The sequence below is a fragment of the Dermacentor andersoni genome, chromosome 10 (genome assembly GCF_023375885.2).
Source record: "Dermacentor andersoni chromosome 10, qqDerAnde1_hic_scaffold, whole genome shotgun sequence".
Taxonomy (NCBI): Eukaryota; Metazoa; Arthropoda; class Arachnida; order Ixodida; family Ixodidae; genus Dermacentor; species Dermacentor andersoni.
Genome location: NC_092823.1, coordinates 97,697,677 through 97,766,667, shown reverse-complemented (window position 1 = coordinate 97,766,667; position 68,991 = coordinate 97,697,677). Strand labels below are relative to the sequence as shown.

The window sequence follows — 68,991 nt, the reverse complement described above, 5'->3', positions numbered from 1 at the left end:
ATTGTAATGATTTCAGTACTTCATGTTGGTTTTTGTTCACAATAAAATGTCACCACTTTGCTACCCTTTGTAGGCAGTTGGAACTGGCCAAGCTGCTTCGCTGCTGCTTTTGCTCTGACCATTTATCGTGTGTAGAGTAAAAATATATATTAAGTTCAACTTGGGAACACTGATGCGATCGTAGAGCAAGCTAGACATGCATGTGCTACTACACTGCACTGGCTATGGTAAACTGCATGCCCATCATCATGTGAGAAGCACCACAGGCTTTCTCTCAATAGATGTTGGGAGACCAATAGCATGAAGTGGCAAACTGGAAAACTGGAAACTGGAAAAATTACAATCATACATGGGGCATATAAAGTGAAAATACAATATTGAAAATGTTTCAAGGGTGATGACACAAAATGCCGACTAAAATTCTGAAATAACCGAAGGAAAATGTTTTTGAGGCAGGCACTATACTAATGCACACTGTTCCAAAATCGTTATGCAGGCTGTAGATGATCAGCAAAAATTGCATAAATTAGGTTTGCAATGCTTTCTTTCAATGTACTGTCTGTGCCAATACATGTCTGTGTAGTTTCAAGATGAGAAATACATCAGACTGGTTTAGCGTATTCCGGTGTTTTTGAGTGTACACCAGCACAGTCTGGTGCTACCTGGCGTGCACATCAGAGTGGTCTGGTGTCATCTGGTGTGCAAACCAGGATGATGTAGTGCTACCTGATACAGTAGTCTGTGGCATGCACATCAAACACCAAACAAAATTATCCACCACAACTGACGACGCAATGAAACGCGCAGACATGCATGACCGTAGGACGCTTCTGTCCACTGCAAAGAAAGCGACTCCCTCACCCCGGACAAAGCTGGTCCTAAACCATTATGTGCCAGTCCCGCGTGTTTCGGATGTACTAAAGACGCCCCAAAATATCCTAATGCAAAGTGAACGCCTGAAAGACATCTTCGCTGAACCGGCTAATTTAGTAAATCGTAGAGCTAGAAATATTCAGCACATACTATCATCATCATCGCTTAAGAAAGACAGCCCTGAAGCCATCGGAAGCCATCCTTGCCAAAAACCGCGATGTAAAGTATGCCCCTACATATGCACCTCAAACCAAGTAACTAGTTTGTCTTCAATATATCATTCAAAAATGAAAGGCGATTTACACTACGATACTGAAAACGTAATATATATGCTTGAATGTACACTGTGCAAGAAACTGTACATTGGACAACCACGAGGGCGTTTTAGATTGCGCTTTAGCAATCACAAATCCCATGCTAACACGTCGCCCAACCTGTCCATCTCAAAACACGTACATCTCCCTTACCACTCATTTGATAAGATGAAAGCCACGTTGCTTGAATCGGGATTTCGTTCAGATTATGATAGAAAAGCCCGTGAATCCTTTCTAATCCATAAGTTTGATACCATGGCGTCTGGTTTGAATGAAAGTGCAGGAAAATTGAGTTGCCGGTTCACATAGCCCGTCACATCTTCCTTCGTTTCCCTTCTCTTTTACCACTACGGCAGTATTTTTCCTTTTTACTAGCACGTCACAATTTTTTGTTTTTGCTTTTATTTTTATTTCTTCATTTGTTCTATATTGGTGACATAGCACCTATTCGGTAATGTTTCTTTGTTGTCACCTGACAATTCTTTCGAATTTCACTTTTAGTGCGCATCTGCAAATCATGTGTTTGCAAACGCCATCTGTTTAGATATTTATCAGCTGTTGTGCAGAACTATTAACACACATGCTGTTCGCACGTTTTCTTCGTTCTTTATGTAAACATAGCTTCATCTGGTCGATATGCACATGTATATAAACTGTACCTATGCCGTACATTGTATTCTGATGAAGGCCGGTCCCGGCCGAAACAGTAATAAATCGCGTCATACGTGCGCCTGCTTCACCGTATATATATATATACATATATACATATTTGCAGAGCATGTGTCAATTTACAATTAAGTTTTTTTGCTTAAAGCCCCTATATTTCAACTTTTATGTCAAGAACAAAAACTTAAGTTACTACTGCATGTTTTCCTTGGCACAAGCAGAAGTCCCATGGGAAATAGTTCAGCAATGGCGGACATACAACTGCGTGGATATTATGATTATCCTAGTGCCCCGCTTCCACAGGCTTTCCTAATATGAAGCATCGGAAAATAGGTACTTTCAAAATGTAATAATTTAATCACTAATTAATGCGTACCAATCCTTCACTTCGTGGAAATGCTTGAAACAAAGCAGTTATGATAATGGAAGTTTCAGCTCTAGCTTTCATAAGATCAATTTTGAGTGATCTGCTGAAAGCCGGTGCTCGTGCCTAATATTTGTGTTTCATAATGCTTTATTTTACTTACGTTAGAATCTACTAAACATTATGTGAGAACCTGGTAAGAATTCCGCAGTGGAGCACAAACACTGTGCTTACACAAACACAAACACAGATACAGATATCTTGGCAATTGGGTAATCCGGAAAACACACACAAGTTCGAGCAGTAAATCTGTCATTTTAGTAGTAGTATGACATAGGAGCTTATCTTTTAGTGAGCAAATTGTTGCTCATGTCATATTCTCTGCCATTATCCAGACAAATACATATGAACATCCCACATGCACAATAATTAGATGGCAAAGGCAAATATCAAACTAAACAGATGGTGTGGAATTGTATTCTGCACCACAAGCTGAGATCACTTTTTTGCTTCATGACATAAAGGCGATACAGGCGATAGAGGAATAAGAGTTTGCGTACTGATATAGTTACTTGAACGGAATAACTATACACGGCAAAACCTATATTACTGCCAAATTCATGTCGAAGCAATAAAACGCGTGCTCTTGAATATTATCTCAAAATATCTTCTTGACTCAAGAAGGCAACAGTGCACAGATGAAGATATTTTACTTGGAACAAATGATATGAAGAAACTATATACACTAGTTGATATAAGTAGACAATTACATTTGCATTTAGCATGGGCCAAGGTCCTGAGCACTGGGGACATGCTGAGATTTTGACACATAATCGTAAGATTCGGGTACTGTTACGTCAGATAATTTTGCGTCATAGTTCAATTTGTATAGTTGCATTTCTATGATCTTGTAAAATTTCTCCTGACGCCACTTTTGGAGGAGTAAAAAACCGGAATATTTAACCACTCTACAGACATTTTATTGTCAAGCAAGTACATCTTTAAAAGGTCACTCATTGCAGAATGCAAACAAGACACAAAATTACACAATTACAATGTAAAGTTATTGAACGCATTGTCATTTATATCGCCGGTGCGGCTAAGTCACAATATTAATGAAGAAACACTACAGAAAAATTCGCGTAAGCGGCCACGCCTATTCGCTGGAATGCACGGTAGCGCTTGGCTGCAAAGATATTGTACACCGCCACACATTTCTAGCACACAGCATATGGGACATATATGACACATTCATGCTGCAGAGACATCTGTTTATTTAGGAATCTTCGCGGGTTGCACAATAAACACAGAAGGCACGGAAGAAAGGTGCGCAACCCGCTCACATTCAACTCACCACACGAAAGCGATGTGGACGACACGGGTGTAATTTGCGCCACGCGAGTGATAAATTCTCGTAGATTTGATGATTTCTGACAAACAGTTACAATGCGCACAGAAACATCACACACTGCACATGTGTACCTTCGGGATGTGTGTCAACAGTTTCTAATGTTACAGGAGTAGTTGGGGACAGCAGCAAGTTATTTCAAAGGAAGTGACGTCGCAGCTAGCAAGTGCACTAGCGCAAGGCGTCGTATGTTGGCTTCAAAACAGCTCAGTCAACTCCAAGTCGTTCAAATTACACCCAGCAATGACCTCCTATGGATAGACTAACCAGCTCTCAAGGGCCATACTCTTGCTGCCTGCATGCGGCGGAAGCTACTGGAAATCGAAAACACGTCATAGAATTTCTTTCTGTGCTAAAGTATAGCGGATAATGTAGAGTGTGATGCTCGTCTTCGTATCGCAACTCCGGCATTGGAGCGAGAAGTCGAAGAAGTGGAGGACACAGTGACTCGTGAGCGCGAGCGGTGGTTCAGGGCTTGGCTGGGCGCTCATGGGCGCGGCCGGCCACGACTAGGGCCTACAGGCGTGGACTGAGGGACCACGCCGTTCCCACATCAGCTCCAGTAACGTGGGGCCCCGGCTGCGTTTCGGCACCGGCCATGATTGTGGGGAACGCGGGCGGCGCCCGTTCCACGGCCAGTAACGACGCCAGCCTGGCCTGGTGCGTGACCATCTCCGCGGTGCAAGCTGCAGCTCTGGTGTCCGCTGATGAGCGTTTCCGATGGCTCCGCCTCTGTCACTGTCATCGGGTTTGGCATGGGACACGGGGGGCGGATTGGTCTGGTACGCGATGCTGAAGCTTCCGGTGCCACCGTTGCAGAAAGTACCTACCAGCACGGTTACTGCATCAACGCGACAAGTTGTCGAAGCACGGAGAGCACGCGTGGCTCCAAACATGGTGGCGCGGCTGCGTCCATCGACTCGTAGACATCATAGAGCAACAATTACCGGACCGTTGACGGCAAGGGAGCCGCCAAGGCACACGAAGGCAAGCTGTTGAAGAAAACGGCCCGGGAGAGCCCCTCGTCGGGTACAGAAGCCGACGAAGGGTCGGCTTTAAAATGAATGAACTTTTCGCTTCGAAATTCGTGAAATGGTTTTTTTTTTCTTTAGACGGAGACGAAAAAATCCCGGGATTCGAGCCATACACAGCTGTGCTATAAAAGAATTTTCGGTGATGCAAGGAATTGCGTTGGCTTTTTCAGGCAGTGCTGTATCACACGGGAAGATCAGAGGGTGCAGCTGGCTATGAACTGGTTGCAGGTCCCACAAGACTTCCAAGTTTCAACACAAGATACTTCTAGGCATCAGACTGAGGTGTCATTAAGTAACACTATAAAGGTAAGCAACTCTGACAGCATTTTCCCTTGACAAATTATATGGTTGCTAGGACAATTGAGCGCGTTCAAAAAAATTTAGTGCACTTAGTTTCCTTATGATCATATTTTGATAGCAAAATCTAAATTTACATTTAATATACTAAATAAACAAATATTTGCACTGCTCTCTTCCCTTCCATATTACCGCAACCTGTTATCGACAGCTAAACGTACATTGGCTACCATAGTAAATGCGCATACTGCAGTATCGAATTGGGGTAATGTGATCCGCGCATTCGTATGTATGGATATATGATGCATGCCAACATTTTGCAAACGCACGTATCTTCTTGGGACCAGGAGGCACCAACATGGTCCCAAGAAGATACCACACCAGGGTAGAGAAAGAATGAGGCGAGCACACCAAACACACTACGTTGAACACACCAGACTGGGCTCACCAGTACTGATATACCAGGCACATCAGACGCGTATCCGAAAACGCACTGTAGTATAAACGATCTGGTCTGTTTTTCGACTTCGTGCAGAGATGCCAAAACAACTAAGTATTAGCAAGGATGTTTATCTTCGGGCATAACGTCGAGTATTGAAGCTCTCATTGCTTACCTTGTTGAATATTTATCAGCAGAATTCAAATATGCAAATTTTTGAATGAATCGTGCTCTATTGGCTGCAATGGAGGATGGCTTAGATATTGCACTAGGTTTCTTGTGTAGTTTGAATGTAACCATCCATCATCAAGTTGCAGTATATACATTATAGAAGACCAAAGCATTAAACTCTAATTCTTTAAAGGCATTGTTCTGAGAGATTAAATGTATACCTATTTCACTAAGCACTTCATTGCAGTGCAGTTGTAGTGAATTCATCTAAGAAAAGCAGAACACACCAAAAGATATATTTATTTTCATGAAGGTACACATTAAAGCAAATCCAGCACGTTGTTTTTTTTGCAGTATGCTAATTATGGAAGCAGACTACAAAAGAACCTGTAATGGTTAATAGGCTTTGTAGAGTGAGCTTAAAAGCACCGATCTTCCGATAATTTTTGAGAAGTATGTCATTTAATTGTAAGTGAAGACGGATAGAGAGATCTTTAAAATACTATGCGTAGTTTTGACAAAGCTTAATTGGCCATAACTAGTCAGTGTATATGCAATACAGATTATGAATTGTTCTCTGAGTGGAATACTTTTAAGCGATATTGAACTAAGTTTAGTAATTTTTTCACAGCATGGTATAGCATAATTCTATTCGTTTTCTTGCTTTCTGTTCTGTCATTAAAAACGCTAGACATTCCGCTATCGCATATAGGCCACTGCTATGGTGTTTTGTGCTGACGAGATGCTATGATTGTACAAGCGCTGCACTGTAGTACAGACAATGACGTAACGCACTTGGTGGAGCATTGCCAATGGTGTTCCGTGTCATATCCAGCATGCATTCCATCACCCAGGATGCCACCCATCACCATAATCTACTATGATGATGGATGATGGATTCCATCATACGTGGGCATCATGGGCAAAATTTCATATCAGCGATAGGGGTCAAGTTGAAATTTGGGGGTGAGACAATTTCAAATTTGGACATGAGCGAACTAAAATTTGGGGGTGGGCCAACTTGAAATTTGGGGATGGGCCAACTCCAGTTTGTAGAGGGCCAACTCCACTTTGTGGTGGGCCAATTTGTAACTTGCAGACAGGCCAATTTCAATTTGGGGTTGGCTAATGTAAATTTGGGTGTAGGCCAACTGAGTTTTGGGTGTGCATCAGCTTGAAATTGGGACATTGGTCAAACTGAATTCCGTGTGGGCAAATGTAAAATTGGGGGCGGCCCAAATTCAATTTGGGGTTTGGCCAACTTGAAATTTGGGGGTGGGGCAACTGAAATTTTGGGGTGGGCCAACTGAAATTTGCTGGTATTCTTATGCATACTCAGACAACTGCAGTGCAGTTGCATACTTTATTATTCTTAAATCAAATGATATTTCCTGTATTATTGTTGATTCGTATGGTTACAATAATTTGTTGTTGAAATAAGTTTCTTTAACGAAATAGGTTTTACATGCACATAACAATTAGATTTCCGTGCTGTCGTATGATTCGCTTTGTCCTGTGTCTTTTTATTATCTACTGTGCGTTTTTGGTCATGCGTTCGTTGGCGTGTTCCTTGGTCTATACGTTGTATCAGGTGTAATTTCACATCATGTTATTTTTCCTTTGACCATGTACAGGTTCATTGCAACGTGAAAGTGAAGTGCTAGAAAAATAAAAGAAAACGTCCCGTACAAGAAAAAATTATTGAGAAGGCATTGAATTATCATTGGTCAATGCTGAGTTTTTCAATGAGGAATAGTGGAAATTTGTTGGAGAATTGTTGGGCTGACTGTTGATCTTAAATATTGGCCACTGAAATTTAATTGAAACACCATTGGGTGTCTCAATGTTGAATAATTGTTACCATTGGAATTCCATTGCGCTTAGAAGGCTTGATGTGTTCATTTTGTTGAATGGTTGTTGGGTTACCATTGATGCTGCATTGAACTGACGTTGTGGTAGTTCTGTTGACCTGTTGTTGAGTTATTGTCACAGCACTGAAAAGTACATTGTGGCCCAGTTAAAATGGCATTGAGATTTCAGAAGTCGCCATTGATATATGATTGACATTTCGTTGGGCTAGTGGATTTTTATTCATATATTGAAATTGCTTTGGAATTGACACTTTCATGCCCCTGTGCCTGCTCATAACTTTCACAAACAGAAACAAAAGCAAAGGAGAGACTGATCAATTTGAAGTACCTTTATTTACACTAAAGATGCGTGCCCATGAAACATTATTACAGTACATAAGGCACCACTACATCGAACCTGGAGACATAGGCTAGTACCTACAGCACTCTTAACAGTGTAAGCACATCTAAAATACCTATACATATGAATTCCATCAAAACGATCATTGTGGTCTTCATTTGCGACTTAAATTTATGACTAGAAGGCACAGCGACTCAAAAGGCAGGGCTTAAGCATACCCTTTTAACAACCAACTTTGAACACATGAACACTTGAAGTTACTTGCGTGTGAATACACACAAGACATCTGAATACGTTACATTAAAATGTTTCGAACACTAAACCATCACAGGAACAGTTACGGCTGACCATTTATGTTAAATTGAGGTACAGAATAGTTTATTGGATGTATTTCTTCAATTTAGTGAGCTCATTTTCAATTAACTTTTCTGGACTTGCATAAAGCTAATTAGAGCACCTTTCGGAGCCTTTTTCACTATACGCAGTGACTAAGTGGTACCTCACTCAATAAGGAGATAAGGCAAGGCTAATACCTTGAACGATACGAGAAAAAATAATTATTTAGCACAGAAAATTGGTAGTAACACACGGCTAACACAATTCGAAAGAGTCAAATAGATGGTCACCTGCACTTGCAGTATCAAGTACCCCAGAAATAGTCATAAAGGATGGGAAAAGGTTTCAATGACTGGACAGCCAGATTGGTGAGACAGTGAAAAACGCAAATAAATGCGTAAACGAAAAACCAATGACCTCACTTGCGCAGGTAAAATGTTATTGAAATGCTACCAGAATTTTATTGCATAAAATACATAAAAGTTGCATAAAAATTGGGACAAAGCAGTAACAAAGACGGAGGGTGATACAGCACCCGTGTTGAAAAAAATTGCAAGTGATATACATGCATGTTTAAGCTCAAGACAATTTTTCTCCAATATATACAAAAAGAAGACATGCACTGACGGCATAAAAGGTTCTTGCACCTGGAGAATGCAGCACAGTACAAAGCAGCGTCATGAGAACCGAAAACTAGAGCTTAGTATGTTTAAAAAGTACGAATATTTGCATACCTACAGTCATGTGGCATGTCATGCCTTGAATGGATGAAATTCACAAATCTTACACAAATGAAGTTACCATCACTCTTATTGGCTTCCTCAGGGCACTCGTTGAAGTTGAACTAAAAAAAATGTACATCAGTGTTAAAAACAGAGAAGATAAGACCCTATAGCGTTCTTCCTGAAATAAACAGCGCAAATATTTCATGTATCAATTCTATGGACATTTCGCCAATTCGGTGTACATCTATATTTGACAACCACCCAAACAGAGACGAGAAGGATGAATTAAGGTAGGAACACACATGAACGCTGACTCAACTAGAAGTTTATTTGTGAAGACAAAGATTGTAAACACATTTCCCAACGTCGCAAAGAAAAACCCATGAATGTGCAGCAGAAACAGCCCGGCACAACAAAAAAGAACCGAAACACATGTCCTGTAGAACAAACATGTGCGTCAAAAACAAAAAAACAAAAAACACATGAAAACTGAAAGGTTTGTCCTGTAAGTGATATTAACGAGAACTACTGCAGCAACCTTTTCCCACTAAGGGTCACAGAAATCTTGCTTATGAATTTTTCTTCGTGATAAATAAATAATTCCTCCATAAGCCCTCTTGTGTTCTGGTCTTGGTGATGAAACAACCGTTCTTTCTGCTCTATACCTCAACACCAGAGGAGTTCCAGAAGCAATATTTATTGATCACAAACGAAACAAATGCATAACCAAGTTATCTGTTGCCCTTAGTGGGAAAGACTTGCAGTTCTCAAGAGTATTTCTCGTTGTGTAGTATCACTCATCGGACAAATATTTCGCTTTTTGGAAAGATTTGTCCGATAGTTCTCGTTTTTCACGCACGTTTATTCTACATGACATGGCTCTTTCATATTTCTTTTTCTTGTCGCTCGTGGCTGTTTCTGCCACGCATGCACGGCTCTTTACCTTTGTCAAGTTGACCAGCGTCTTTAATACCTCTGTCTTCAAAAATAAACTTAGTTGAATTTGCGCTCGTGTGTGCTCCTACCTATTTCGTCATCCGTCGTCCGCCTCTGTTCGCGCTGCTGTTTCCAGTACGCACGTATCACTTGGTTAGGCTGGTAAAATTTTCGCAAGCAAAAGGAAACACCTCCCCTCAAAAGGTAGCCCATCCTTCACTACTAAAAGCCAGAGCAAATCGAAAGTAAGCCTTCACAGCGTCCGTGTGGCAGCTAGTACACCACAGAGCAGCACAAAAAATAGTTAAAAATCCCACTTGATGGAAAGTGGCAACAGAGATGCGAGCTTGCTAGTGAATCAGCCACATTTCAACGGGTGCCTCTTGCCCGACGCCAAGCTGCTCTTGACGTAGAACACTTTAGCATCTGGGCATTTGCTGCATGCGTAACCTGCGAGAAGGGAATGAGGACAGAAAATCAGATTGCGCGGATTCAGAATCTGCCACACACTGCACATAACTACGCACAAAATAGAAGTACATACTATACTGGCAAGTAAAAATTTGCGACTCTTTACGAGTGCTGTCTAGAAAAGGAAGAAATGGGTTGCTACGGTAAATGTTAGCTAAAACACGCACAGCGATGTTTCACAGCGGGGAGAAATGTTCCCGGCTCTGTCGCAGAACCAAAGACCACGCGACAGTGCATAGCCGATACCAAGCAGATATCGAATCTTTGGGTAGAAGTCCAGCAGAAGGAATGACTTAAAGATACGCCGAGAGCGATGCGAGCGTGCCTGTACGAGTGAGAACATGCACCGCTTTTTTGAAGCTAGCCGCTCCGGCGTGTCTCCGATCATCCCACGCGATTTGTGTGCAGAACGTCGCGTACACGGTCTTGCGCGTTTTGCGCGGTAGCGTCTGCGCAGTGAGCTAGCTTCATGCACGCGTCATTCTTCACCGCGCAAACGGTGCTCGAGGCGACAACGCGCCGAGTGGCGCTCCTTTCGCTTCTGCAAGCAACGCACGTTCGGATCGGTCCAGCTCAACGAGGCAGCAGAGAACGGTGGCATGTTTCGTTTATCGCCAATTAAAATTGTACAGTACGCCTTCAACGGAAACGCGCCGCGCTAGATAAAGATGCTTACTGCGGTAGTTTTGGCGGTGATAGGCGATAAGGCGAGCCCGTCGGCGGCTGTGTTCTTTGCCGACGTCGTCACCACACCTCTGTTCATTTGCGCTGTGTATCTGTGTGCGGTCACCACGCGGAAGCTGCGACTTATCGGTTGGCCGTTCTCCGCAAATCCCAAAGAGGCGAAATATATTTTGCGGTGCACCGCATCATTAGGCGCAACCTAAATCGAGGCGCGCTTAACCGCTACGGCACAAAAGGTGATCACACTAACCGTATGGTATACGATGAGCCACTACGGATTAAAAAAAAAATTATGATATCCTACGTGCGAAACCAACGATCTGATTATTAGGCAGGTCGTAGTTGGGGACGCCGTATTACTTTTGACTTCCTGGAAATTTTTACGTGCATACAATGCACAATGCACGAGCGTTTTTGCATTCCGCTCCTTTGGAATGTGGCCGCTGCAGGGATCGTATCCACGACCTCGAGCCCCAAATTGCCACGACGGCCGCCATAGTTACAAAATGCGTAAGCGTGACGTGCAACACTGCCTTCCGGTACGAGTGTGGTACAAAAGTAGCACAGCTGCACACCTGCTGCACAATTATTTGTCGCGGTTCTCCTAAGCTCGTAGTGTCTGCCTAAATACCTTGAAAGGCAGCGCGCCTCTCACGTATCGGAACGCGATAACAAGCGCTTAGACGGCCCATGTGAGCCCCTATGAAAGATGGCATGGCCACTGTACAAAATTATCACTGCTCAGAGAAGCTGATTCTTATGTTCCAATTGTGTTCTCTCATACAAATTAAGGAAACGTCATTAGACAGGGACAAATGACGCAATGCAATTTTACGCACGTGGGCGCCGCTGTTTCAAACGAAGTGACGGCGGCAGCGAGCGTTAGTATCGCCCGCTTTCGCTCCGGGGCATACGGTTTACTTGAAGAAAGTGAACGGTGTGCTTAACATCTCACGCTTGGCAATGTCAAAATAGAAAAAAAGGCTACGTGCCCAAAAAAATGAGATTACTTACCTATCTGCAGAAGTTCAGCTGCGACTGTTTCGGGGTGCCTTCTCTCCCAACAGGCATCATGACCTCTGCCGCGCAACTCATCAAAACAGCCAGGCTCGCACATCAGTCGAAGACTAGTAGTTGGGTCAGCCAACGACTTCAACGGATAAACGTCCCACTTATCGTCGTTAAAGCATTTCACTAAAATGTGCGTCACGATGTCCGAAAAGTAAAAAATACTTTCATCAAAAAGCGCGAGGCGTGAACCACCACATAACGGCAACCAACTAACTGAGTCTGCAAGCCGTTCACAGCTTCACTATCGTATGAAGCTATAAAAACCCTCCAAACACAACATAACCGCACGGAAAAACCACTAATTATTTACTAATAAATTTTCATCCACTAACTTTTATAAAGTCTTAAGAACAACCTAATTTGAAGCGTAAACAATAAATACTACGACCAAAATATGCGACTACGAAACTAGCGGTAACGATGTGTACTGTTGCAAAAGTGTGCTCAGAACGAAGCTACAACGATTGCAACCGCGTGCGCACGCACGCACGCACGCACGCACACGCACACACGCACACACGCACACGCACACATGCACACGCACGCACGCACACACGCACACACACACCCGAACGCTGCCTTGACGTTGGTAGCGCCACCTAGAAATAAAAATTACTACTAATTTTATCACCTTTAAAAAAGTAACGCTACTAGAATAGTTTATAGCACCTTTGCAGATGACGAGGTGACAAGTAAGGTTTGATAAGAGTCTGTTACCTGTATTTCTTTCATTTCCATTTGGTGTTCTTCTATTTAACTGAACATACGGGACCTGTCCTGCAGGCTTGGGAGACGAGAGGACGACAGTTCGGCGAGGCTCAAATAAATAGCATGCTTCTTGCAAGGCGAGAGTCGGGAGCAGCCGCAGATATTGGCGGCGAGGAGTTACGGAGTCGCCATCTATCGGAAGCGCCTCGCTGGCGTAGTATGAGGGATCACGTGGCGCGCTCCTCATAGGTTTTGCTGTCAGCGCTCACTGAAAACACCACGCGCGAGCTCTCCCGGACATTTCTATAAGTACTTTCGAAACGAGATAAGTTTCTTACTGTCTAAATAATAATCTTGGGCAAACTGAAAGCACACAATCGTTTACAGACGCTATCTCTTTTCCGAATACGTACAGTGAACGCCACTGCGCGCGGTCGCCGCGATGGAGTAGCCTATGTAGCCTATGCCAGAAACTGATACATGCATCACAAGAGTCATTCTGTAAATATACATCACGCAGAAATGTCTGTGCATTTAAGCATATAGAAAAAAGTTGCAGTTTAATTGCTCAGCGATGCCATCTATGAAAGTTTTATTCTGGAAATCATGTGAATGGTATAAAAATGAGAAAGGGAGATAGACGATAAAAAGACCGATGAAGTTGTTAAGACATGCTAATTGGTTTTAACAAAATAAGTACACGAGATGAAGAAAACTTTTGATTCACACAATTTTCTTTTTGCTCGAAAACAAGGAAAACATTACGCACTCTTTTCGGTTAGAATTTAATCCCGTTGGCAGGGTGTAACACAACATTTGATGGCGGCCACAACAGCGAAATTTCACGGCGACTTGGCAAGGTAGGACATCACAAAAGAAACTATCTATGGATGATTGCAGTAAACCTGGCGCAGTACATTTAACTAGTAACGTAGAAAGACAGAGTTCCCAAAAACAACATCTGGTCTATTTCGCTGAGTGTAGCAACTACAGATATCTTTGTCGAGTGAGCCGAGTTGTACAGGTTCTGGCAGGGTTAGATACGCGTATTGTCATTGTGGAAAATGTGCTTCCTGTCATTGCATCCTGCTTTTTATGTGTTTGGTGTTGCAGCGACAGACATATCTTTCAGGTGGTCTGTATTGTACGTGTTTTGCTTGCGGTAGGTATGCGACAAAAACAAGTATGGACCTCACAGGAAAGTTACAACCGCGTCAGCGACGAAAGAAAAGCAAGTTTGTAGAAAGCTTGCGTCGCTCTGCGTAGAGCAGTACACCTTTGTTGTACTAAAATTTAAAGTCTATATGCACTAACTTGGCGCACAGAAAAAAAATAGATAAGAAAAGTCGCAGTTTCGACCTATAGGAGAAACAACGATTGCGATAGCAAATTAGTAGACAACTATACGAATAAAGAATAGTAGCTTTGTCAGCCGTGTAAACTTGTAAGCGTAGGCATACTCTCTGTGGCTGTGAAGAGAAAGCTACGGGCGCGTAGCATCTGCACATGTGTTACCGCGCCAAGTAGTCCGGCAGCGTTTGACAGTGATTTTGGTTCTTCGGAACAGATGCTGAATCGACGCATCTCCGACTTGCGACGGTTTCGCGTTTGCCCAGACGTGGCGCGGTAAAGCCGGCAAATATGTAAACATTTATACTCAGGCACGTGTTCTGTCTTGTTGAACTATTGCTAATAATGTGTTTGCATTTTTTATTCCCCAGTTGAAACTGACATGGGTTAAAACGCGGGAATCCTTTCAGAAGCGCACCCACTTGTGTACGCTTTGCCTACGTAGATTTCCCTTCATAGCCACAGAAAATTTCGGCGAGCATAAAAATATAACATGCGTGGTGCCACGCAGGCACAAGCGAACATGAACACATCTCTCTCGATGACTGCAGAAACTCGCTGTCAAAACGCAGCAGCGAGGTAACGCGACAGCAGCAATGAGCAAATTCTCGTCAACGAAATCTAGTCAACGCGAACTACGCCTTGAAAACAACGCAGCGTGGACTGTGTGCTTGTCGCAGATGACTTTCAACGTCCAGCTGCTCCCTGGAGCGATCGGATGAGAACACGCCCACCTCCCTACCAACCTCCAGAAGCCTTGCGAGCGACAGAAGGTGGCGCGCTTCCTCCCAGCTTTCCGCTGTTGCGTGCACGAGATTGAGCTGCGATCACCGGCTCACCCTTGCGCACTTTCACTCGCACATACTGCATACGGTACACGGCAACAATTTTATCGCCCGTGGACTTTATACAGAACATTACAGCGACGCCGACGGCGCAAACGCTCCTGGAGTGCCTACATAATTGCTCTGTGGAATGCCCCTTTTCGAAATGGTAGAAAGCACTCTTATACATAACGTGAAAGGCAATGATTGAGACTAGGTAGCGTTCTTCAAGCCACAGGGGCTATTACAGCATAATGGATTGCAGGAACGTCTGAAAAGAAGTAACCGTGTAACCTGTTCATAAATAACTTCTGCTGTGAAACTGGACATTTCCTCTACATTTTGGGAAAATTAAGAAAATGTGTGACGCTCAATTTATATATAGACAGAATAACGCTGTCACCCATGCTCATCACCGGATTGGGTAAATTTGCTGCCTCAAAAGTGCGAGGAACGGTTCTTCGTTCTTTCATACCAACATGACATACGGTGAAGGCAACAAACTTCGAATACTTTTCAGCGCTGCATTTTGTAAGACTACTCTACGATGCGCACAGTATCGTCTTTCTCATCTACAGTACAGCCTTTTGTGCCGTACGAAATATATGCGCAAACGCCACTGAACTCGCGAAGTCATTGTAACACACAAAAGCAGCCAAGCTTTAGCAAGCATGGGCCTTGTGTGGTAGCTTTGGAGTTATCGCGTGCAGTTTCAAGTTTTGCTTAGTTATGTCCTCCGAGTTGTGCCGATGGCTGTCGCAGGAATACAAAAGTGATGCGCAGGGAAATATTAAACAAAGAAATATCTCAATGCATGTGTGAGAAATCAAATCGTTCACACAGAAATTTCCAGTCGCCATTTGTACCCCACAGCCCCTCCGCGGATGTCACAACAGAGATAAATACTGAGCCCCATATTCTTAAACGATACTCGACGCGAAGCATTTCCTCCACAGTGTAGCTGAGCACATTGTCGTCCCTCGACTGCGTGCGACCATACGCTTGTCAGTCATCGTCACAGCCTGTCGACAGAAAGCCTGACCACTTCTGCCGAGGGGTGGCACTGCCATCCACTTTCTTGGAGAAAAAAACGAAATCAGGAAAGAAACCATTTATGATAACTCAAAGGGAAGCTCATTACTTTTCGAAGCGAGATCGGGATGCCTTAGAACACGCACCTATAAAGCGAGATATAAGAAGGAAGAAGAAGCATGTGCTTGCTGCGGTAAAGCTAGGGAAACTGCGCAGCATGTTTTATTAGAATGTGAAGAAGTCTACCCAGTGGTCGATTTAGGCACCACTGGCCTCCTTGAAGCCCTTGGGTTCAGAGGGAGCAGTGGTAAAGCAAACATGTCCTCAACAGACATTAGTAACAGGCGACTGGAGGATTGGTGGAAGAAAAGTAGGGAAACGACAAAAGACGGAGACGTACACAAGCACATTTCGCAATAGGGGATCAGAAAATTTGGGCGTGGTAGTTCAGAGTGTTTTTTTTTTTATTGTTTAACCTAGGTAGGATATTAGGCAGTATAGTGGCAAGAGCTTGGCGACGCAACCCACCGCCCCGTTCCAAAGGGGACGCTCATAATATCCATCCATCCATCCATTGATGTGGACAATGCGAGATATTTACACAGACTTACGAATACGTGTAGTAAGAAGCGACAAATGTGGACCTTAAGGTTAGCATAGGAAAATAAGGACTTATGATTTATATAGGCAAGACGAACAATGACGTGGCATATATTCAATCGACAGAAAATCCCTACTCATAGTCATGCACTATAATTAACTTGGTGCATGCTAAGTATGGGAGAGGTCATTGCCCTGCAGCGGGCGTAGCCAGGCTGCTGATTATACATACACAGGGGAAATATGTACGCCACGAACCCACCTAGGTAATCTAAGAATGAAGGGGAAATGAAGCGCAACCACAAAGAAACATCCAGTACTTAGGGGCTACACTAAATATGAGGTGGTGCGTGCAATCTGGAAAGGAGTAGTCGTGCCATCGCTAAGGTTCACTAGTGCTATTTTGTGCTTAAAATCAGATATCGTGTCGGGGTTCCAAGTTATACAAAGGCGGTAGGCCGGTTGGTCTTGGGGGCCCACCGAAAAATCGCAAATACAGCAGTGCTATGTGAGATAGGACGGGCGCCTTCCTTAGGTCGGAGAAGTGCAGGCCACAAGTAGCTTTTAAGAAAGACTCGGGAACATGGATAAAAATGAATAGACGGCTAAAGGGCATAAATATGTCAACCTGAAAAGCGTGGACACCGAATGGATGAAGAGGTTGATGGCAACCAGGTACATGCTAGTTGAAAAGATAAAGAGACAATCACGAGTAATGAAAAAGAAAGTGAAAGAAACAGAGACAGCAAATTAGAAGAGAAAGGCGGAAACAAAGAAGACAATGGAGATTTGAAGGATTGGCAACAAAGCAAATATAAAGGAAAATTTGTCTGGCAACACAAATGGCAGTGCCTTTCCGGTTGAGGCTCAAGCTTATTGCCTATGTACAAAAACATACATGAGCAAATATTCGGAATGGGAGGTGGCATGTGTGTGCTGCAGCTAAACTTCAGAGACAACCCAGGCCATCCTAATAGAGTCAGGGAGTATTGAGCCAGCGAGGCACGTAGGAAACTCCCACCTGCCAGAAGCACTGGGATTCAAATGGCTGGGAGCATTAAACGGTCAGCTGTCGTGATAAGGAAGAGATGTTTAGAGTACACGTGGGGGAAAAACGCAGTGAAGGAATTTACAGGACCGGATTGATATCATGCATAGGCAGTGGTACAATGGATGTACGTTTTAAGGAAGAGAAAAAATTAAGGATAATGAGACGTCCGCAAAAGCATAGAGGAAAATGCATAGAACAGATCCCCAAGGTATTTAAAGACATGGCTTCGATTTGCCACAGGGGAAAAGATTCTCATTCAATTATCGGTCCACGCTCTTAATATCACACCCACCAATCCTTGTGTCATCTTTCAAGCATATTTGTTCTAGTGCATCAAGCCGTGTATAAACTTCCAGTGTGGCGTTGGAAATGAAGTCATGCGTTTCCTTGGTCGCCTTACATGCCTAGCACAGTGACTTGGAGATGACCTCCTTCGTGAATCTCGCAACACGGTTATAGGAAAATGGTTGTCTCATTTTGAGGCACGCCGTATTGGCGTACTACGGACTGATTTTGACCACTGTGATTTTGAACGCGAGCATAAATACAAGTACACAAACCTCCATGCATTGCGTCGTCATCTAAATGCGCCGGGAACAAACCCACCACCCCGAACTCAGTAGTGCAACGCCATAACCACTAATCTGCTGCGGTGGACGGAGAAAGGAACAAAGTGGTTTAGAGATTAGGAAGAAAATAAGTTGTGCGGTACAGCACTGCTGTCCTTGTCATAAAGCAGCTGTGTCAGATACATTCCGTTCATACTAAAAAATACAAGCCTTAACAGCGCGTGCTTGATGCGTCGACTAACAGGAGACACATAAAAGTAACAGTTACCCGTTGTCCCGGCATCTGAAGCGATTTAAGCACTCACCTAGACGACTTGAAAAACGATTGCTTCACAGTCGGTAACATTTTTGCTGGCGCAAGGACACGATCTATTTGATCCGATTGACTCCGAGAGATAGCCGAAGGTGGAATCTGATCGAATTCAACAAGCGCTATGTCAGAACCTGTTGTCAATGTCCAAGGTAGGTTTCCCGCAGAAGCTAAATATCACGCCTTATATAGTTTCGTTGCTGCAACGCCCTATGTAGCCTACGCCGTACTCATGATCCCCCCAAACGTTATTTGTTTTTTTTTTTTAAAGCGAAGGTCTTGCCATTCTTCCTGGGGTTTCGCCATTGGTGTGTCGTGAAGTGTAGATTGTGCATTTAACACAGAGATTACAGCTACAAATACCGTCGAGTGAATAGACTTCCGTTTTGTGCAACATAAGAATTACTTGTGACATAAGATCTGTACGTGTATGTCACCTGAGAGGCAGCTCCAAGCCCACTGATGTCAACCCACATTGTAATCATTCATGGTACAGTAATGTAGGGTAGCACCGAAATGTACGAATTTAGCCGAATGCGAATATTATATAAAAGCGAGCTGAGAATATCGAATCAAGTACCGAATATTATCGTATTTCTCAACTGAGTGATAGGGTTCCTTACGTGTAGTCTGCTTCGCAAAGGAAAAATACCAGCAGACCACCTTTCCCTATAAGTGTCTACACCAATGAAATTAGCATTCAAGGAATGTAGCCTCACACCGCACTGCTCAAAACAGCTCTGTTTAAAATCTGTCGAGTTTATTTCAAGATACCTGTTGCGTCGGGTTCGTTAACAATAGCGCATGTGCAGGGTCCATTCCTCTAGCTCAGCTGCAGCCAAGGTTTTCTAGGTCGCAAAACAACTTTACTGGGTCGCATGTGGTTGGGCGTCGAAATTACAAATTCCTATTCGATCGTGATAGGAATGGGGAACAGTGCGGCGTGCGATTTGTGCATATGCGATGGCATTCTACAGCACGTTCCGTGTCGCTGCCCATCATTTCCCACTCAACGACGTGCTTTACTAGCGAAACTGAACCTTCTAGATAATAGAGCGCTCTCAGAAGACAATGTGCTTGGACCACGGCATATGCATTCTTGCACGCAAAAGGTCACAGAAGCAATTCTGCGCTTCTTAAGGGACACTAGATGGTATGAACGCTTGTGACAGCGGAAATTACTCGGCGACTTACTGTAAACGACTGACTATTTTTCTTTTCTCTCCTTATTTCTTCCCCTTCCTCTCTACCCAGTTGTAGGGTAACCAAAGGGGCACGTTCTTGCTTAACCTAACTACCTTTCCTTATTCTTTTCTCTCTCTCTCTCTCTCAAAAAGTGGCATGTCCTAACTTCTAATGTGCTTTTTTATGATAATCTGATAGAAGTCATAGGGCCTTTTCGGTGAGCGGTCAATGATGCCTAGTGAAAGCATCGACGCACTGGATTAAGGGCTTCCTATGCTTATAGCGCCCTTGCAGGTGATGATGGAGGCAGCTTAGTAAACATATCCGAACAGCCGTAAACCAATTACCAAACTTTCCTCCGGAATAATCTGAACAGGCTCTGTTTGTAGCTTCGGGCTGCTTTTACGTCGGCGCTGATTCGATAACCGTTCTGCACTCGCGCACTCTTTTTCTCCAGCAGATAAATAGATTCCAGACTCAAGGTAGTGCAGACTGTTTTCCGCATTGTTTGTTAATCAGTTCTCACAAGATGTTGCGATAAGTGCCGCGTTTCCCGTCTTCGTCACTGCGTGCAACTCAGGCTGAAGCACTCTAACATAATTAACTAGGCCTTTTGCTGACTTTTGTTACATAAAATACAGTCCTTTGAGACGTAACTAGTGCTTAGTTCAATACAACTTCGGTTTTCATCGTAGAATATCCGTTTGCAGTGGCCGATATGAAACGAAGCGTCTGACATACAGGTCTTTATTTTCTAAATAAGCTCCTGTGATTCCTTGAATACTAATAAGGTCTTCAAGACGGTCTGCCGAAGCCTCCTGATTTTCATATGTCTAGTCAGCTTTGAAAACCAGCAACAATCATACTTTTTCGTAGTATGGGATAATTAGCTTTTTAATAAGTTGACATGTTCTGTTCCACTATTACAGGTAGTTACAGGTAGGGTAGTCCGCGGTCCCATGGGTAGCGCATTGGCCTGCTGTGATGAGAGAACAGGGTTCAAAACTAACCATTCCACCGGCATGGGTCACAGAGTATGTGGTAATATGTACATATTTGGCGCTCTGAAACGAGCCTCTTTCACGTCCATATCGAACTCGGTGGATACGGGACCGGGTAGGAACCACTGTCCGAAGATACTCTTTGACGCCGACTTAGAGCATTGGGTCTATGCCGCTCAGCCTGTGCCGCTCTTCAACGAACGTGTTTGAGGCCAGCTTAGATCACTAGGCATGTGTCACTGCGAATAAGGCCGTTTTACAATGAGGGAAAGTATCCCTTTCAAAGCTTACCTTTCAAAATAAGCTAACTAGAACAACCGACACAAAGAGACATGGTTAACAACCCCATCTATGCTTTCTTTTTGCACATGTCGCAAGGTGGCGCCTGCAACGTCATCAATTTCATGCCCTACGACCTCGAAGGAGACAAACGCGTCCCCAGGGAACACACCAGGTGGATGCTCGACTTTTGCCAGAAGGTGTTCCGGTGCGAACCGGACGAGACGCAGCAGTTCCTGGACGTTGGCTGCGGCATCGGAGACCTGACGCGAGAGGAGCTGCTTCCTCGATGCCTGCCGTGCCGCCGCATCGTCGCCGTCGACTTGTCGGCGGCAATGTTGGAGCACGCCACTCGGCACTATCAACACGACAAGCTTCAGTTCAGGAAGTTGGACGTCGTAAGCGACGAGGACGTGGCCGAGTTCATCGACGAGCACGGTCTCTTCGACAGGGTGTACTCGTTTCACACTATCATCTGGGTCCGAGACCAAGCTAAGGCGCTGAAGAACGTGGCCAGGCTTTTGAAGCCTCGCGGAGAGTGCCTTCTGATTTTCCACGCGTCTCTGCGGTCATTCGACATCAGCCGCAACCTCCTTAAAACGGAGCGTTGGAATAGGTATTCCCACGTGAGTGTCGGACGTCTGCGGTGTTAAGAGTCTACTTAAGTTGGCTTAGCTGCATAAACCATAAATTAGTAACATTCTTGCGGGAGACCGATGCTTGGTAAGATGTTTCCCCATGGGGAATCTATACAGCCTGCTTTGGTGCTGGCAGTAGTGCACATAGCAATGCAATTAATTCTCAGCGTGGATGTCATCAAGATTACGCATTTGACAGTTGTGCAGTCCCTTTCACAGTGTTCCCATTTTTGCGATTTTTCACTACTTTCCGAGATTCTAGAGATCATTTAGCGACGCTTCTTTTTATTTATTGCGAGGTGGCATTCAGCAGCAGCGTGACAGAACAGTAAGCTGCATTTTAACGACTTCAAAAAACAGTAGTTGCCTCAAAAATAGCTTTTTGAGACGCACTGAATTATTCACAAGCTACATGCAGGCAGTCTAAATCGGCTGTACTGATCGTGGACTCCATGGCTACGATGAAAAAACGTTGGTCGCCATCACGATGAAAACAGACGTGTGTTTTCACCAAGCGGCTGTTCTAAACTGAAAGGGTTAACACGCCTCAGTTTACAGGGTTGAGGGTAACACGCTCCCTAGTTATCTCACAAGATGCATTTTTATGTTATACGATTTAGAAAATCAGTTATCGCCGCTGGGGACCTACAGTTTCCCTAAATAATTTCCTTTGGTGCAAATCCACAATCCCAGCAGTATATTCAATTACGAAAACCTTTTAAAATATATTGCATGTTAAGATTCAGAATGCAACAGGTGAATACTAAAACTTACTAACTGGAAAAAGGTGTTACGAGTCGGAGTGGAAGGGCTCGTTATTTAGCGAGGATCATAAAGGCCCGGTCTAGTTTTCACGGATATCGAAGATTCAAGAGGGGGGAACTGTGTGCCAGTTGGTCCGACATGCTTAAAGAGGAAAAGAACTGTGACTTCAGACGGGACGTGACATGGTCGTCCTATCCGCTACTTCGTCTGACGTCCAGTCTAATGTCGCGGTTCTTTTCATCTTTAAAGATATCGAAGAAATTTGTACTGCATGGAGCTAGGCCGTCGACCATGGGAAGGCAACGTAGTATTGGAAGTGCCTTAATGTAACGCAGTTGTAATCATCATATAAGAAGGATAAAACGCGTGTCACAAAAGTCGGTTCTCATTTCACGAGCTTCGAACATTAAATGATTTTTCCGCATACCGTAAACCAAGCGCGTTATCGGGATAGGAAAATCGAGCCATCCATGTACTTTTGATGGTGCAAGATTGAAAGCGCCTTAATTTGAAGGCGAACGCAGAATTTCAGCTATTGTAACCCCACTGTTTATTCTTCCCATTGACGGACATTACAGGCAAATGTGAAATGTAGTGGTAGATGCATGTCGCCACCATAGCCTATTTTATAGTGTTTGGAAATATCCATATTACGGAAAACTTATTCCGTACTTATAGTGAGACGTTTACCGACTTCTTAGCCAAATATGTAGAAAGTTTAGCGACCCTTGTGAGTCTAGCGACACGCTTTAAAAGTTGGCAACACTGACCTTGTTCATAATATCAGATGACGTAGTGGCAAACGTTCCCTTATGGTTGACAACAGTGCTGCAACCTACTGCTACCATCCGCGAGACGTGCTTTAAAAAATAAATCTCAACAAATGTCTTCTGGAGTCTACGCGGAACTTAGGCGCAATGCGTGTATGCATTTTTGGAACTGAATAAGCACTGTTATATTGCTTTCTATTGGTAAGAGACAATATTCAAAAATGTATTTTAGTGTTTTTGTTTAAGGAAAACGTAGTTTGCTAGAGCAGAAAGTATTGGTCCAGCTATAGTTTTCAGAAGTTTGCACCAAATTTGGAGCTTTTCTATGACGTATTAAATGCAAAAGCATGTTGTATATGAAACGTGTACGCCAAGAAAACATTATGAAACTCGTTATCCTGAGTTTTTGAATCTTTATATTGTTTGGAAAGCCTAATTACCAACGTTTATTCAAAGCAAGTCAACACGGTCGAAATGCATGATGTCAGGGAGAATATGCCAGAAATTCATGGTCGAATCTTCAGCCATCCTTTGACCTATCGGCATTACTTCTGGCTCACAAAGCCTTCTCATACGGCGGGAACAAATGCACTTTTGTACGGCAAACTTAGTTTACCAGTAGAGCTAATATAAATCTTTAGTGTTTATTTACCGCAGTTAAAAGGAGCGAAAGCAGTACGCACTGCTAAAGTACCCAGCACACTTTTATTTTGCGGAGCTGCCTGTTGCTTGCGTTATATGGACGGCTGTGTCGTTTGCTCGCCAAGTGTCATCACGTGAAGCAGGGGCCCTTCTCATTCTCATAAAAGACTATCCTGATACAACATCTAGTAAAACAGTATCCTCGTACCATTCTCTTTTCCGGCAAGAGAGCATACGACCGGCAAAGTGAAGGAAAAATGTGAAACAACGCCACAAGCCTGCGCTTTCTGACACTTTCCTCTCACTGTCCAGCTGGTCAACCAGATGGTACCTAAGACGCAAGACATGAACTACGACGAGCGCATTGAATACATTTCCAGGATCTTGGCCGAAGCTGGACTCTCACCGAGCATATTGGAGCTTCCAGTGTGCACGGTTCTCGACAACATGAGCATCGAAAGCCTGGCTGGTATGTTCCTATGCCATATGCTGCGCTCTGGCGGAGTAGCAGAACTTGCCTAACGTATGCGCAGTAGCTTCATGCAAAGTATCATGCGCGGTCATCTGCTGCTTCATGGCTGAAATTCTGGATTTTTGGATATATATATATATATATATATATATATATATATATATATATATATATATATATATATCATAAGCATAAATTTTTCCCCATAGGCAAGCACACCAATATAGTCATACCAGTGAGCGTTCTGTGCAAGTCTGTATGCAAACCTAACCTTTCTGACATCAAAAGGGGTAGTCCACTGTTCGTTTACTTCCCCCATTTTTGTCTACAACGCATCCATCCTTTCGTGTACATGTATCACATAGGTGAATAACAAGAACCAAGGCTTACAATAGGCACCACAGCAAATAAATAATACAAGCAACACCCAACTAAATGAAATAAGATTCCGTTAACCGGAATGCACTCGAAGGCGCCTTATTTTACGCTTTCTGAAATTGTTAGGATTAGACAAGTTCCGACAAATTCCTTCCCTAACTGTGCAAGTACGAAGGCGTTCTTGTTACTTTTCTCGTTCAGAGCGCAAAAAAGCATTTTTTAAAGAAAAAACAGCGCAACTGAAATACTAGTGCATCTTTACCGCAAGTGTGTAAACCCATGCCGTCTTTTTGGAGCCACTCTCAGAATAAGTTAGACGTGGATATCCTGTGCAAGCTCACGGACTATAATCTGAAATTACAAAGTGTGTGATAAAGGAGAGAGTTTAGAACTTTTGCAGCAAAAGGTCGGATACGTTAGATATGCCCTTTGTGCAATAATCTCTAGGAACAGATAAATTTCCTATATGTATTCTCATATAGAACACAAATATTTCATGGAAACAGTATTTCATAACATTTTATATATATATATATATATATATATATATATATATATATATATATATATATTTTTTCCAACCTGTGAAAGACAAAATTGACCACACGTCTTGTGTTACCGTACTGTCAAAATGATTCCATAGGTTTCTACGCTTCCGTGTGGTGCCCGTAATTCTTTTGCCTATGTAACGGCTTTCTTTGCTTGCTTACAATAAATATTTGTCAGTCTGCGCTCCTCTCCTATCCTTTCTTCAGCTATTCTTCTTGTATTTTGCGAAGTACATTACCTTTTTCTCCATGGATTATCCACAGTCCACAACAAAATAATCTCGCAAAATTTCTTTTTCCGTAGTTTTTAGGGAAAATCTAAGCAACACTAGACAAAACACTGGAGGCGAACTTTGTCTCAAGCTACCTAAGGCTTCGCTTAGAACTAGCACAGACAGTCGCCATCTGACGTGAAACCTATACTCCGTTCCATACATAGCAGTCAACGCTGTGGAAGCTGCGCAAGAAGTTCGGACAAGAAACGTTATAACTCCGCATGTTCCATCCATGCTTCGCTGCGTGCCAGCAGCATTCGCTCGCGCGAGGATGCACCTGAGTCTCCTCTAGACGGGTTGCACGTAAAAAAAAAAAAACGAGAAGAACAACAAAGGTAAACATGATCTAAAACAATGTATTAGCAGCCTTATACCACATCGTGTTTGTTTCTAAGGGTTAAAACATGTTTAATTCAATAATGAGCATATATAAGAAACATTTGCGCACATTCGTGGTAAAAAAAAACATCGAGCTATACCCAAGTGCGAACGCAGCCACTGTAAAGAGTCTCTCTAGCCTCTACAGCATTGACTGCTATGTGTGGAACGGAGTACAGGTGTATCTCCATTCTGCTCTGTGAATGCAATGGGGTGACGAGACTTAGCCTTGTGCACGCCTGTTTCCCCTGCTGTCTGTTGGGCGCTGTTAAGTTATCCGTAACGTCTACAGTGGCTGCTTTTTAGTAATGAAATAGCTTTGTTCGTGGACCTTTTCAAATGAACAACTGGCAAGATTTTCTTTCTTTTGTATCTGTGTACTGCAGAGAGGTATGCCTCGTTGATTTCGTTGACGACCGTAGTGTCCGAGGACGAGAAACCGCAGTTCCTCGCAGACCTGGCACAGGAGACCACGAAAATGCACCATCCGGACATCGACCGCAATCACTACAGGATTTACGTCATCAAGGCGTCGAAAATGAACAAATAGCTGCGACCTGAGCAGCCGTTCGACAGATGGTAGAAGTCCCTATTTGTTTCATCCTTACAAGGTGCGACCAATTCAAAATAAAGGTTGAAGGCAATTCGGGTCGGCGTCTTCTAGCTATGTGAATGTACGCTCAACTTTTCAAATTGTCGGTGACTCTGCACTTTATTCGTAAAAAAAAATAAGGAAGCCGATCAGCAAGGACGCCAATTACAGCTGTAAATGATGAGATATAGACGTCAGTTATACCAATTACAATCAAGAGTTCATGAACGCAATAGTAGTGTTCTTTTTCACAATTGTGTTTCCTGCAGAATTCCGGAATACCCCGTCACGGGGTTTCTTATTCACCATGTGTTTGCTTCGCAATGACAACAACCATGTTCTCTTTTTGTTTTTGTTTAAAAGCGTGAGCATTCTTTCCCGAGTACCTCAGCATGCCACGCGAAAAGTGTAAGGCCTTGCAGCTGCACAAAAATGCATACTTAGCGAAGTTAAGACAATTATTAGTTATTAAGCGTAAACCTATATTTAAACAATAAATAGAATTCATCACTGGCAATGCATAGGGATTGATAAGACTCCATAGAAAATGCACGAGGAAGCTTCTAGTAGCGGTGGGCGCACTGAGAATCTGAAATTTGGACATGAGCTAACTGAAATTTGGGGTTGGGAGAACTTGAATTTGACAAGTTGGCCGACGCAAATTTGGAGTAGCGCCAACATCAATGTAGCGGTGGGCCAACTTGAAATTCGGGAGCAGACCAACTTCAATTAGGGGTGGGTAAATTGGAAAATTGTGGGCGCGCCAACTTCAATTTAGGGGGTGGGCCAACTTGAAATTTTTGGGTTGGCTAACCTAAATTTGGGGGTGGGCCAGTTTGAAATTGGGGGATGTGCCAACTTAAATACTTAGGGTGGCCCAACTTGATATTTGAGGACAGGGCAAGTTGAATTTGTGGCTGGCCCATTTGAAAATTGGGGCGGGCTAACTTGCAATTTGTGGAAGGGCTATGTTAAATATGGGGGTGGGACAACTAAAATTTGGGGTAAGGTCAACTTGAAATTGGGACATGGACTAATTGAAATTTGAGGGTGAGCTAAATTGAAATTACCCAGTTGGCCAACTTAAATTTGAGAGGGGGCATCTTAAATTGGGAGTAGGCCAACTGAGATTTGGTGGTGTGGGCCAGCTGCAAATTGGGACATGCGCCAACTTAATTTAGGGGTAGGGCCAGCTTCAATTTGGGGTGGGCCAAGTTGTGAATTGCGGGCAGGCTAACTTCAATTAGGGGGTGGGCCAACTTGACATTTAATCATGGGACAATTTGAAAATTGGGGCGGGCTAACTTAAATTTGGGGGTGGGACAACTGTGATTTGGCGGTGGATCAGCTTGAAATTTGGACATGGGCCAACTGCAATTGAGGTTGAGCCAATCCGAAAATTGGAGGCGAGGCAGCTTCAATTTTGGGGTGGGCCAACTGAAATTTGGGGTGGCCCAACTCTAAATTTGGGGATGGGCCAACTGAAATTTGGAGGTGTGCATACGCATGTTTAGACAACTACAGTGCAGTTCCCGAGTACTTTCTTGCCTGTTTTTATTCTTTCTTAAATGAAGTGACAATATGTTTCAGTAAAAATGGTTTTTCTTGAAATAATAATTTTTTTTAACAAATTAAGTTTCCCATGTGCATGCAAATTACCTTTTCGTATTGCCGCATAATTCGCTTCGTTCCGTGACTTTTTATTCTGTACGGTGTCTTTTGGGTCATGTGTTCGTTGGCGTTTTTGTCGGTTTTTGCATTGTATGAGATTAGTAATTTTACACCGTGTTCTTTTTCTGTGGACCATGCCACAGGTTCATTGTAAAGTCACAGTGCAGCGCCAGAAATACAAAAGAGAACGGGAGTAATCAGTAACCGTAAGGATTTCGGGTGAGCGTAAATTGTATGTAGTTTCTACGTCATTTTAGGTGATCTCTGCCACCATTGTCATATGTGAATGGGATATGAAGCTCCAATTGATTGATAAATCACACTTTCGGAGTACTGGAAAAGTCATCCTACTCTACAGGAGCTAGATAAGCCATACAAGGCGTATAAACGAAATTTAGGTGGCTGACCCACCCGAATCTCCGATACTATATCATCTCAACGGCTTCGTCGATTTTCAAACTAGTGCGTTCGTCACCAATGAACATGCGTCAAACGCAAACTCCAGCACCTGTTTGAGTTGGGCACGTTTATTTTTTCCCCGTATATTGCGCATCTCCAAGCTGTTTTAAATCTTGGGAGCAAATTTAATAACAGGCATAATTAACGGTACGATGTATATGTGGAAGCTCTATGAAAGAGAAAAAGTCATCAATGAGCTGCAGGCAAAATGCTAGACGGAAAAGTATGTAATAGGTGCCCGATGTATTCGAGGAACCGCTTCGATTCGTCACAGACAAATACATCGTCACTCTATTATAGGTCTAGGCTCTTAGCACACACGCACCAACCCTTCTGTCATCTATCTAGCACATTTATTCCAGTGCATCAACCCTTGTATCAACTTCCAATTTGATGCTCGGAATCAAGCCGTACGTTTCCTTAGTGTCCTTACGTGCATGGGACAGTGACTTGAAGATGGTCGCCTTCGTCAATCTGGCAAAATGGTTATTTCACTATAGCGCTTGCCGTATTGGGGCACTCCGGACTAATTTCGACCGCTCTGAATTCTCAACTTGCGAATAAATAAAAGTACACCAGCCTTTGAGAATTAACCACCCCTAAGGCCCGCGACCCCGGCCTCAGTAGTGCAACACCATAGCCACTAACCTACCGCGATGGATGGATAAAGTAACAAAGTGGTATAGAGATTAGCAAAGAAAAGAACAAGTTGTACAGTGTAGCATTGCTGTCCTTGTCATAGGGCACCTGTATCATATATATTCCGTTCATAATAAAAGATACAAGTTTTAACAGCATGTGCTTGATGCGTCGACTAACAGAAAGCACACACATACACGCACACACAAAATAACAGTTACCGGTTGTGCCAGCATCTGGAACGTTTCAAGCATTCACCTAGCTAGCTTGAAAAATGGATGCTTCACAGTAGGTGTAGTTTTTCCTGGCGTACGGCCACAATCTTCTGATCCGATTGACTCCCAGAGATTGGTGAAGGTGAAATCTGATCAACTTCTGCAAGCGCTGTGCCAGAACCTGTTGTGAATGTCCAAGGTTGATTCCCCGCAGTAATTAGGTATCACACATTACAAGGGCCATTTAATTTATTTAATTTTAAGTGTCTATTAAATATAAATTTAAAATTGAAAGATTTTAGGGCGGGGGATGATTTGTTGCTCCCGTAGTTGCATGATTCCCCGAGTGTCATTTATTTTTTTAAGCTAACTTCTTTTTACCATTTTTTCTGTGGAATCGCGTTTGGTGTGTCGTCAAGTGTAGGTTGTGCATGTAACGCAGAATTTACACCGACATTGGAGAATTTTAGTGTGTTCGGAATTCCGGAAAGCGCGGGCGGTTCGCCGGATGAGCGGGGGCGTAAACATGGGCAGCCAGATTGGTGGCGCCCGCTAGTGGTGCAAAGCTCAACCACCTGGACACAGAGCCAGTCACTACATTCTTCTTAACTGGGGTGTAAGTTTTCGACAGTGGCGTAATTCTTAACACAATTACGCCGCTGCCGAAAATTTCCACCAGCAGCGAAGCAGAATAAGGTATGTCACTGCAATTTTAGCTTTGTGTTTGTCTGGTTGAGCTCTACAACACCAGACGGCTGCACTGCTCCGGCAGCTAACGTTTACTCTCCCGACCATCCGGTAATCCGCCCAAACCGCCCCCGTTTGCCGGAATAGCGGACACGCTAAAAGTCTCTGTTTATACCGAGTGAATCAGTATTGCGCAACAAAAGAATTACTCGCGACAGAAAATCTGTACGTGTAATGTCACCTGTGCGGCACATCTATACCCACAGACCTCTTTTGCAATAATGCATTTTTACTCAACGGTTTCTTTCATTTCGATCACGTGACACGACTGCAGAGACATCCCGCCCATTATGAGGTGTTCAAGCAGGGAAATTTCCGAATTTAGCGGAATACGAATATTGGAGAAACGCAACCTTAGAATATCGAATCGAGTACCGAATATTATCTCATTTCACGACTGTGTGAAAGGCTTTCTTACGTGTACTCTGCCTTAAAAATCCAGCAGAACGCCCCTCCCGATGACTATCGACACTAATGCGATTAGCATTCAACCAATGTAATTTCACACCATATGTCTTAAGACACGTCTCTTTCCAATCTTGAGAGTTCATTTCAAAATGCCCACTGCTTCGGGTTCGTTACCAATTGCGCAGGTGCGGTGTCAGCTCAGCCGCTGCCAAGGCTTTCTAGGTGTCGTGTCCTGACTACAAAGGAGGCTGCCTAACCGGTTTTACATGTAATCCTGATTGACATCATAGCGCATTTGCAGCGGACGCTCCATGGTCTCTACTGATGGCGTCGATGCATTGGATGTAGGGCTTCCCGTGCTTACGGCGCGCTTGGAGCTGACGGTGGAGGCAGCTTAGTAAAAATATTCAGACTGCCGTCCACCAACTGCAAACCTTTTCTTCGAAGTAATATGAAAGGGCTCCCTTTGTAGCTTCGGCCTGCCTTTCCGTTGTCGCCGCCAATTTTAAAAAAGGCTCTGCGCTTGCACGCTATCTTTACTCCAGCAGATAAGTAGGATTCAGACTCTCGGTAGTACTGAGTGTTGTCGGCACTGTTGATTAATAAATTCTGGAAAGATGTTCTGACTAGTGCCGCGGATCGCGTCTACGTCACTGCATACAGCTAAGGCTGAAGCGATATAATTTAACCAACTGGGTCCTATGCTGACTTTTGTTACTAAAGATAGAGTTCCCTTACACGTAATAAGTGTTTAATTCAATAAAACTTCTCTGTTCATCGTACAATGCCCGTTTGGAGTGACCGATATGCAGTGGCGTAGCTAGGTGGTCTGGCACCCAGGGCCGATAGCTCTTCTGTCAGCCCCCGGGTGTAGTCAAGGAAGGCGAGGATATCGACAATTTTCGGGTGTCTTCAGACGTATATGACACCCCCCTCCCTTACTGGCCCCATGCATCCGGGGCCCATGCCCCCCCCCTCCCCGTTGCTACGTCACTGCCAATATGCTACGTAGCGTCTAACCTATAGGTCTTCATTTTACATATAAGAGGCTGTGATTGTTTGAATAGTAATGAGGCGTTGAAGGCTGGCTGCTGAGGCCTCTTGATTGTCAAATGTGTCATCAGGAGTCCGTAAAAACTAGCTAGATATCTTCCTCTCTGTGACGTAACAGTGTCATTGAGTAATCCTAATAAACAGCACAATACAAGTGGCGATTACGTTTCAATAAGAATAGGGGTTTGGTACAATGAAAAAGACGGGAAAAATCAAGTAGACCTGGTTGTTCCACCGTAACCTTATTCCAATAGTTCCACATGATGGGTCAAGAAATTTTACAGCGCTTGTTCATGGTTGAATAATTTCGAAGCAATGAGCCAAGATTGCAGCTTCTCTTGAAAGGCGGAAATATTTACACTATCACAATCTATGAAGATAGTACAAGCAAAAATGGATCCAAAAAGCGCAAAACTATCCTAAAAGTGGATACGTTCCCCTGACCTACCGTCACTGCGGTGTTTTCGGAAAGATTAGAGACAAAATTATTCGCCCATAATTTTCTTCTAAGCCTTTATCATTCAAAGAGATGAGATTACAGTGCGATCCTAAATGGCGCTGGAAAAGCTTAGGTGAAAGCACGATGAAGTTTCCACAGAAACAGCCAGAGGTACAAGATATCTAGCCGCGATACAGCGAGCCTGTCGCCGAAGCACAACTATAAAGGTACAGCGCATGTCGTCGGCCACTCATTGTGCACGTGCCTGAGCGTGCGGTTCCTGCACAGAGTGCAGCGCTGCTGACCCTACTGCAATAAACGTCACCCCGTATTTTGTCCCAAAGTTGTTTTCTCATCTCTCCGGGGCGGTGTCATTCCCACGTGGCAGCACGCGGTTGTGGTGGCCTGCACCATCGCCGCCTCTGTAGCATGATGTAGCTGGCACGCATCAAGTTCTCTAACGTGCATTGTTTTGCTTCTGTTATCGCCATCAAAGCTCCCAGTGTCTAATCGTAATTTGAATAGCACCGAAGATGTATTGCACTAAAGGAGCAACGACAGTGTTAGCCACCTTAACAGTAATCGCAGATAGGAATGGCAATGCAATCGAGGTGTGAGAACACAAGCTTCAAACAAAATACAGATGACGTAATCGCACTAGGAAAAGCAACCTGCATTCCGGGCCGGAACCACATGCGCGAACGTGCGTACAGTGATAGCTGACCAACGCCACCGACTACTTTTTAAGTTATGCTTCCGCCACAAGTACTGCTGTTTGCATTTCATTCGCATTCGATAGTACATATGCAGTGGCACTTGTAGGTATGCAGCTCATTATAATGGGAACATGAATGATCCATTAGATGTTCTATGGACCTCCAGCATGCCTAAAATGAACACCTATTAGAGATCACTTAGTATGTCCAGCTGCGATATGCTTACAACATTACAGCAATGCGATCTGGATGGGTCTTAGATTATCCATGGTAGATACTTGTAATGTGGTTTGGTGTAATATACAAATCAATAGAATGTGTGCTATGTCAAAAATATGATGTTCTCTGCACATTTATAGGGCATAAATGGCTATCTGGCCTACAGTCGGTAAGAACATCGAAGGAAAGAAGACGAGAAACTAGCACGGTATGTTGGTGCCAAACGTTTCAAAGAGCTGAATGGCCTTGCTAGGACAAGGGAGGTATGCTTGTGATTGTGGCCTAATGGTTTGAGAACTGAGTTACTGTGTTCGGCAGCAGAGTTTGGATTGCATTATCGGTCCCACATTAAATTTAGTTTTATGGAAATGAGGTGCTTTCGACGCACATGTATGTACAAATTATGTTTTGGCAAACTTGCCTGCGTAACCTGCAGCACGCCATGTTTTAAGTAAGTGAAGGCAAATATCACACGGAAATTTTGAACGTTTCTGCTAGTTCTTTGTAAGCCATCTGCGAAGTGACGCGAGCCGTTTTCAAAGGGATATTTCCTATGTCCATATATGTGTAGTGTATAGTAAGGAAACTGGTATTCTAGAAGTTATAGTTGCTTCTTCATCTCTCCTCCTATTTTAACAAAAGAAGAATAGCTCTACATGGTATAATGTGTAATGCCTTCCCTCTCGGAGAACATATAACCCCTATTCCTATACGTTACTTCAACAGTTTTACATTGTTCGATGTGTGGAAAAAAAATTCGCTGCCGTCGGCGAGATTTGTTCATCACGACATCATTGACATGCACTTTGTTTGAAATCGTGGATTAGCAAAGCAAGATACAATACTAGTCCAGCACACACTTTTAAAACCTGGCTTCTGTTGTGAAAACGCAGATGAAGTTCTCAAAGGCAATGCTAATATATTATGGGGGACAAGATGCTTTTTTACCATTAATTAGGAATTGTGTCGCATTACACAAGAGCATGACTGGCTTTTGTCTCATTTCGCATCAGCTATTTACTATTAACGCAGAAAAGAAGAAAGGGTGAATAATTAACCTTATTGACACGTTATATCATGTCAGCTTTGCATTCATGAACTCCCAAGTCCCATTTTAAAATATAAAAATACACCTTGAAGGTGTTTTAATTATGCTTTTTTTACTCATATTTGCTGTTCCGCTCATGTGAATCGAAAGATATGTGGTCAGAAGGTTGCGGCAGCAAATGACTTTGAACAATTTCAACTCCACACTAGTGGATACTTAGTTTGTATTAAACTGGAGCTAAGTACAAACTTAGGTGGAATAGATTTTTTTCTGCACGTCCCCTGCCTTCTACTGAAACGGGAGCCTCTAGCAGTATGTTCGCACATTGTGGTCATCACATGACAACCGGTGACATAGGGCCCAGACTACCGGAGAGCTGTTCGATCAACCTTGGAGTCACAGCTGATTAACTTCACGTTTTATTCTCTGATTGCGCCACAGTCTTAGAGCCTAATTTCTGGCCATTAGTAAGCAGGCAGAAGGACATTACCTTGCTGCTCTACTCCTGTCGTCACTGCTTAGTCAATGACACTAGGGGAAGGTAATCAAGATCCAAGCTAAGTGACAAATTGTGTTTAGTCCCTCCTAAACATGTTAAACTCAATGCTTGATATGCCTCTGTGCTTGCTGCCTTACAATGCATGAAGCTAAGGCTTTTCAATAAATGGATAAGCATGTGGCTAGAAGTTCTTATATTTAGACAGTACAGTTCGAACGCCAGTGAGCGCAGTGGCATGATTACAATGCATCCTTCTGAGCCATGGTCGTTCCGACAGTGTGTTGAAGTGCCACACGAGCAAAATACGTTAATGATGCCAGAAAGATCCAGTGTGGCTGTTCCTCGTCATTCTATAAAAACTATTTTCCTGCGTTTTAGATTCTATGTAGTGCAGTATTTGAAAAATTATGCGCAGAGTTGTTGACCTTATAACCGTTTTCTTGTATACAGTCCAGCTTCCATCTAACTTTAGCAAATCATTGGAACCACGAAATAACACATTTAATATTTGTACTCAGATTGAACAGTTCCAGTTCTATGGCCATGTTTTGGATGCACTAATGCTTCAGTTTAAGAGAACTGGACCAAACGTCAAGAAAGATGCAATTTAGATACATATTGATGCTGTACATTTAGGCTTTGCAGGACCCACTTATCTGCAGCACAAAACTTATCCTGTTTTCGCCAGCACCATGATAGGCTTATGAAGAAGCACGAGTGTTGTGCAGAGCAGTTCTCAAGAGCTTACGAAGCTCTTCCACATAATTCATAAATACGCAGAAGCCAGCTCCTAACAAAGTGTTCATGCTCTGCCCTGTAATATTGACAAGTCACTTCGCAGCATATTGTGATGAAGAGAGCTGGTTTCAAGAATCTCTTGCAACATTTCTAACACCGTATTTGCACAGCAAAAGTGCAGCCCACTGGCGTAAATGGGACGGTACTGTTCAGTATGTTTGTTGGGCTTATTGTACAGATCAATAGAAGATGATGCCAGTCGGAGACAGGCGAGCATCACAATGTCGCTGATCTACCACCTAATGGTGTACGTTCATAGCATTGCTGAGTTGATGTCCTGTGACAATATGCCAGATACGCCCAGGTAAACATGTTCCAATGAGTAATGAAGAATAAGCCATTTTATTGAAGAGACAAACTGCACGCGTCCAAGCACCTAAAAGTTTCATATCCTATGGCCAGCTCACAGTCAACGAAAACTGTTATAGTAACCTCCTGCACCGTTTATTGACCGTGGATTTCTTTTTAACATGCAAGGATTTCGAAATCTCGCTCAAATGATGCATTGGAGCAGGCAGAAGGTATTCAGGTGTTCATTCATCAGGACCACATGTTTTGTTTTTATTCGGCTATCGTCGTTGAAAACGGCTTCATAACATGAGATGAAGCTCAGACAAAATGCCCATATTTTCCTTGCACCCTGATCGTGCCTACTTTATAAGCACAAACTATTGGTATGTAAACAGGTTAATTTTGCATTTACCATGTCTATAAGTATGCCTTTCGATGTTCGTGCCTACATTCCCTTTTCAGGAGCTAAAAATTATAATTTTTCTTTGTTTTCTCATGGTTCCATTTTCTTTATGCAGTTGATATGGAAGCAAACGAAGCGCTTCTTCATCTGAATAGTAATGACGAAGGCATCATGTGGTAACCTGCAAGGTCGAGTGAAGGAAACGGGAAATGTAAGATGAGTCATCCACCCGACCGTAGCAAACTGCTACAAAAGAAACCCATACAGGTTCCCTGGAAAATCTTAACAGACCTAAAATACGCTCCAGCGTGCCCCTTAGATTCAGATGAGTCTGGGATAACATGCAAAAATAGGTAGCCACATCGCAATCTATCCTCTACTTCATAAAGTCTTGATTCCAGAGAGTCATGCCATACCGTAACACTATAAGACTTGATAAAGACTGATATTATTCACTGGAACCGCCTTCCTGCAGCCATCGCTCTTATACCGGACTCTGCCGAATTCAAATCAGCTGTTTACAATGCCTTTTCTTGAACAAATTGCACATGTATCTCTTTCTGTCCCAATCCATCTGGCCTTGAGAGTATTTGAAGTGAACGAATTTTATTTCGTCCAATTATTCAATTTTCTCTTTAAGAATGTCTAGCTTTTTCTGAATGCCACCAACTGTTGCTTCGTTCTTCCCCACACTGCTGACCGATATGCAAGTGTCATCCACGTGCTAGGCAGTGTGGTTAGCAGGATTTTCTTTTCTATGTCAAGTGATCTCTATCTCTCTACTTTTACAATCAAATCTGTCTGACCCATAGCATACTGTATAGAACGAGAACAAAGTTTTTTTAAGGAAATGAACAAGCACTTGCATCACTTGCAAAGGATGTGCAAGTAAATTTTTCAATTCTTGCAATCACACTGAACATGCAGGTCTGTCGCAGTTGCCACTTTTCTAAAACATGCCATTCGAAAGACTAAAAAAAAGCAGCTACACTTTCAGATAGCACTTGTGGCTAAGGGAGCATACCAACACCGAATATAGGGGCTCTCTTTTTTAAAAGACGCAAGAAGCATTGTTCACACGCCTCTCAAGTGTAAAGGGGCCATGTGTGAGCCATGATGCTTCAGTGGCTCCCATGCCCAAAAGAAGGCAGGCCTTGAGTAAAATTTCTTTTCTGGAACTTTGGTTTTTTATACGTACTTAATTTGGAACTACAGAAAGTAGCCTTCATTGAAAAACCATGCAACTTCTGGCTGTGTTTTCCAGGGCACAAAAAGTTACGAGAAATACTAAATTGAAATGGCAACAATAAAGAAACACTGGCATTCACCTTCTTCAATGCAGATGAGAGTGACACTGGACTCATTAAGTTTAGATACAACTGATGCATAATTTGCATGCTCAGTGCTGATGCCTTCAATTTATTTGGAACTGAAGCCTGGCATCCACTACTCGTTTGTGTCATCAAAAACCATTTCATATTGCCACGGGGTCTTTATCCGTTGCCTGCAAAGAAGACATCATCGCGTGAAAATTACTAAGCTGAGATGCAATGGAGGAGAGTTGGTCGGCCACCTTATCGGCCGGCCACTCTACCTCCACACGGCTTTGGCCAGTACCTGTAATTAGTGCAAATATACTATGTCCTTGCACTGTTTCCCACAACGTCTTTGGTTCAGGTACTGAGCAATAATATCTCACTCATTATCGAATTCTGCAAATTACTGTTACTTTTTTAAACGAACAGTTTTCTTTTTACTTCTTTCTCCAGTTTCCTTGTTTGGACAGGTTTATGTTCAACAGTACTTTCACCAAATATGTTTCAACACTTCATCGCCGAAGTACAAAGGCAATCCTCTTTTTAACATTGGCCACATGGCAGAAACATACGTACGACGACGGTTCTGCATACTGTTGCTGATCGCGTCAAAATCACATGTTCCTCTAGTAAACGTCCGTTCAGCACCTGTGTAGAACCGATCAGTCGGGTCGCATGGCAGCAGCAGAGAACGATCTTCTTCAACGTGGTCGTCGTCGTACTATTTGGGCTCAAAAACGCGTCACACACACACAAGTCTATTGACACAAACGCATTGTTCCACCTTGTATCGCTTTGTTTGATCCCATACAATGCTAGGCGCGAAAAACGCGTCAAAAACAGAAGTGGATTTACAGAAACACGTTGTTCCACATAAACAGCTTGTTCCGCCTTTTATCACTTCGTTCGTCGTTGTGATGCTTGCGCTCACAAACGCGTCACACACACAACAAGAAAGCAAGCTCTTCCAACGCGCATCGCTTCGTTTGATTCAGAAACACTGCCAGGCGTCGCCTGTGCATTGGGGACGACGTCTGCAATGTTTCTCTGGGGATGGGAACTAGGGGGCTCAACGGAGCTAAGTACGCTTCGCACAATCTAGGCACCCCTAGGGCGAAGGGCACCTACATCAGCAGTGTGACACGCGGGGGCACGCATGGGCTCTGCAGTCGATCGGCTGTCATCATCATCATCATCAGCCTGATTACGCCCACTGCAGGGCAAAGGCCTCTCCCATACTTCTCCAACTACCCCGGTCATGTACTAATTGTGGCCATGTTGACCCTCCAAACTTCCTAATCTCATCTGCCCACCTAACTTTCTGTCGCCCCCTGCTACGCTTCCCTTCCCTCGGAATCCAGTCCGTAACCCTTAATGACCATCGGTTATCTTCCCTCCTCATTACATGTCCTGCCCATGCCCATTTCTTTTTCTTGATTTCAACTAAGATGTCATTAACGCGCGTTTGTTCCCTCACCCAATCTGCTCTTTTCTTATCCCTTAACGTTACACCTATCATTCTTCTTTCCATAGCTCGTTGCGTCGTCCTCAATTTAAGTAGAACCCTTTTCGTAAGCCTCCAGGTTTCTGCCCCGTACGTGAGTACTGGTAAGACACAGCTGTTATACACTTTTCTCTTGAGGGATAATGGCAACCTGCTGTTCATGATCTGCGAATGCCTGCCAAACGCACCCCAGCCCATTCTTATTCTTCTGATTATTTCACTCTCATGATCTGGATCAGCAGTCACTACTTGTCCTAAGTAGATGTATTCTCTTACCACTTCCAGTGCCTCGCTACCTATCGTAAACTGCTGTTCCCTTCCGAGACTGTTAAACATTACTTTAGTTTTCTGCAGATTCATTTTTAGTCCCACCCTTCTGCTCTGCCTCTCCAGATCAGTGAGCATGCATTGCAGTTGGTCCCCTGAGTTACTAAGCAAGGCAATATCATCAGCGAAGCGCAAGTTACTAAGGTATTCGCCATTTACTCTTATCCCCAATTCTTCCCAATCCAGGTCTCTGAATACCTCCTGTAAACACGCTGTGAATGGCATTGGAGAGATCGTATCTCCCTGCCTGACGCCTTTCTTTATTGGGATTTTGTTGCTTTCTTTATGGAGGAGTACAGTGGCTGTGGAGCCGCTATAGATATCTTTCAGTATTTTTACATACGGCTCGTCTACACCCTGATTCCGCAATGCCTCCATGACTGCTGAGGTTTCGACTGAATCAAACGCTTTCTCGTAATCAATGAAAGCTATATATAATGGTTGGTTATATTCCGCACATTTCTCTATCACCTGATTGATAGTGTGAATATGATCTATTGTTGAGTAGCCTTTACGGAATCCTGCCTGGTCCTTTGGTTGACGGAAGTCTAAGGTGTTCCGGATTCTATTTGCAATTACCTTAGTAAATACTTTGTAGGCAACGGACAGTAAGCTGATCGGTCTATAATTTTTCAAGTCTTTGGCGTCGCCTTTCTTATGGATTAGGATTATGTTAGCGTTCTTCCAAGATTCCGGTACGCTCGAGGTCTTGAGGCATTGTGTATACAGGGTGGCCAGTTTTTCTAGAACAATCTGCCCACCATCCTTCAGCAAATCTGCTGTTACCTGATCCTCCCCAGCTGCCTTCCCCCTTTGTATAGCTCCCAAGGCTTTCTTTACTTCTTCCGGCGTTACTTCTGGGACATCGAATTCCTCTAGATTATTCTCTCTTCCATTATCATCGTGGGTGCCACTCGTACTGTATAAATCTCTATAGAACTCCTCAGCCACTTGAACTATCTCATCCATATTAGTAATGATATTGCCGGCTTTGTCTCTTAGCGCATACATCTGATTCTTGCCAATTCCTAGTTTCTTCTTCACTGCCTTTAGGCTTCCTCCGTTCCTGAGAGCTTGTTCAATTCTATCCATGTTATACTTCCTTATGTCAGCTGTCTTACGCTTTTTGATTAACTTCGAAAGTTCTGCCAGTTCTATTCTAGCTGTAGGGTTAGAGGCTTTCATACATTGGCGTTTCTTGATCAGATCTTTCGTCTCCTGCGATCGGCTGTACGGGCGTGTGAATGTAAATGCGCGTCCCGGTTATTGTCAACCACCTGGATTTTTTTAACGTCGACATAAAGCTACGTGCATGGGCATTTCATATTTTTACACTTGACCGCGTCGGAGCTCAGCCGCTGTAGAAGGGATCGAACCCACGACCCCAAGCTCTGCAGCGCAACGCCATAGCCCCGAAGCTACGGCGGCCGGTAGGGAAAGTGACGAAGAGGTTTAGAAATAAGCAACAAAAAAGACACACACAGCTGGTGCAGTACAACATCGATGTGCTAGTTGCAAAGCAGCTGCGCCCAACAAATTCCGTTCGTGTTCAGAAATCAAGGTTCAACAGCCCTATGCCATATCCTGCGCCGACTAAAATGGGGAAAACTCAGCGGTAGGGCCGGCGTTATCAATGTTTCGACAGCTTTCTGAGCCAACTTGTTTTAAAAACGTAGGCTTCACAAGCGGCAGCGTTCTCTCTGGCCCACCGGCTCTATCTGTTGGATCCCATTGGTTTTACCAGATATATCTGAAGACGGAATCTCCTCTGCTGCATTATCCGCTATGTCACGTCCTGTTGTCAAGGCCCAAGGTAGGTTCGCCATATACTCATTTTTCATGCAATGTAGCTTACCTTAAAAGGCGGACCATTTTTGCACCAGCATAATCTATGAAGTTAACAGACACATAAATGCATTCAAAAAACGAAAAACTATCCTAAATGTACATACGCTGCCCTGAGTTACCATCGCTGCCGTGTTATCGCTAAGTTTAAAGAAATGATGAAGTGCCAATCGTTTTCTTCTAATCCTTTTCATTCAAAAAGATGAGATTACAGGGGGATCCTAATGGGGCATTGAAAAGCCTAGTGAGAGCTGGATGAAGTTTTCAGAGGAACATGCAGAAATACAAGATATATTTGCCGCAATACAACACAATTTTATTGCCTCAATAGCTACAGTTATCATCAACGGTCATCACCAGCAAATAGCGCTGGGCTATGTGGTAGAGTACAAACACTGTTTATACAGCTAAAGCGACTCCTGCCGGTAGGAAATTTGCCATATTTGCATGAGTTAAACACGAGTTTCTTTTTTTGAATATTTGGACTTTATTATAAGGTGCGTGACATGTAAATTGCAATGCATAAATATCTTGTTTTACTGAAAGACAGAAAGTATCCCGTTGTGTTATACTTGTGGTCGCGGTATTTACGCACAAATACGGTAATACTCACTTACAAAACGAGTACCAATATTTTTTGTCACGTCTTTCTGTTTTCGCCTCTGAAAACCAGCAACTCCCACACATTTCGTATTATGAGATTATTACCTTTTTAGTAAGTTGGCATATACTGTTCAATTATTGCACTTCATTCGGCTGTGGTAACTGGTTCTCTGTTCTCTGTTGTCGTCCGGTTAATTTAAAGAATGAGAATTATTAAAACATGACGTACGTAGGCTATACGATCTGCTATGACGTAGGTCATGTGGACGCCTGTGAATTAACATAGATCCCATGCGTTTCTTTAACGAGCGCTTACGTCTAAGTAGACTGTTGTTTCGAATTTCTCCATCAATTATTGCAGTCGCCACGGCTGGTAAACGAAAGCAAACATGTACTCAGGAGCAGCGCCGCACATAAAAAAATATTGTGCTTGTGTGCTTGTGTTCCTTGGGGAGTTGGAACTGAGAATGGGTTGTTTGAACAGCAGAATTTGTTGTGAGAGCCATGTAGATGCAGCAGCGTTTGATGGACGTCAACTAGAAGTTGAATCGCAGTCCCATTTTCTAACTCGCTAGCACTCTCACGGTAATTAATGAACTTTTGGGGATCCAACAATCTCTGTTTGCAGCTATGCTTCGGTTTATCTCTGTGTGTTTGTATCTAGCCCGGTTCCCTCCTACCTGGGTCACGGCATTTTCCGTGGTCTATTGGTTAGTGCATGTACCTGCTGGGATGAAGGAACGGTGTTCAAAACCATCCGTCAAAGCAGCTTGGGTCACTGACTATGTCGCAATTGTGTGCATGCGTACCGTTCTTCAACGAACCTCTTCCACGGCCACGTGGGTCACGGTCGATGCGGCACTAGGTAGGCGCTGCTGTTCGAAGAAACTCTTGGCCCCCGACTCGAAGCACTGGGTCTATTCGAATAGGAATGCGCTCTTCTTCAGTGAACGTCTTTGAGGCCAACTTGGGCCATTAGGTATGTGCCGCTAGGTTTGCCCCGCTCTTTAGTGAACGTCTCTGAGGTCAGCTTTGGTAATAAGGTATCTGTCACTGTGAATGAGCCGCTCTGAAACGAGGAAGAGATCCGTTAAATTTCTCCGTTACAGAGCGGATTCAAATCAACGTCACAAGGGTTCCTCAACGACAGCAGCTCGACACTTTAGCAGACTGTGGCACACATGCACGGAATGCGGGCCGCTCTTCTATAAACCTATCGCAAACTTAGGTCACCGAGTATGTTTCACTGAATGGGCAGCGTTCCGAGACACTGGTGTCCCGCACTTCTCGTCTCGGAGAGCACGCCCGCACTTCGTGGCAGTGCCACTAAATTTTCCAGCGTGTTGAGAAAGAAGCGCCAAAGAGGAACCACGTTGCCGCATGACGCGTTTCTCGCCGTTCGCGCGCACTGGCTTGCCGTGCCTTTCGGAGGCCACGGCACGCTTTCCGGCGGCGTCGCCAGATGGCGCCGAGTGCTTTTAGGGAAGCGGGAAAGAGGAGTGCCGCTCCAGTAGATGACCCGTACATAACCTGAGTCGATGGTGGCAGTACGTTCTGTCACTATAGTGATTCAATCGTAAACGTGTTACCGTCGAAAGTCATCGCGAGATGGGTTCCGCCAAATTTCGTTATCAGTTGTCATCATCATCGCCATCGGTGTACTCATCGCCGTCACATTTCTGGTGGGGCAATGTCGCACAAACCTAGCGGTGCATGCCCAGTGGCAGATATAGCTAGTGGCCCCTGTGGCTTTCATATATAGACGGCGAATATTCCGGGACTGGTCCAGAAAACAGGCCAGAAACAGACGTCAGAAATAGCGCAACCGATACAGGAAAAGTGAAAGCAAACTAATCAGCACGACCGACACAAAGAGACATCGTTTACAACTGCACCTCTGTTTCTTTCTGCCCATATCGCAAGGCGGAACCAGCGACGTCATCACCTTCCGGCCGCAACAATTTGAAGGAGACAAGCGGTTCCCTAGAGAACACACCAGGTGGATGCTTGACTTTTGCCAGAAGGTGTTCCGGCGCAAACCAGACGAGACGCAGCAGTTCCTGGACGTTGGCTGCGGGATCGGAGACCTGACGCGAGAGGAGCTGCTTCCTCGATGCCTGCCGTGCCGTCGCATCGTCGCCGTCGACGTGTCGGCCGTAATGGTGGAGCACGCCTCTCTACACTCGCATCACGAGAAGATTGAGTTCAGGAAGTTGGACATCGCGAACGACAAAGAGGTGACAGATTTCATCGACGAGCACGGCCTCTTCGACAGGGTGTACTCGTTCCACACTATCATTTGGGTGCGGGACCAGGCTAAGGCGCTGAAGAACGTGGCCAGGCTTCTGAAGCCTCGAGGCGAGTGTCTTCTGATTTTCCACGCATCTCTGCTGTCTTTGGACATCAACCGAGACCTTCTTAAAATGGATCGTTGGAGCAAGTATTCTCACGTGAGTCTGACCACCAGGCGTTTTCGACAGCAGTTAAATCCATTTAACCGCAAAACGGTAATATAGTAATATTCTTGCGGGAGACCGACCCTTGGCAAGATGTTTGCCCACGCACGGACTATACAGCTTGAACCTGTGGTGACAGTATTGCGCAAGGCAATGAAATGTAATGTTAGCGTCGATTTGACGAAGAATGCACATTTTACGGTTGTGCTACCTCTTTCACAGCATTAAAATTTCAACAAACTTCTCACTAGATTAGCGAGTTTTGAGCGTCTTTAGCCATAAAGTCTTCTATTTATCTATTGGTGATTTTTTTCAGCCGTGTGACAAAATTACCATCGAGGTTTTAGCGACATCGAAGTTTAATCAAGTTTCTTCGAAAGTGGTTTTCTAAAACAAACCTAATTATTCACAAGCTACATGTAGGCAGTCGAAACCGGCTGTGCCGTGCGTGAGCCCCACGACCACAATGAAGCAACGGTGGTCATCACAACGATGAAAACAGGCCTGTGCTTTTATCCAGCGGCCGAGTCTCCACACAGAGGGCAGACGCAGCGGTTAACTGGGTGAAGGGAAACCCGCCTCCTAGTGTACTGACAACATGCGTTTTTACGTTATTTTCTTCACAAAAAATTGCCGCTGCCGGGACTTCAGTTTTCACTACATCGGTTGCTTTAGGGGAAATTCGCCAACCTAGCAGCAGATTAAATTATCGAAACATATTGCAAGATATTGTATTTTGAGATTGAGAATGCAGCAGGTGAATACTGAAACAAATCAACTAGAGAAAAGTGTTACGTGTTGGAGTGGAAGTGATTGCTAATTGAATGTAAATGTCCCCGTCCCGTCCTCATAGATTTCGAAGAAATCGGTACTGCATGGAGCTATCACGTGGACCTAGAGAAGGCAACGAAGTATTTGAGCTCCCTAACGGTCACGTGATTGTCATCGCCGTATCAACAAGATGAAACACGTGCCTCGAAATTTGGTTATCCTTTCGCGAGCTTTGTACATTATGCAATTTTCCGGCATAACGCAGACCAAGTGTATTTTTTGTGCCAGGGAACTGGGGTCACCCAGGTGCAAGGTTGGTCCACTGTTATAGGGAACACGTGAGCGCGTGGATCATGCTTCGCGCTGCGCCACGTGCTGTACGCGGCGAAAACCTGGCGCATGCGCGAAACGGTACAGGGGATGCGCACGAAGTTCGCACGTAATATGCTGCCCCCCCCCCCCCTCCCCTCGCTTAGCCTGAGCTCGGCGTGCGGCTGGGCGACCACACATCTCCAGCCGCCGTTGCGATGAAGGCGGTCCAAAGGACCTAATTTGCTCTTCACTTGCCAGCCATGTAGATGCGAAGAACCTTGACGTTATCGAGCTTTCAAAACATTATAGGTGGCGTGCAGCACTGTATTCCTGGACTAAGCTTGGCGTTCGGACGTTATCGCACGACATATCGAAACACATTCCCCTTGTGGTCTTTCGGAAGTATCTCTATTTTCTTACAAAACGATAGTGAGGGAGTGACACTAACGACTATAAGCAAAAAATCACCGCCCAAGCACTCCGCGCAGACGGGTAACCAGTGAAGCTGAAACGTGTAGCCCAGATATTTAGCACTGGGCTATTCCCGACCGTTTATTAAACTACGGCTTGGTAGGCTGCCGGATTCTCGGTATGCACTTGCTGCTTGCGCTCGGCTGTACGAGCCTGTTCTTGTGCCCGGCTGCGGCATCGGGACGGCTCAGATGAGCTCGTTCCTGGTTCTGCTCACAGCGTTGCCGATCGAAAACTGCCGGCTCCTCGGGAGTACTTAGGACACGTGGCCTTCCCGCTTCGGAGGCGGAGAGAAACTGCTTCGCACGCGCTCGTCGCAACGACGTCACTACTAGCGCAGCCAATCGCGCGTCACTCTCTCTCTCTTTTTTTTCGCGTATGCGCATGGAGACTCGCCGGAGAAATTTTCGGCATACCGGCGACAGACACAGATGGACCAATCGGCTATTAATATACCATCTATATACCATATAGCCATATGTTTCCGTCTGCGGGATGCTCGTGCGAGACGCAGCACTGACGTTATTTCGCTTGTCCAAAAATACCGCTCTTCGAAACATAGTGCTGTCCCTGATCATTCGCAACCAACGTCAATGCAGTAGAAGTGAGTGTACTGATGTGGTTTCCACGTCTCGCGGGTGGCAGTGCGCGGAATTTAATGTACCTCCTTGAAGCTGATCGTCTTGACGCGTGATTGCACGGCTGTGCTGCCATGCGCAAGCAAAGGAGTGGTTCGGTAGCAGACGACGCGCTGCGTGCCCCGCCCCTGCTCCGTTTCACGCATGCGCTTGGTTTTCGTCGCCTCCCATACGTGGCGCTGCCTGGAGCAAGAGCCACGCACTCGCGTGCTCCCTTTAACAGTGGACCGGCGTGTACTTTTCAGCGGTGCGAAATCGGAAAGCTTAGAGATGGAAGGTGAATCCAGAATTATTGCTGTCGTCATCCGTTGTCTTGTAAATATATTATGTAAAGTGAAACCCACCGCAACCTGTTGATAATTCACTATTTATTCCTCACACGGGCGGACACTGTATAAGAATGTGAAATGCATCAGTGGATGCATGACGCCACCTAAGCCTGTTTTATAGTGTTTGGAAATACCGAGTTTATCAAAAACTTATGCGGCAGTTTTAACAGGTTTGTTGTCTTCGTAGCCAAATTTACAGAAAGTTTAGAGATCCTTTTTAAGTGTTATGACGCGCTTAAAAGAAAGTTGGCAACACTGAGGTCTTTAACCATATCACACGACGTGAAAGCCAACGTTCCGTTATGGTTGCCAACAGTGCTGCAACCTACTGGTACCGTCCGCGAGCCGGGCGTTAACAAATTTAACAAAACAAATATTTTCTCAAGTGTAGGTAAAACATGGGCGCAATTCACGCATGCATTATTGTTGTTAAGCTGCGCTACCTTATTGCTTTCTATCGGTAAAACATGTTTTCAAATCTCTATTTGATTTGTTTTCTTGGAGGTAAAGGCAGATAGCTAGAGAAGAAACTATTGGTTAAGTAATGGCGTCTTGAAATTTGCACCCAATTCGGGGCGTTTCTGTGACGGATTCTATTCAAGAGCGTGCTCTCGTGTATGGATTTTTAGGCAAGTTAATATATTCCGAAACTCGTTATTCTGAGTCTTTGAGTCGTCATATTGCTCGCAAAGCCTAGTTAACAAATGTTTATTTATAACCAAGTCAACACTGTCGACATGCATGACGTCAGGGAGCATATGCCAGAAATGAATGATGGCATTTTCAGCCATCATTTGTCCTATCGTCATTTCTTCTGGCTCACAGCACGTCCTGTTACGGCGCAAACAAATTCATTTTTCGTACGACAAACTTAGTTCACCAGTAAACCTAAATACTACTCTTTAGTGTTAATTTAAGACAGTTCGACGCCACAGCACAGCATGGCGCCAGTGTAGCTTTCTCCAGGATGCTCAGTGACAGGTATACTGAAGGCAGTTTACGTGTCAGGTCAATGTATCTAAAGTCGATGAGCAGGAGCGAAAGTAGTAGACAGTGCTAAAGTTCCTAGCACAGTTATATTTTGCAACACTACCTTTTGCCTATATGTGTACGGACGGCTGTGTTCCTTGCCACCCACGTGTCATATGAAATAGAAGCCTTTATCATTCTCATAAAAGGGTATCCTTATACAACGCCTAGATAAAACAGTATCCTTGTAGCATTCCACTTTTTGGCATGAGAGCATATGGCGGGCAAAGGCAAGGAAAATTTCACACAACGCCATAAAGTCTACTGACACTTTCCTCTCGCTGTCCAGGTGGTCGAGCAGATAGCACCGAAGACACAAGACATGAGCTACGACGAGCGCATTGAATACATGTCCAGGATCCTGGCAGAAGCAGGACTCTCACCGAGCATATTGGAGCTTCCAGTCTGCACGGTTTTTGACAATTTCGGCATCGAAAGCGTGATCGGTATGTTCGTATGCCATCTGCTTCGCTCTGGCAAAATAGCAGAAGTTAACTTGCCTAACGAATGCATAATAGCTTTAAGCGACACCTAATGCGCGTTCATATCCTACTTCATGGCTGCAGTCCCATTTTGTTCGATACCTGCGGCGGGCAAGCAAACTTTAGAAAAACGTATTCCTTCTCTTAATACGCTTGCTACGCAGTCGCGGTGAACAGCCTCAGCTCAGAGCGATGTCCTATAGAGGCGCACAAAACCTATCTATTACACACACACACACGCACACACACACACAGTATATATATATATATATGTATATATATATATATATATATATATATACACGTCGAAACTTTCCTGTCTGTGAGAGTGCTGGGTAAACGCGTATGCAAACGTAACCACTGGTGGCATCAAGGTGGGTATTCGCCTACCGTTTTTTTTCTCCTCTGTTCCTGTAAGATTTCCTTCTTTTTGTGCACATATATCCCATATGTGAAAAAGGGGAGCCAACGCTGACAACAGGTACCGCGACACATAAATAATACACGCAGCACTTAAATGAATGAAACAAGAAAGGTTCCGTTCAGCGGAATGCGCTTGGTCTCGCATGATTCTACGCTTTCTTGCACATTTCTTGCGCAGTTACGAGATTGGGAGTTTTACCCGACGCAGTTTAATGTTTAACTGTGACGAACTTTAGAACGGTGTAATAAGGTTATCCGTAGTTGTAACAAATGTTTTTTTATACCATATTGTCACGTAGTAGTGACGGTAAAGAAAGCAGCAACACTGGGAATGACGAAACTAGCGTTTTATTGGGCGAACCTGGGCCTACAAAAAGATGATACACTCGAAGAACGGCCATAGCGGTGAATACTGTCTGCGATTGTCGAAAACGTGATCGGCAGGTCAAGCCGATCACATTTTAGACGTCAGTCATCAGTTTTAGATCACTTTTAGACATCACTATTAGACATCACTTTTAGACATCAGTCATCGAAGGTTCCAGAGTAATCGCTGGGACCCGCGTGTCCTGCACAAAGCTCTACACCATTCGCGTCGTGCGATGATATCAGATTACAAAAGGTTCAGTGACAACAGACAGCGGATAGAACCATCGGTAACTTTCGAGAAACTTCCGATACATGCAGGGGCGTCCTGCGCTGTGCGATAACATTTTTAGGTGGTGAAACGCAGTCACCCGATAAAGATAAACAAGTACACGTGTCAATATCGTAGTTTATTATAGAGCGCCTGTAGCAGATTGCACTGTAATCTTGTCGTCGGCCGTTAGTTAGACGAGAAATAACAATACATAATAAAATAATTAGCACATTTTCCCTAAGGAAGCGTTCAAGTAAATATATTGCCGCACACCCAGAAATATACCAATTACATTGGGTGAGTTGGCAAGGCGTATCTGTGTAAACAATATTGTCAGGATCAGACTAGTTCAGAGAAACAAGTTTCCTAGAGGTCACGGGGTCGAATTTTGGCCACGGCGGCCACATTTCGATGGGGGCGAAACGCGAAAACACCCTTGTACTTAGATTTAGGAGCGCGTTAAAGAACTCAAGGTGGTCGAAATTTCCGGAGTCCCCCCACTACGGTATGTCAATCAGACAGTAGTTTTCGCACGTAAAACGTCGCAATTTAATTTTTAATAATTTCCCTGGGTGTGCGAAGTACGCCGGCGTTTTTGTTATTTTTGTTCTTCGTTGCATAAGACAGCGGTCTTGCCAAAAAAAAAGTGTTCTGAAAAAGCAGTACATTTTTACCGCAAGTCTGACGGCGCTTATCCTGACCGGTTTCACCCTCAAAATAGGTTGCAATCTGATATCCACTACATGCTGGCGTCTGAAATTACAATGTGTCATAAGGTAATTAGTCCACAAACTTTCCTAGCAAGAACTCTCGTATCTTAGACATGCCACGTGTCCGATAATCTTGGTGAACACATAAGTTTCATATACGTATTTTTACATAAAACACACGTATTTCATGGAAACACATTCTTTCGTAGCTTGTGGGAACGCAGATGTCTAATATGTGTTCTCACGTGATCACACGAGATTACTGGAAACGTGGAATATGTGTCATATCAGATTGTTTCATAGGAATAAATATTGATTATTGTTAAATGTACGGATACGTATTTTGATTTGACGAGCCAATGATGTCCGACTCTTCCAGAAATTCAGCCCAACGACTAGAATCGTACTATCTACTGCAGGCAACGTTTTCGTATTATTTACGGCTTTAAAAAGATGTATGCTGTAGTAGCTTTAATACAAAAATTTTGAACTGCGAACGCAAATGGACGGGTCACAAAAAAGAAACGTTTTCTCAGGTGTAAACTGAGAAAAACAAATTAAGTACCCTTACGCGGAAGTGACGCAAAGCCTAGAACCTTGAGAACGAACGCGACACATCGACACGGCCTCAGAAACCGGAGGCGGGGGGGGGGGGGGGCGCCGGCAGCATGCCGGTGCTCTCGGAGGCGGTGTCTGCTTTGCACTGTCTGTGCACCAGGTGCACGCACCGTAAACCAGAATGGAAGTTGAAGCATGTAAGTAGATCATTAGACACTCCCTAGGCGAGAAGCTTAACCTGGATTGCTTAAGTAGCATATACCCCACTATTATACATCCACTTTAGCCTAAATAAAGTTTCGTCGTAGTTAAGTGGAAGCGTCAGTTCAGGGACAACTCCTACGCCACCCATTCAAATACACGTTGACTGCGGAAAGCTTTTCTTAACCCCTAGCCCATTTTCAACGAAATTTACTGCATTAGTACGAGAAAGGTAAATTTGAGGAATCCAGAACAATTTAGTCCATACGTGCACAATTTCTCCCAAGGCGTCATGAAAGTTGCGAGCAGGTACGGGGTGACGGCCGTATTCTCAGCTGCTTGCAAATTAGAATGGATTTGTTCACTCATCTCCACACGAAAGACAGAATGCTCAAAGAAGCATGCGAAAATTTTCCCATAATGTGCCTCCTGGATTGTTTACCGCATTGCTCTATCGTGTGGGATGCTGTTACATAGGCCAAACAGGTGGCTGCAATAATGGTCGCACACGAGCGCACGTGCTGGCTGTAAGAAGTAATGATAGTGGGCGTTCCAGTTTGAGAGCTATTGCTTCTTTGCCGCATTTCGACAAAATCGGGGTCATGGCAAGAGCAGGCGATAACACAGAAATCACACCCCTTCCAGTCCGTGAAAATGGTCGAAACGAACAGCGAAGCTGTGTTACACCGAGCGTTAAACCATGCAAGTCAAACTTCGCAAGCAGTTTATATTGTAAATGTTTTGTTTCACCGTTCTTTCACCTCACTTTCGCTCTTGTGTGCTTCACATATTGAGATTGCTTTAGGGGTGCTTTTTTGAAATTTCTCCCAGTCTTCTCTCTCTTCTTTTTTTTTTTGCGCGTGAGCTTTCTCTGTGTGTTTTGCCGTGCTTTATTTCACGTGCAAGTCGCTCTGCCGCTTTTTAACTACTTTTAGGACTACTTCCCCTACTTATAGCCGGAATTGAACGTTCGGAACCAGTAATCTAAAGCTCCGTACATTGGGTGCAAGGCCCACCACTGTAGATGGGGGCGCTGCAGTTGTTCGGACAATTTCTGGATTGGCTTGACTTTTGACCTGGCTTCCAGCATTTCTTGCTCGCGCAAGAAGCGCTAGCAGCCACGCACTCTTAGTATCGCATTTAAATCGCTGGGGGCTGTTCTTTGGCCGCAAACCGCCAGCATAACATTCGTTTCTTTCGTGGCAGGGTGGAATCAGTCGTCGATAAATTCGATGCCGATCTGGCTCGATCACCAAAAACGCACCTTGTGAGAACCGTATAAGATTCGCGTAGCAGATAACATTCTTACAGGGGCAAAGAGGTCACTCCAACCCCGTTGCCCCTGTTGAGCTGTTCTTTTCCTCTCAAGCTAGGTCACGTGGGCCCTCTTTAACGGAGTCCCACAAGAACAGCACAGGGTCCGCATAAACTGTTTTGCTGTAAAACTATTTAAGCTCTCTGCATTACGCAAAATACTCACAAAGGCGGAAGAACGGCTTCAATTTTACTTTCAGAAAGGGAAGTTGCATTTCTGTGTGGTCAAGTAAAAGTGTTTTTGCTTTTTGTATCCCCTTCATGCATCTTTATTTCATCACCATCTGATTTCGTTTTAGTAGTGTTGGTTGTTCCTAGCATATTTCTTATTTTTATAGTATTCTCTTTTTTTCCTAATGGCCGTGCCATAAGCTTTTCCCGGTCATATCCATTTTTTTCGGTGGTGGCAGAATAGCTTCCAGGTCCCACACGTGATTAGTTTGCGCCTATATTGGTGTTCTGTTGTTTTGTACAATGAACATTTTCTAGTCTGTACCCTGTCCTATCCTTCCTTCAGGCCTTCTTCGTGTATTTTTTGCAGTACGTTACTTGTTCTGTATGAACTTAATTCGCAACAAGAAATTTGGAATTCTTTTTCATAGTTTTTAGGTGACAGGTGGGAAACACTGTGCAGAACATTGGAAGCCAGTTTTGCCTCAAGCTACCTATTGCTTCATTTAGAACTTACGCAGACAGTACTCGTGTGATGCGAAAATGAGGTGTGCATCTGCCATGTGAATCCAACGGGGTGACGAGAGTTAATTTTGTGCACGTCTGTTTCACCTGCCTTCTGTTTGGCAGTTAGGGTATCCGTAAAGTCTACAGTGGCTACTTTGTAGTAATGAAATAGCTTTGTTCATAGAGCTTTTTAAACGAACAAGTGGAAAGATATCTCTTTCTTTCTTTGTATCTTTGTGTATCGCAGAGAAGTATGCCTCGTTGATCCCGTTGACAGCAGTTGTCTCGGAAGACGAGAAGCAACAGTTCTTTACAGACCTAGCGCAGCAGACGGTGAAAATGCGCTCTCCAGACGTCGACCGCACTCATTACAGGATTTACGTCATCAAGGCGTCGAAAGTGAACAAATAGTGCTGCGACCTGAGCAGTCGTACACAGTGCGACCAATTCAAAATAAAGGTGGAAGTCAGTTCGAGTCGCCGTATTCTGGTTGCATGAATGTGTGTTCAGCTTTGTGAATTGTCTCTGATTCTGCACATTATTCGTAAAGAATAATGAAAACGATCAGCATGGAGGCCAATTACTGTTGGTAAATGATTATTTATAGGCTACATGTATACAAATTACCTACAAACGTTCGTGAAATGCGGCATCTTTTTTTTCGTGAGGGTACTTTCTGATAATTCCGGAATGCCCTTCCACGGCGTTTCTTATTGACCTTGTGTTGCTTTGGAAGAATAAAATCTACAATTTCATTTTATTGCGATAGAAGTTATATTGACACTCCTGGCGCATTTCTGCCGTTGCCGTCGTCGTAGTGATGTTCTGTACAAAGTACAAGAGCCGTAACATCGTCGCCGAGCATCGTATGCTGTAAGTGCGAGTGAAAGTGTGCGAGGGTGAGCCGACGACGGCCGCTGAATTTCACCCGCGCAAGGGAGGAAAGCGGGGAGGAAGCGCGCCGTCTTTCTCCGCGCGCAAAGCAGCGGGGGTGGGGAGGAGTGGGAGGGGCGCTCTACTAAGAGAGGGAGGGCACCTAGCGTGGCAGCGCGAGCCTTATCTTGAAAGCAATCTGCGATCAGTTCATAGTGTAGGTTTGCCGGGGGCTCATAGACTCGGGCGCTTTGTGTCAACACTTCCTCGACAGGTTTGTCAGGCCTGCGCGTCACGTGAGATGACGTAAGCTACGTCACACGGCGCCGGCCGGCTCGCTCCTGCTTGATCGCGGCGTGTTGCGACTCATTCGTTGAATGCCTGATACCGGTTAGTTTCATAATGATTTTTTCTCTTTGCAAGCAGTTCAGCCTCTACGTTATGTTCTGCCCTAGCACTCGATAAAGACCAAGTCACACTGGCACGAAGGTCGTCTGAGTGGGGCTGGGGTATTCAGTTATGAAAGCTGGAGAGGCTGTTTGCAGAATTAGGGCGTCGCACGCTACTTGATTGAAGCCGGGTGGCTTTCGCTGAGGTATTTTTTTAACAATTACATTGTTAACTGTCGGAATAATCTGCCCATTCGTTAAAAAACACTAATATTACAACTGCATCGCGTAGCGTTTATTTCGATTATCCACAGTGATTTAGTGATGACATCAACACAGTCCAAAAAGAGTATTCAAAATGACACACATTGTAAATTAGGCACCAAAGAATGAGTACCCTGAAATGTAATCTTCCTCTATATCAGATTCAATTCAAATGACTGCATTGTTTAAGTCACACGTTCAAAGCGCTTTAGATAGGGAGTGAGGATTGGAACATATCCAAAACATTCGCAAGTATACTCAATATAAGCTAGATACATAGTCACCTTTTTAATGTACGATGTTCAGTTATCAATTTGTCAGAGTAACGTTCAAATGCGCTCAAACTTTTAACACTATACCCCAGTATAGTGCTGTCCACATAGAGTGCATCACTTGCGAGAGCAGAATGGAAAAAACAGTCTATATAGAGCTAAAACATGAGGGAACTCGACTGCACACAATAAGCACAGCTTTCAGTTGCCATCAGGAGCACACAACACAGATAAGACAAGCAAACAAGTCAGAAAAAAGCAATAATTGCATTAAAGTCGAAATGATTTTTTTCAACAACCAAGAGGCATGAAATATGCCAAATAGCCTTGCAAGACAGTGAATTGTCAATATCCATTTCTCAGTAAAGCACCCGCCGTGGTTGCACAGTGGCTATGGTGTTGGGCTGCTGAGAACGAGGTCGCGGGATCAAATCCCGGCCACGGCGGCCGCATTTCGATGGGGGCCAAATGCGAAAACACCCGTGAACTTAGACTTAGGCGCATGTTAAAGAACCCCAGGTGGTCAAAATTTCCGGAGTCCTCCACTACGGCGTGCCTCATAATCAGGAAGTGGTTTTGGCACGTAAAACCCCATTATTTTTTTTTATTTCTCAGTGAAGATACGAGCTTTCCTCTTTTTTTTCTTTCCTCTTTTTTTTCTCTCTCTTCTTTTGAAACACCTTCAATGTCATTCTTCCGCTTGCAAAGGATGCTCAAAAATATGTTATTCGCACAGTTTTCTAGCAAACTTCCTAACTACTGCACAGATACCTATACAGATAACTACTCAAAGCGCACACAGGTTAACTGCCACACGATACCTGCACAGATAAAATTCTGCGTTCCAGAAAACATTCGCTTGCATACAGAAAAACAGCGATAACAAAAAAAAAGATACATTTCCGACCGGAAGGCGAAGCATCGATTGCGATAGCGAATTAGAAGGCAGCCATACGAAGTAAGGATATTACTTTTATCGACCGTATGAAACTGTAAACATTCGCTTGCTAACTAAATTAAGGTGCGTGGTTTGAGCGTGCACAAAAATCATGAACACAAAACACTCGATGACTGCAGATACTCGCTGTCAGAACGGTGGCGTGAGGAAACGCGGCAGCAGCAGCGTGCGAAGTGATATTCGTTCCGTCTATCGCTTCAACGCCAAGCGAGCACCGAGGACACACAGCAGGCACAAAGCTACGAGCCGCCGACCTGCCAAGTCTCTGCCCCCAACGCAGATCGCTCTCAAGATACGGCCGGGTGACCGCGAGCAGCAGCCACATGTGCAGTTGCAGCCGGAGGGAACGCCCCCTCCCTTCCCCCTTTTCCTCCATCGGCGTCTTGCAACGTTGGGTGCATCGCGCGGGAAAGAAGACGGCGAGTATCCTATTCGCATTCGTCCCTTTCGTGCGGGCGAGATTGAGCCGCGGCGTCGGCTCGCACGCTTTCACTCGCACATGCAGCGTAGGACGCGCAGCAACGGTGCTATCACACTTGGACTTTATACGGAACCTCACGGCGACGCCGACGGCAGAAATGTGCTTAGAGTGTCGCAATAAAAAATAGCGATGCCACAAATGCGATAAGTTCGCAATGCTTCGTATTGTTTGCCAACTGCACAAACATGAATTAAATTCACTTAAAACAAAGATGCGTGCTGAGGAAAACACCAGCATGAATACAATTGTACCAAAGTTTTACCTCAGTATTTGCAGTTGATGTGAAATCTTTTCGGGGAATGGCACGCATCCCCTTCGTTCGGATGTCCTCACCTTTGGGGAACGAAAAGACTTGCAGCTTTTTCCCAGTCTCAAAATTGCAGATGCATACCGGCACACAACACTTGTTCAGAAACGTGCTTGCCGTCAGACATGAAGACGCGAACAAATATCTGTGGTAGACGATGCGGATGCCGCACAAGCGCAGCCCAACACCCAAGGAAGACACCACGTTTTCAGCGGCAGATACGAGCCCTAACAGCCAAGTGAAGTGAAAATACGAGGGACGTTCCGAAAGTAAGTGTCGTCACTTCCTTTCTGTATTTTTGTTTCGAAATATGAGATGGTAGAATAGGTGAAACAAGAAATCGCCGTAAGAATCCACGCCCTTTGCTGGTTCAGCGAATGAGGAAACACGCATGCGCAGAGTGCCTAAGAGGAGAGAGTGGCAGCATACCGGCGCGTCCGAAATTATTCGAGTACAAATCACGATGGCAGACAGACGCGTGCTGACAAAGCGGTCGCCAATGAAAGTGTGTGCTGTTATGAGTTATGAATGGGCCCCTCTTTTTTCCACTGAAAGCCGCACTCTCGCGACGTCACTTCCAAAACAATGCTGAGGTGAAGCAGGTTTTGCGACAATTCCTTGCATCGCAGGGGAATGAGTTTTACCAGAGTGGTTTCTTCGAACTGATTGCACGCTACGACAGATGTCTCAATGTCAGTAGAATAATAGTTCAAGGTATGTAGTTCACAATGCCATGTTGTGGTTTCCTTGCAAAAGAGTTTCCGTGTGAAAATAAATGACGAAATTTACTTTCAGAACGTATATCATATATCCACGGTAGACGCTACGGAAACTGCACAAGCGCAGGACCACACACAAGAAAGACTGCACGTTTTTAGCGGCAGCAACGAACCCTAACAGCCAAGCGAAGCGACCGCGTTGAACGCAGGCAGAGTGATGTCGCTGCCGCTGAAGCTGCGCTGTCGGCTGGCGGTTCTGACGTCACAATTTTGGGTCCAAGCCTTGTGAAGTATAGAGCCTTTGCGTCCGCCATGTGGTATCAGTGCGCTCAGGACCCCAGAGAACTTCCGGTCGGCCATTTTCGACAATCCACTTAGCCATCAAAAAAGAAGTATTTTGTGGCAAAGTCTACTGTAGGCACATATTATTGATGCTTTCAGATATAAAGAACGTGCACCGTGCATCGAGCTCATGTATCGGCTTTTTTTGTTGCACTTGATATTTCAATTCACTTGTCAACCACTCCACCTCTGCAGCAAAACTGGTGCCGTCTGGAGGGTCCTATTAATTTATAGGCTATTCTAACTTGTGTTCCAGAGGGCTTAACCGGTAATCTACTGCAAACATTGTAACCATTAAAATGGATTATATGTGAGGTGCAAGCTGTGTTCTCGACGCTAAGGTTGTGTTGAAGCGAGAAGCAGGAAAAAGGTCAATTCGCTCGCCGCTGCTGCCGCTCTTCCTCACGCAAGCGTTTGGAAAGTGAGTCTCATCATGGAAAGCGCGTGACACCATGCTTTTTAATTTAGTTGGTAAGCTACTGTTTACGAGTTTATACGGCGGATAAAGCTACTTTCCTTACTTATAGCTGCCAGCTAGGTTGCCTTCGCAATCGATGCTTTGTCTTTCGGGCGAAACTGCAACTTCTTGTTCTTTTTGGCTGCTTTAATTTGTTCTGAGATCGAACGGCAATATGCTGGCTGCATTTTTTTCTTGGTGTTAGCAGTTATAATTTTGAGTTCAACTAATAATAATATTTGTTGATATTTGCTTCGTTAGAATGTACGTATATATGAAAAGAAGGTTTTGTGTACATCAAAATTATCTTTACGTAAGCGTGTAATTCCTGCTGACGTGTGTGGGGTTCTCCTCCCCCATGCTCTTGGGACAAAGGAACGACAACACAGTAGTGTAAACAAACACAAGGGCATTTATTGCACCTTTCATAGATCAATGCCTGCTAGCCGAGCTGCTATCCATAAAACATGCCGATGGGCGCGCGACAGATATAGAAGTCCGACTCACCCGACTGGATAGCGAGCGAATATGTTCGCCCCATGCTGGATCCCAACGCCTGGTCGTTCGCGCGTACGGTCACGCGAACGGTGGCGCGTTCGAAGGCAGCCACGCGAGACGGTCTCGCAGAAGCATGGATAGGTGCACGCGCGGCACGGCACGTCCGCACTCCTTGCTGTCCCGCCGCCAAAAAGGAAGCGCCTTGTCTATCGGTGCCCCAGTAACCCCGCCTGTCGGCGGCGTTAGCAGCGCAACACTCGCGCCATCTCTCGTACTGCGCCTCAACCACTCCGACCGCCGCGGGCGCCAGGCCACGCGAGCCGTGCGGGAAAACCAACATATCAGGGGACGCGTGAGAGTCGCGCATCCCCACACGTGTGATGCGCTTTTTCATGTGTATTTTCATTTTGCATGGCAAGTGTTGGGTCATGCGTTCTTAGGCGTTTTTCTCTGCCTTTGTATTGCATAAGGTTAGCGATTTCGCTGAACGGCTATCTGCAACCTCTGTGGAACAGAGAGGTTCAACCTACCCTGCAGGAGCTAAACAAAACAGGCAAGGCGTATAACCGAAATATGGGTGGCTGTGCCACCCCAAATCTCCGATACTATCATCTCAATGACTTCGTCGATATTGAATCTAGTGCGTTTGTCGCCACTCCATGTGCATCAGATGTAAACTGCGTCAAGTGTATGAGTGGGGTGCAGTTTTTTGCGCTTCTATTGTGAATCTTCAAGCTGATTTAAACTCAGGCGACAAATTAGTACCGCTAACTCGCTAAGTAAGCGATAACACACTTATATTGTGATTATTGTGACGTCTTAACTTAGGCGTCCGCGTCAGTCGCGGACAAAGCTGGCAAGTCCATGAAGATTTTATAGATTTAGGGATTTTAGCTCTTGATTAGGGAAAATGTAAATGTGTCTAAATCTATGCAAAATTTGTGGTTATGTAACACATGAGCGAAAGAAAGAAACCCAGCGACTTGAGAAACCACGGCTGCGACACCACGACTAGCACTACCCAGAAGTGCTGATTCGATGACGTGGCCTGATTTGAGTTACCGCAAATTACCTTTGAATTAACATGCAAACTTTGACTTATGATGGCACTTTAGCGCAATGAACGCATGTCCCCAAGTAAACGACAAGGTGTGGATGCCTTGGGCTCGTCAACGGAACACGGCCGCTGCGCTATTACCATTTGTACCTCTTGCGATGCTGTCAGTTCATGTGCCCTTTCAATGAAATATCTGTCTGTAACCGGTGAAACAAATGTGTGCCGCTAGAGCGAACAAAGCAGCTCATGCAAAACACTACGTAAGCGGACCCATATACATACCAGCTCAGCTCGACAAGGCGTTTGTCGAGTCTGCGCAGCCGAGTATTCAGGCAAGTTCAGCCGGAACAGCGCATATATGCAGACAAATCTAATATATGCAGACAAATTTTCAACCCACAGAACCTGTGGTCACGTGTTTAAGGATGTTTTGGCGTGGATGAAACAATAAAAAACAAGTGGCCGCGTACATGCGTGCTTCCCTGTATATTACGTTAGGAGAGTAAGTGTGGCGACGCTACGTCTGTACGCCAGGAAGTTTAAGACCAACTTATTGAACATACTTTGGAATGGTGTCGCGAAGTGGCACACTATTTCGTCACTGCTGTTGTTCTGCACAGGTAGTGCCAGCGCCCATCTTTCTTAGATTTATATCAACGTTCCCTGTCAATCCTGGCACTTTGTTGTTGTCCAAACTGGCTGCGCATGCCGAGCGAGGCACAAACGTCTTGACGTCTTCATCTGTCAGTATTGGTGGCTTCAAGCAGTAAACCACGTTAGCACAAGAAGTTGCTCTGCGACATCAGTTCAACATCTATCTTAAATTTTTTTAGGACCAACTTAGAATAAATTTCGACTAAGGATTTGTCGTCTATTTGCGCGACATAAGTATGCCAGAAGCAACCTCGTGATGAATGTCGACGTTAATGCGATTAGCATTGAGGAAATATAGTGACACAGCGCATTTCCAATGCCGAAACGTGTAAACAGTCGGGGGTCCTCTTTCGTGCTTCCTACTGAATAGACTTCGACATCAACCTATGATGTAGCGAAGTCTGAGCCTGTCGCGGGTTCGGTTATATCGAGCGTCGAATAAATATTAAAGGATGTTTTTACGGGGGGGGGGGGGAGGGGGGCGAAGCTTTATTTGCATTTTCCTTCGACATTTCCACTTCTGCTGTTGCTGCCTTGCACGCCACGCCGGGAAGTGCTCGAGAGGACATGGTAGGATGTGAGGGAGAAGAGAAAGGAGCTGTCAAAAAGCGCGCCTCGTCTGGAAGGAACGTGACCACAATGTCTTCCGGAACTCCCAGGGAATCACCACAATGCCCTTCCCTCTCTAAAACATTGACCAAGCTTCAGGGCTTGCCTCTGTGCTCGCAGCGCAACAGCACGGAGAAGGAGCAGAGAGAGGAGATAGGGAAGAGGTACAACCGGATGCCCTAGTCAACAAGTAATCGATGCGAAACGACTGAACAACATCGCCATTCTTCGCTCCTGGCAGCTCGCCAAGACGGCGCGGGGAGGGGCAATGTGACGTCATTGAGCATACCTGGTTTGGTGCTGTTAAGAACGGCCAGCCGAAGTGCAAGTTTTGCCAGCCACTTGCGACAGGGGCGGCAACTTTCCTTGGCGCTACGCTCTAGCCTCGTCGCCGTTGTGACTGAATGAGTTCGACGAAGCAGGCTTTGTGCTGCAACACGACACCGCCAACCAGGTCGGCCGCGAGCCACGGGAACGTCGACTGCCGCTCCTTCCCACGCGCCGTCCGAAACGCAAAACAAAGGGGCACCCGGCCGCGCTGCGGGGGTCAGCCCCGAGTTCTACGAAGTCCGTGTGACGTCGGTTCTGGACCGTGAACGTGTGTGTGTGTGTGTGTGTGTGTGTGCGTGCGTGCGCGTGTGTGTGTGTAAGCCGTCCCTGGGTGAGGCGGCGTGCTTACAATGACTGGACGAACGTTTCCCTTCCCTTATAATCAAGGGGGGACCGAGTGTTTATAAACCGCTGTTGTGCGGATGCTCGACACACTCTCTCAAGCAGTCATGTTAGACTGACGTACTTTCTCTCGCAGTCATGCTAGACTGATGAACTGCATGTAAATACTGTAAATAAACCCATATTCCTCGTTCTCGATGAGAAGCAGTCCTTCCCTTCATCAACGTCCTCAGCGTGGATAAGTTGGACGACGGCATGGGCCAGCTACCTTCTAATTCATGCCGGACTCCAATCTTGACAACGGGTTACGAGCGATGGGATTGAGCCCCCAATCCTGACTGTGCCTCTTCAATAAACGAAAATTCTGCTACTACACGTTGTAAAACGTGAGGACTAGGTGGATCAATGTCAATTCATGTTACGGTACGGTACGTTTCTGGTATATGTGAAAAATAAACGTGCAAATATTGCCTGCGGTGAACAGACGTTAAGGATAGCCGTAGTAAAGCACTGCAGCGTCAAGAGGCGCGATGCAAGTGGATGGCCAGCAAACCAATACTTCTGCAACCGACGTGTTATCTTAGTGACTGTGGTGTCGCTCGAGACCGCGGGTTCAAACCCTACTGCGGTGCCCGCTTTTCAAGCGGAAAGAAATGTGAAAATTCTCTTGTACTAACATTTACGTGCACGTTACATAAGGAGGTCAAAATTAATCAGGAGTCCGCAACTACGGCGTGCCTGGTAATCAGATTGTAGTTCAGACACATGATACATCACATGTTCATTTTGTAATATGTATTGAGAGCACTGTTCTGGTATTTCCTATGCTAGTGACCTCGCTCTTGCTCTGCATTTCTTATTAAGGAATCTCTATTGATTCTTGTAAGGGACACCTGAATAAATAAATAAATACAGCGGTAAGATTCATGACTGACCACCGGTCCGAGAAGTCTAACGAGATGAGAAGATAATTTTTTCTGATGTTGTGTTGTCGATTAGCCGCCTAAACGCCAGAACGGAAGTCGCCAAAATTAAGCGATTCCTGCGGGTCTGATTTCATTTGCTGCAACAACAGCAAGGTTTCTTGATGACATGGAAAGGACGACGCAAAAGAAGCGACCAATGGACGGATGCAGTAAATCATGCGCAGAGCTTTGAACTGTTATTGTTGTAAAGTGGCCTTCCAGAATGCAGCATCTGGCCTTTTTTTCTCTATCTTCTGGCTGTTGCAGGGAAAAAATACACTTGGGACGTTGTTTGCATTGTGCCTGTTCCACCATGGTTTAGATTTGAGAAAAAAGAAAACGGTGTGATTGCCCTGTACAGGAAATCGACGATGCAAAAGTAAAAGCTTGTGAAAAGTCCGACGTCGTTGATTTTGTATCAGACGTGCTTTTCCTGTGCTTAAATACAAGTTCAATTCGCAGGCATTTCCTGCGTAGGCTAATAGTAGAGAAAAAAAGAGCAGCGCTGTAATTCTGCTGCTATTTGAAAAGGTTGAAAACATTATGCCCGCGTACTTTAAAGCGAATTGTTCACACTATAGGTAGCGTTTTCGAAGGCACAGAACCCATTGCAACTGACTGGTTCTTGGGAGTGTCTGAAGACAAGTCTGCGGGATACCTATAGTCAAAAGCTCCTTCTGTGGTAAAAGAGGTAGTTAGATCGACACTCTAAAAAAAGATTTAACAATGAGTGAGCCTCATTTCATATAAGCAGAATGGTGGTGGAACGGGTTTTCGCCCCTGAATGTGGTAATTTTCCTGCCAGAAATAGCCAAGGTTGACACACGCTCTTTAAAGCCAACATAACTTACGCCAGATGAGGGGGGAAAATCAGCAAACTTCCTGAACCTTTCAGCCCTAAAGTTATTTATTGTGTCAGCTAGAGCCTCTAAGGCGCACACCACAATGTTGAAATCCTCAAAGAAACCACTCTTCGATGTGCACATCAACGTAGCCACAGCAGGGCCCTGCTAAGACCTCCCGTTCTTTGACAGTTTTCCTTACTTCCGCTAGTTCGAGGTTCTCTAGGAAGCCCAGATCACGATCTGCAAGAATTATGGGCGCTGTACACGAAGTTGCAAAATGAGGGCTGCAGCCTAAACCAGTGGTGTACGATCTCTTGCGATGGTTCACAGCGGCCTCGAGACAGCACTTCTAGCCACCGGCAAAGTCTGGATACATCTTCAGATACTGTTTGATGTCTCGTACGGTACGCTCCCCTAGCCCGTTTGCCCCCGGGCGTTATGGAGAAGAATACTTGATCATTATGCCGTGCTCCTGTGCCAACTTTGATAATTTGACATTCCGGAAAGCCGGCCCGTTGCCGCGGACGAGCGTCTTTGCGTGTTTAAAACATTCAGCCTTGAGGAGATCTTTTACGCTGTTTGCGTCTTCTTTTCCAGCTTTAGCCGCAATAGTCCTTCTGCACTCATCTATAGAGAGCAAGAAAGCTTGCGTTCACATGACTCCTTCCCCCTTCTTTTTGAGCTCCGCGAAGTACAAATGAATTACGTCGAACGGGTTGCTTGAATATTCAGGGTTTGTCATAACGTCTTTCAATTGCTTGAATTTAACTTTATTTACCTGGCAGAGGTGGCATGCGCGGATGTAATGGCTGATGTCATTTTTCATGCCCGGTCATGTGAATCTCACGAGCGATTTCTTATAAGTGCACCAGAAGCGATCTTGTCCACCCGATCCAGGAATGTCATGGCATAGATGAAGAATCCTTGGAATCATAGTTGGTGGTACGTGACACTTTCCATTGAAAAACTGGAGCTCTTCTGTACCTTCCCACAGCTTGATATGATTGATTGCCCCTGGATTCTTGCTTGATTCGTGTAAAAGTAATCTTGATAGTGCGTCAGCGTCAGTGAGGAGTGGGCCAGAACAGTACGAAATTACGAAATCAAATTGTTGCAGATAGTCCACCCATCTAGCAATGCGGCCACTTGGCTGGGCCATGCTCTGAAGTTGAGTCAGTGCTTGATGGTCAGTGAAAAGTGTGAATTTGGCACCTTCCAGTTAAGTACGAAAGTATTGCACAGCTTTTAAGATGGCCAGAGGTTCCTTTTCTGTGGTAGAGTAATTAATTTCGGCGGGTTTAAGGGTATAGCTGTAGTACCCCCCAACGTAGTGTTTGGTTTGATCAGCTAGTTCGGAGGGCTTCTGGTATAGAACTGCACCGGTAGCATAATGTGATGCGTCCGTGTTCAGCACGAAAGGCAGAGAAAAATCCGGTATTCGCAAGATTGGGTCCGACGGTATTAGTTTTACAAGCTCACAATAGACAACTTGGCGCTTCTCGTCCAATTGAAAAGGCACGTCTTTCTAAGTTAAACATGTGAGGCACCTTGTTGTCAGTGCATAGTCTTTGATTAGTGCCCGGAAGTGTCCTGCTAGGCCAAGAAAAACACGCAGGGAGTGCACGTCACAAGGCATTACCAGCTTGGCGATTCTTTTTACCGATTCTTGCTTAGTGCTTTTAGTGTGTCCGTCAAACAGCCTGCCAAGAAATACTATGGTATCTTGAAAGAACGCACTTTTCTTGAAGTTGACTTTTCGTTGGGCAAGACTGAGAGCGTGAAGAACTTTTGAAAGATGACTACGGTGTTCTTCCTTTGTCTTTGAGTAGATGATGATGTCGTCGATGTACACATTGCAAGATATGCCCAAGTAAGGTTTCAGAAAGTCCGTCATAGTCTTCTGAAAACATGCACGGTTTTTCCAACCAAATGGTAGGCAGGTGTACTCAAACAAGTCAAATGGGGTTATGGACGCGGTGTAGTTTTTCGTTTCTTCCCTTTGTGGAATCTGCCAAAAGCCCTTGCAGAGATCTATTCGTGAAGAACAATGGCAACCACCAGTTTCGTTAATGATGTCGTCGATTCTCGGCATTGGATAAGGTATCAATTCAGTTTGACGATTGAGAGCCCAGTAGTCTGTGCAGAGGCGGAATGACGCGTCTTCTTTTGGTGCAATAGTTATAGGAGAATCAAATGGGGATACAGAAGGCCGGATGATTCCTGCGTGCAACATTTCTTGCAACTCCTTTTTCAGCCACACTTTTTATCTCTGGACATATTACAGGGGGTTCTACGAACAACTGTTTTATCTGCGAGCTCGAAAGGAACGACATGTGATTTCATTGCTGGAGGGTAGCTACCCATGCATGTAAGCTCTAGGTACTTAGTCTTGATGTCTTCCTGGTGAAAAATTAGCCTTGATACACTAGGTTCTTCACCAGGATCTTCTGTTCTTATCATGTCTTCAGCCATTACTTTGTCGTCTCAATAGAGGTTTATCTTAAGTTTTTTCAAGTCTGGACGGGACAAAAGAAAATCGTAGGTGACATTGGAATTGCCAATACGTCACTGGTAATAACATGTCCTTGAAATTCAATAGCCAGGGTCACCCATTCGCTATGCATGGTCACGACCCATCGTAGGCATGGACACGCAATGTTCTACCAATGTACAGACAACCGGCATCCACTCCAATCTTGTTGATAATTGATACCGAAGCTCCACTGTCAACGAGAGCCTTCACGCTAATGCCATCTATCTTAACGGGGGCGTACAATAAGCTTGACGACACCAAATACACTGTCTCACTGAAGCTCCTTTTCTAGGGCTTGTGATCCACGGTAGGCAAATGATGTGGAAGTAGGTTGCCGTGAACTGCGGTAATTGGTTCTTCACCATCCTCACAGTCATGATCGGTGCTTCCCAGGGATTTGTTTATGAAGCTATCTTCAGATTCAGATGACGGCAACGACTCTAGATGCTCACTCCGCTTTCGAGAATGAAGTTGCTCTGTTCTACCACCTGGCTGTCTCCTCAATGTAATTATTGGCACTGAGGTCTGAAGAAAGTTCAGAAGGTCATCGAATGTTCTTGGACCTTTGAGCTGGACATGACTACGGATCTCGATACACAACCCTTGCGTTATCAAAGCTACAACAGCAGAAGACGACAGCTTCGGTTCTGCAGAATACCATAGGCGACGCTTCTCAAGACAGTACTCAAGCAGAGAGCCACCCGTACCTGAACCGAAGTGCCGCATCCCATCTTTCTACTGCGTTGCCTTTGAAAGCTGCTAAAAAGTTGCTTTCCCACAGTTCCCAACATGTTGCTCCATGATCCATGAGTTGGACATCGTACCATTTTCTGGCTACAAAGTCCAAATAGCGGCGCATATTCAAAATCTTTGTGTCGTCGGAGTGCCACGTATTGTCACAGGCATACTCGAAAAACCACAGCCAGTAGTGCGCACTTTGCGAGTTTCCTTCAAAAACATCCGGGTCAACAATGCCTCATGCTGATTGCTCTCGATTAAGCGCTTGGACGAAAGTTCTCATTATTTCTTTCTGTTGCATAATATGCCTTTGCAGTTCCATCACAGTCAAGTCTAGACTCACCTTCCCGGCAGGCGTTTCCTCTTTGAGGGCGCCACGTCATATAGGTTGCAGAACTAGTTCGCTCAGTGACTGCAGCTGTAGATTCACTGTCACCGATCCTGCTTGCACGAGGGCTCGGCGGCTGATTGCAGCTTGTTGCAGCAGCACGTTGATCAGCGCACTAGAACTAACTTCGAGAGGAAGATCCGTCGCTGCCTCGCCGTGCACTTGGTATCGGGTGAATACAACAGACTCCGATGACGCCTGGTCGACGAAAAACGTAACCCGCATGGCTGGTTTCTGAAAAGTGTCGGCTGCGATAAAATGTAGCTTTACTAACTAGAACGGCAGCAAAAATGACACAATATCAGTTATACGGGTCTCATCCGTCATTTTATTTTAACTTCTTCGTCCTCACTTCTCCCCTAGCCAGTTTCTTTATCTTCTTTCCTGCGTCCAGCACCGACCGCTTCATTACGAATGTTAAACTCTCTAAATAATGTACCTTATCGCAGTGCTTGTAATCCGAAGAATCGCAAAAACGTTCGGAGCATGCGCCGTGATGACAACGCTATATCTTTACGTACGCAGTGCGTTTACGTTTGGTTGCAAACGCTTTTCTAAAACGGTGTTATGCATGCCGCGACTCCACTGTCCTCCCAGGGTCATTGTGGCGCACAAAAGCAGCCAAGATACAGCCCAAGCATGGCCGTTGGGTGGTAGCTGAAGGGTTATCGCGTTCAGGTGAAATTTTCACTTCATTATATCCTCCGGCTTATACCATCGTATCTTGCGCGCCGGCCTTGAAGACAGGTGTGCCGCAATGCATGCGCGAGGAGTCCAACCAAGGATGCAGGAATCCAGTGGACAATTATAGTTCACAGCACCTTCGCCAATGTTGCAACAATTAAAAAATTAAATTGTGGGGTTTTACGTGCCAAAACCACTTTCTGATTATGAGGTACGCCGTAGTGGAGGACTCCGGAAATTTCGACCACCGGGGGTTCTTTAACGTGCACCTAAATATAAGTACACGGGTGTTTTCGCCTTTCGCCCCCATCTAAATGCGGCCGCCATGGCCGAGATTCGATCCCGCGGCCTCGTGCTCAGTAGCCTAACACTATAGCCACTGAGCAACCACGGCGGGTTGCAACAAATAAGACTACTTGACGTAGAGGACGTGCTTGCGCTGGAAGCCTCCATGAATGGCAGACAACGTTCTACGTATTTTGCCGATGCTGCGCTCGACAACTTTTCCATAAGTGAGCACGTGCGCGAAAATATTTTAAACGAAGCCATTTAATAAAGCCTAGAGGCAGGGTAGGAATGAAGAGGAAGAAAAAGCCACGTCTCTCCATTCTTGGAAATAACATTTGTTTAAATAGAGGTAACACGTACAAGTATATCAGCGCGAAGGACGCACTTCATTATGTTTTCATTGCAAACCTTGACCAGCCCCATCCTCGTAAATACATGCGATGCGGCGGAGGCAACCACAACGGCCACCACCCCAACGCCGGGGAGTGCTAACTACAAAAGCGAAGACGACTCGGCCTTCAGCCCTCGCCGCATGAAGTTTTTCATCAGGAGCGGCCACCGCTCGCGTTCTTCCGGGAATATTTACGATGGCCGACGCTGCAATAAACAGTGCCGTACTAACTGACACAACGCCAGCTATCGCGTTACCTGGTGGAATTCAGGGCGAAAGCTCAACTCCTCTCCTATATGCTGAAGGTCGAGCTCGAAGAGCAGAGGCGACCCGACGACCACGACATGTTAACAGTGGCAGACCTAGCAACGCTAGTATCGAGGTTCCAACTTCCAATCGCAGTACAAGAAGCTTTCAGAGCTGAGCATCTGCAGCTTCTATTTCTTTTTATTCTTGTTTTTTTTTGCTCCTCCGCGTGCAGTGACAGCAATCGTCACGTAGCTTTCACGGCATAGTCTCTGTCTGGTTCGGAGACGCACAAGAAATAACGACTGGCCCTGCATGAAAGCGAATGAAATCCTGGAGTTTTGCGCGCCAAAATTATGACCTCATTATGAGGCCCGCCGTTCTCAGGTTATTGACAACCACCTAGGCTTCATTAACGTGCACCTAAACCATGTACATGGGCGAGTGTATTTCTCCTTTTTATTTGCATTTCGCCCCGTCGAAACGCAGCCGCTGAGGACGGGATCGAACCCACGACCTCAAGGTCAGCAGCACAACGCCATAGCCACTAATCTACCGCGGCCGGCAGGGAAAGTGACGAAGAGGTTCAGAAATAAGCAAAAACAAAAAAAAACAGCTTGTGCAGTACAACATCGGCGTGCTAGTTATAAAGCAGCTGCGTCCTATAAATTCCGTTCGTGTTCAGAAAACAAGGTTCAGCAGCCCTGTGCCATATCCTGCGCCGACTAAAAAGGAAAATAAAGCTCAATAGCAGTACCAACGTTACAAATGTTTCGAGAGCT

At 44.8% G+C, this 68,991-nt stretch overlaps 2 protein-coding genes across 2 annotated transcripts; both read left to right on the top strand.

Annotated features, from left to right (window-relative positions):
- Positions 1–20,962: 20,962 nt before the first annotated feature.
- On the top strand, positions 20,963–26,325 carry LOC126544448 (juvenile hormone acid O-methyltransferase-like). The gene is made up of 3 exons (XM_050191777.2): positions 20,963–21,535; positions 24,037–24,193; positions 26,162–26,325. The coding sequence occupies exons 1-3, from the start codon at positions 20,963–20,965 to the stop codon at positions 26,323–26,325; spliced, it is 894 nt and encodes a 297-aa protein (XP_050047734.2).
- Positions 26,326–40,904: 14,579 nt separating this feature from the next.
- LOC126543567 (juvenile hormone acid O-methyltransferase-like) lies at positions 40,905–53,054 on the top strand. The gene is made up of 4 exons (XM_050190678.2): positions 40,905–40,932; positions 43,491–44,017; positions 47,863–48,019; positions 52,827–53,054. The coding sequence occupies exons 1-4, from the start codon at positions 40,905–40,907 to the stop codon at positions 52,988–52,990; spliced, it is 876 nt and encodes a 291-aa protein (XP_050046635.1). The 3' UTR covers positions 52,991–53,054.
- Positions 53,055–68,991: the final 15,937 nt, after the last annotated feature.

Coding starts and splice junctions, on each gene's coding strand:
- LOC126544448 (XM_050191777.2), top strand. CDS start 20,963: ATGGTTAACAACCCCATCTATGCTTTCTTTTTGCACATGTCGCAAGGT. Junction 21,536..24,036: donor GTTGGAATAGGTATTCCCAC/GTGAGTGTCGGA, acceptor CTCACTGTCCAG/CTGGTCAACCAGATGGTACC. Junction 24,194..26,161: donor GAGCATCGAAAGCCTGGCTG/GTATGTTCCTAT, acceptor TGTGTACTGCAG/AGAGGTATGCCTCGTTGATT.
- LOC126543567 (XM_050190678.2), top strand. CDS start 40,905: ATGTCACGTCCTGTTGTCAAGGCCCAAG. Junction 40,933..43,490: donor TCCTGTTGTCAAGGCCCAAG/GTAGGTTCGCCA, acceptor CCATATCGCAAG/GCGGAACCAGCGACGTCATC. Junction 44,018..47,862: donor GTTGGAGCAAGTATTCTCAC/GTGAGTCTGACC, acceptor CTCGCTGTCCAG/GTGGTCGAGCAGATAGCACC.